The sequence below is a fragment of the Leopardus geoffroyi genome, chromosome E2 (assembly GCF_018350155.1).
Source record: "Leopardus geoffroyi isolate Oge1 chromosome E2, O.geoffroyi_Oge1_pat1.0, whole genome shotgun sequence".
NCBI lineage: Eukaryota > Metazoa > Chordata > Mammalia > Carnivora > Felidae > Leopardus > Leopardus geoffroyi.
Window position 1 is genome coordinate 53,991,013 of NC_059335.1, and position 72,089 is coordinate 54,063,101.

General features: G+C 45.3%; 1 long non-coding RNA gene across 1 annotated transcript; it reads left to right on the forward strand.

Annotated features, from left to right (window-relative positions):
* The first annotated feature begins 21,852 nt into the window (after positions 1-21,852).
* LOC123577671 lies at positions 21,853-23,741 on the forward strand. Its single transcript, XR_006702009.1, has 3 exons — positions 21,853-22,179; positions 22,445-22,511; positions 23,559-23,741. It is a non-coding gene; the product is annotated as an uncharacterized LOC123577671 (long non-coding RNA).
* Positions 23,742-72,089: the final 48,348 nt, after the last annotated feature.

Here is a 72,089-nt window from a genome sequence, read left to right on the forward strand (position 1 = left end):
CCATGATGGAAGGAACTATATTTTGCTCTCTCCTCTACTCCAAGCATCTAGAACGTTTACCAGAATCTAGTAGGTACTTAAGGATTAGGGGACTGAGAGAAGGCAAGATCAAAATGATTCACGAAAATCAGCCTGAGGCTCCTTGGTGGCTCAGCTGGTTAAGCGTCCGACTTCGGATCAGGTCATGATCTCACTGTCCGTGAGTTCGAGCCCCATGTCAGTCTCTGCTGACACCTCAGAGCCTGTAGCCTGCTTCAGATTCTGTGCCTCCCTCCCTATGCCCTTCCTCTGCTCACTTGCTCGCTCTCTCTCTCTCTCTCTCTCTCTCTCTCTGTCTCTCGTGCACATGCGCGGAAATAAACATTAGAAAGAAAAGAAGCTCATTATGGGGCACAGTCGGTTGAGTGTCTGACCCTTGGTTTTGGCTTAGGACATGATCTCGCAGCTCATGGGTTCGAGCCCCATGTCTGACTCTGCGCTGACGATGGAGAGCCTGCTTGGGATTCTCGTTCCCTCTTTCTGCCTCTCCCGTTCTCTCTCGAAATAAATAAATAAGCTGTTTTTAAAAAAGGCTGTTAAGAAAATAAACTCATTATCGGCTCACCCAATGCAGTTCCTTCTCCTCTGCCTAAATATTATGGCTTGGCAATGACATGTGGACCAGCTTCTCTGTGGTGTGTATAAACAAGAGCTTTGCTGAGAAGAAACCTTATTCAGCATAATCAATACACCCCAAAGTTTATTCCATAGACATGGGTTTCAGGGAACACTAGTGGGTGCTAAACATTAAAAGGTAGACAAAAAGTTCTATCAAAACGGTGTTAGGAAATGCCAGCTGAAGCAAAAGAGAAATGTCTTTACGGAAGTAAGTGTCAATGCCTTTAACATACTAACAAAAAACTGTGTGACTCCAACAGGAAATAAACATGTAGGATGTATTTTCCAACCGCTTTTGACAATAGGCCCCCTTGTTTTCCTGTAGTTGAGCCTGTGGCCTGGCGGCTCCGTAGGAGATCCTATATGTGACTGCTGAGTAATGGAACGACAAAGCTGAGTGCAGGCTGCCACCCCCAGTCATTCGGTAACACATTTTCCGCGTGGGATTTAACACCATCTCGAACTATCGCCTTCATTCATGTGTTGACATGCTTACTGGATCGTAACTTGGGCTAGGATGAACTCCAGGGAGACTCGGGGGGCGGGCCTTGGCTGCTCTGTTCACAGATGCACTTCAGGGCCCAGCCTGGTGCAAGGAGCCAACAAAACAGCATTTGCTTAAAGACCAACCTGGAATCTAGAATGACTGAGGCCCTAAGATTGTGTGGGACACTTATCCAAGCCCTGGGAAGAGAGGAGAATCTGGCACAGGCCCTGCCTGCCAGCTTCTCACTCAGAGTCTCTGATCACATGCAGACACCTGAGAAGCAAACTGGTGAGCAAAGCCAGAATTTGGCAATTACTCACCCCAGATAAATGCTGCAGGAATCCAGTCTGTGGAATCCCTGGGCTGGGTGGGTCAGGGGACTCTTGGGAGGAGATGTAGCACGGGCAGCAAGGATCAGAATGACGCAGAGAGGTTGCGGAAGACATGCCAAGCACAACAGACGGCACTTGGCCATACAGAGCAGGGGCCATACAAGTGGACAAGGACCAGCGTCCTTGGGGAGGGGGACTTTGAGCTCCAAGGCTCACCAGCCTGTGCTCAGCTCTCTGCACACAGCAGATAGTCAAGGGGGTCCGGGGTGGGGGTTGGGAGGGTGGCTGAACGGCCAGCAATGTAAATAGCTAACGCTAGTCGAGGGCCTGCACTAAGCATTTTACCAGGATCATCTGCCTCATTTAGCTCCCCCAGCGACCTAAGGGATGCCGCTCCTACTGATGTGGAAGGCCAGTCTGGATTAGGAGCCACACGGTGTTAACCACCGTGCAGCATTGCCTCCTCAAGTAATTAGATGTCCTGAATGGAGAGCCATGCTTTAATACATATTGAAGAGCAGGAGACAGATGCTGAAAGCACCCCAAAGTTTGGATCTCAGCGGTAGAAGGACCTATCTGTCGGGCGGGGCTGTGCGAGGGTTCAGAAAAGTCTCCATGGGGAAGGTGATGTTTGAGCGACATTTGGAAGAAACAATGTCGACGTTTGGAAGAAACAATGTCTCCACGTGGCAAATGGTGTGGAAGAGAGGACAGCACTGGGGAAAGCGGGGGTGGGGGGGGGGACGGGCAGTGCATGAGACAGCGTCTGCATTCAGCCTCACAGGCCCATCTCTCTCAGTTCATGTTTGAGCGAATGTTTGAATATGCAAATCGATGTTTAAAAAGTGATGACTGCCAGACCTCTCAAGGGTCAGAAGAAATGATTTCTTTAGAACGTCCTGGTAACAAAAAGCCAATTAAAACCCAGGAGTCAGCGACTGAGCATACCAAAGCCAATTCCTTCTGAGGCCACATCTCCTCTCCTCTGGTTCTTTCTCCTCATTCACTGTATTTAATTGGAAAAGTGGCCATGGGTGAAGCAACTGTGTGAGCCAGTATCTCACTTAAAATGGGCCCCATAATAAGGACTGGCTGTACCTTCTAGAGTAATCCATACAATTTACTGCACTAGCCTCAGTTTCTAGGCTTCATGGCAGTACCCACCCCTCATGGGCCATGATAGTAGAGGAATACTGTCAAGCAGTGAGCATAGGCTTATTTAACACTCACTCTATCCCTTAAATTCATTCTCTCGGCAGTATATTAGCTACAATCAGGAGCCCAAGCGGCTCCCGGAGGAGATAAAAGACAGCCCGGGATTGAGGAGAGAGGCAGAGCCTTGGGGTCACACGACCTGTCTTTGAATATTGGTTCTTTCACTTATTAGCATCCTATGACTCTGTTTTCCCATCTCTAAAATGTGAGTGCTAACTTTCAGGGTTGCCGAGTAAATCAATAATGTATATAAAGAATCTGAACCAAGATTTAGCATACAGTAAGTGCTCGATATATGCTTGTTTCCTTTCTCATTTTATGATTGTGCATGGGGCAGGATCACGATCCCTGTGGAGGGCTTATTCCATGTTCTGTTCTGGGAGGGAGATGATGGAGAACACGTAAGACGTGCCTGTGGCCATAGGGGCTTCTGGTCCACATAAACGCACAGGTGGTACAGACATGACAGAAAGATGACCGTTCCCATTCAAAGCCAGCCTCTGAGGACTAAAGGGCTTCAAAGAATGCATGATGGAAGGCTTTCAGAAAGAGGTGCAACTTACAGAATCATTACGATTTGGATCAATGGACAAGAGGGCAGGAAAACACCATGAGGTCTCAACTTGAGATGATCTTCAGACGAATAAGAAAACTTCAGTCTGTTAATATTGAAGGATTAGTCTCCAAGTTGGTAACAGGGTGGGCTCCAGAAAATTCTAGCGAGGCACAGAATTTGAAAATGGAAGCTTACTATACCTCAGGCATCAAAGTGGTATTTGGTTGGCGGTTGAAACTCTCTTGAATGTAGATGTATGTGCCTGGCTCTCTGAGACGGTGCGATGAACCTCTGTATCTCCACATAAACATTAGTCATTTTAATGAAGTAAAACCTAAAGATGCTCCCTGGCTTCATTTCAGCGATGCTCCAGTCCACGTGGAGGAAAAGGGACGTTTCCCCCAAGCTACTCATCATTTCGCTGTTTCTTAATGCCCCTCCCCCTCACAAAGACCTGTCCATATTTAGAAAAATTATGTCTGGGATTTCACAACAGAGTACATGTGACAGTTGCTCGTATCACAAGTTTATCTCCCATCGTGGCTTCCTATGACTTCAAGAAGAAGGCATGTTACGAGAGAGAAGCCATCAAGCACTTCTGTGGTTTGAGTCTTACAGAATGAAATGCTTAGTAAGAAACCACTCTGGGAAGACGAGACTGAGGAGACCAGTTTGTATGGGATGTAGGCAGTAAAATGTCATTAAATCACAATCAGTGTCTACAGAATGGCTGCCAAGTCCAAACAAGAACCATTACCTGTTGCTCTACCAGAGCTCTTAGCACAGAACCATACTGGCTCCATTCAAGTCTTTTTCTCTTGTTCTTGAGAGTCTCTTTCAATAAGATATTGCCCCATAACTCACTCCTGTATCTTTCTCTCTACAACCAAACAGTCTATAGCCCCAACATAAATATTTATTTTGTTGGGGCCAACTGGTGACCACACCAACGCTTATCACCATTGCTTACCCATATCCCCTTCCCCTGCAGCATTTCCTACAAATGTAATCAGTTCTGTGACCCATGTAATGTCTTCTGTCTCCTAAGGCAAGTTATCAATACATTTCGAAAAATTCTAACACTATTCACTGTACCACAGGTTCTGCACGTCCTTACACCCAACTAAGCGCCAAAAAAAAAAATAAAATTATCAAGCAGCTACTATACGCAAGTCAATGCCTCAGGGATGCAAAGATACAAAGGCAAGGTTCTTGACTTTAAGAAGCTCAGTTAGCAAATTGCGCATATCCTCCATTGACTCAACTGGAGAATGTGTCTTAGTAAATGATACTAAAACACAGTTGAATTCGCTGAATACCCACAGCTACTGTGATGTCTCAGGATGATGAGTGGGGTCCCCTTCTTCTTTCCTTTCCCACCTGGCCAATTCCCAGTCACCTTTCAAGAAGGAGCTCACATGTTTTACTCAGTCTGGGTAGGTCAGGAAAGTCTTACTTACTCCCTCTTGTTTGTCATTGCCTTGCTAAGTATATGTTTCCCTTGTAGCCTAATCACTCCATACTAAATTATTTTATTGATGCTTCAGCCTTCTTTACTAGACTTGAGGTCCACAAGTGATAGTCCTTGACTTTATGGGGTTTTTTTAATTAAAAAAATTTTCTTACTGTTTTATTTATTTTTGAGAGACAGAGTGTGAGCAGGGGAGGGAAAGAGAGAGAGGGAGACACAGAATCCAAAGGAGGTTCCATTTTCTGAGCTGCCAGCGCAGAGCCCAACGTGGGGCTCGAGCCTGCAAACCGTGAGATCGTGACCTGAGCCAAAGTCGGATTCTTAACTCACCAAGCCACCCAGACGCCCCAGTCCTTGACTTTTTCACTTCTACACCCAGCATCTAGTTCAGCGCTTGACCCAAGACACATGTGATGCCTGAGTATGATGAACAGGTGAAGCTGTTACTATGCTATGTTTACGCTCCTCTGCACAGAAACACACATTCAGTTAATTTTCCGACTCAAGTCCCACTCTTTACTCAGGTCCAGCTTCAAACTCACTATTTAAATAACTTGACCTAACCCACCCATCTGATATTCATCCATTATTCCTTAGAGATACAAGGGAAGGCAGCATGTAGGCTAAGCACTCCTTTTAGGTCTACATGTTTGCATGTGTCTGGAGTCTGTCCATTGCTTTTGCACATACATCAGTTCTGTCTCTCCAAAACAATACTCTCTTTACTACAAAACCAAATATTCTCATGATTATTGTTATTCCTTTGACCAAGGAACCCACATTCTAACCTTTCATTTGTTTGTTTCTTTGCCTTGTTTGTGTGTCAAACCACATTAATCAGACTTCCTTCACGTTGCTAGTACACTAATCAGGAGGGATAATCAGGACGGTTGCTCTGATTATTAAAATGCTAGCCCAAACAAAGAAAATTAACACGTTTTGTCAGATTGTGGCTCCATCCCATCCATAAATGCATGAATCACTTCTATGTTTGAAATATCAAAAATGGTTTTAGAAACCAATAATACTTTCCCAGGCTTCTAGAAGTATACAGACCACAGATACCCAACCACAGCATGAAACAAGAAGAGTAATCATGAGTAACATGACTGTCAGTCAACTATGCACCAGGCACTTGTTTCAACTCTGCCACTTGCTATGGAACCTTAGTAAAATCCCATGATCTCTCCATGTCTCAGGTTCCCATATATATAAAACAGGGACACTACACTGTCTTTCAAGGGGGGTTATAGAGGTTCCTGGGATTTAATAATATAATGAATACACTCCTCACTAATGGGCCCAGGGCATTTTTTTGGAACATGGTTCTGCCCATTAAGTGGTAGGAAGCCATCACTATTTTTCAGACTTCCTTTAGCCCATTCTTTCTTCCAACTTTTTTGTGCACGACAACCCATGTCATTTCAGAGTAGGGAGCACTATATTTTAAGGAACAAATGTAATAGGATCACATGGCCAAGAGAGGGAAGAATTAAGGCAAATGAGCTCGTAGGTTTCCATAAATCACAGAGAATTTAATTGGAAGTGGTGGTGTTTTCTATGGCTGGAAGACAAGAGAACGGAGGCAGTTCATTACATTGATATGTCAGTCCTGATCAGGAGAGATTGAGAACTGGAGAGAGGGCCAAGAGAGACTGATCATTCATTACTTAAACTTAAGCAAATCAATTAGTTGTTGATGAAGGCTCATGAGGAATCTAACTGTGCTATGTTCATAAGCAGGATTGTTGGTTGAGCTAGAGCTGCTCAAAGGAGCTTGGAGTGATTTTCCCAGTGAAATGTGATATTCCGGCTCTCTCTTGGGTTCACACTGAGACAGAAAAGAGGAAATAAAAAAGCCAACAAATTAATACTCCACCAATCCAGGTTTATGGAAGCCTTTGGGAGAAGAAACCACTGACTACTTGGTTGGCTAACTCCAAATCTCCCGGTTCCATCATAAATGGACTTTAGAGTCGGCTCTAAGAAGTGAGGAAGCCCCACCCACCCTGATGTTCACCTTCACAACCTTGTATCTTCTCACCAGCCTTCTCCAACCTCCCACCTTGCTCCCTCCAGGAGTTTGGCAGCCACAGGTCACTGTTTTAGCACTCTTGTGTTGGATTGCTTTCAATCATCTCATGGCCTGTGAATTGCCCGGTTTAGAAGCTGCAGGCAATACTGGTGAATAGCTTATGGAAGGAGAAAACACTTGAGAAAAACCTTTCCTCACTCGCTGTTTGTTGGAACTCAAGGCCATGAACTTCCCACGACTCTAAAATGAGAATGTGATATAATGACATGTCAATATGCACATACACTCATTGCCAACCATGAATCTCCGAGGGTGATCCATTCCATAGAGAATCAAGATTTCTGTCCTTGGCCTTCCTTGCCATTCGATTTCCAAGCTGCATAACTTCAAAATTTTGAGTTGGCTTTAATTTCATTTTGTGAGAACTCAGTCTGAACCTCTACTACATTAAATATCAGATTCATTATTAATTTCTTAAAATCTTTAGTAATGTTTTAGCATGTAGCTAATTGTACCCACATCTGTCTCCTTAGGAATCATAAACAATGACTTGTAAACAACAGGTCTGAGAACACTGAAGCCTTTTTTTTTTTTTTTTTGAAACCATACATCTCTAGGGCAGACATGTATTATACTTACATAATGAAGCAGTTGTCTGACTAGCTACGTAACAACTCAGGTGTTTTTAAATAAGTAGAAAAAAATGTAGGATGGAAATTTAATTCTGCTCCTGGAGCAGGTTGATAAATCTAGCCAAACAGCTTTATTTTTTTACAGTACATTAAGGGAACATTTTTATTTAGTAGAGTCATAGATCTTCACATTATTGGGAAGTGTGTTCTTATATTGCGTTTTTGTCTTCAGAATTGCCTTAGGAAGACATCTTTTCACTTGGAGTCCTATATTCTGGGGGTTGGGGGAAACTCTGCTCAAACTTGATTTGGATTAATTGGACACTACAGAATGGTGTCTTTATGCCCCTCACCACCAAAGTCTTTGTCTGAAGCGGAGTTTTGCTTTTAAAAGAATGGACAAGATTTTTGAAGCTGGATGATGAATACATGGTTTGCCAAACTATTCTCACAACTTTTGTGTACTTTGAAAATTTCCATAAAAACCAGTTCTTTGAAAGGACCTGGCAATAAAAGGGGAAAGGTATATCTATGGAAAAACTATGAAAATTCATTTCCCATAGATACATTAACACTCACTGTGTCCTAGACTCTGAGCTGAGGGATAGATGGGAAACAAGAAACTGTCCTCAAGAAACTCATTCCCTGGTCGAAGTAAGAGATGTTTGCTACAGACACAATGTTTGTGTCCCCTCAAAGTTTCTATGTCAAAACCTAAACCCCAACGAGACAGTTTCAGAAGGGGAGCCTTTGAGAGGTAATTAGGTCATGAGGGTGGAACCCTTATGAATGGGATTAGTGTCCTTAAAAAAAAAAAAAAACAAAAAACATGAGAGAGATCATCCTTCTCTCTCTCTCCCCACACCAGGTGAAGGTGCAGTGAAAACCCAGCCATCTACAAACCAGGAGGCAAGTTCTCATCAGACACCAAATCTGCCAGCACCTTGACCTTGGACATCCTATCCTCCAGAACTGTGAGGAATCGGTGTTTGTTGTTGAAGCCCTCCAGTCAATGGTATTGTGATAGCGCCCTGAACTGACCAAGATGCTGCTGAAAGGAAAGATAGCTCTGGAAACCCCATCAGCTGTGATGGGTTAAGGGGGGCCACAGTCAAATTGCTCTGGGAGCAAAGTTAAAGGGAAATGTATTTTAAGTTTTTGTTAATGTTTATTTATTTTTGAGAGAAAGACAGAGAGAGAGAGAGCAAGGGTGGGAGGGCAGAGAGAGAGAGAGGGAGACACAGAATCTGAGGCAGGCTGCAGGCTCCAAGCTGTCAGCACAGAGCCCAACGCGGGGCTCGAACTGACAAACCATGAGATCATGACCTGAGCCAAAGCTGCATGATTACTGACTGAGCCACCCAGGAACACCAAAGGGAAATTTATTTTAATTGTGGGACTCAAGGAAAATTTCTGAAAGAAGGTGATAATTGAAGGTGATCATGACTTTTATATTCCAAGGAAGGTACATACAAAATAGCACAAATACAGATTAAGAAGGATGGAGATACAAGTGATGTTCCATACTCCCTGCCCCCCCCCCAGAAGGGGTCTAGAGTAATGTCAGAGTTGGGGGTTAGCAGGATTCAAAGGGAAATGAGGCTAGAAAGCTGAGTTAAAGGCATATCACATCCAAAGCGTTAAATCTCAGGATGAGGCATATGGAATTTAACTGGGAGAAGTAGAAACTCATTCAAGGGATGGGATAAAGGGAATATAATGCCACCAATTTGGTTTTTAAAAAATAACATTGGTAGCAACGTGAAGAATTTCAGAGTTGAAACTGAATTTTAGCCAGAAGTTAGCTCATTAGCCAGAGTGCCTTCAGCGATTTCAGAGCAACGCAGTGAGCCTGCATGAGGTTGGGTGGCGGGTGGATGAGAGAGGACGAGCTGCGCGCAGAACACAGAGAAAGGTTTAGAAAAAACCCAGCACACTAATTGGGTGGGATGATGCAAGGCCTGTTGCTACAGTGCTAGTTGCCAGACTCCCAAACTGCACCCACCCACCTGTGACTTAGAAGGGTTTTCTTGCTGTGTTCGATCCCAGCTGGAAACTGGCACCTAGCTCAACTGGAGGATCAGTGAAGGGGCAGAAAAGGTCAGAGAGAAAGAGGGAGAGAAACCGAGAAAGAGAATGAATGGGCCATGTGGGATAAGGTGAGGAGGGTTCCGAGAAAAAGGAACCACTGATGGTCAAAACAAGGACAGCCCATTCAAGGCCTTCACCAGGGAATATGCACAGTTGAAGGGACCAGAGACAGATCTTGTTGCCATAGCAACATAGCCTCTTATTTCCAGCTGGCTCTCTCATTTCTGTACCATGGCTCCTGCAAGCTGAGAGTCACCCAGGACCAGAACTTCTTCCTGAGCCTCACCTGGGCCTGTCTCACTGCATATTGACTACTGTTCAAGGAAGCACTCAAGGCTAGGACATGAGTCAGAGAGTCACTACCATCAGAATGGTGCGTCTAAGTGAAGTAGAAGTTTTCAGAGTCATTGGATATTTATTCTTATCAACATCCCTAAGATTTTTCCCACGTTGGCAAATGATGAAATGGAGGCACATTTGTTCTTGTTGTTGTTGAATTGTGTCTCTCCCCAACGGATGTGTTGGAGCTGGAATTTGAACCAAGCTTGACTCAGATGTGCCCTCTTCTATGTGGTACTTACATGGTACTGTGACATTGCCCCACAGGCACAGGCCTTGCATCAGAAGCCCTAGTGCCTTTCATTCATTCATTCAGTAATCATATGTTGAGTGTCAACTAAATGTCAGGCACTGTGCTAGACATTGGGGAAATGGTGTATACATACAGATACAATTTCTGCTTCTACAGAACTTACGGTCTGGCGAGACAGAGATGCATTTCTCAAATAATAAACGAAGCCAAAGAAAGAAAACGAAGACCAGCACTCCAGGGAAAGAAACACTGTCCCATTAGGGTTTACTAAGCACCTATTCAATGCCAAACCCTGAACTAAACCCTGAAGATACAGAGAGAAGGTGGCCTGTCCTCCAGAACTCACTGCCCGGAATGAGGAGTATGGAAACACAGCAAAGCGGCGTGATGGGTGCCAACAACGTAGAACAGAGCAGTTAGCTGTTTAGACACAGACCTAGGATCAGAAAAAAGGTTTTCAGAGGCTGTTGCCTCTGAAATGGCCAGCAGAGAAGGAGCACAGGTTCCTCAGGACCCTGTAGAAAAACGCCTTCAACATGGTGCACAGAGTCAGAATATTAGAATGGCAGATCTTGAAAATAAAGAGGGTCTCTGAGTTTACAGCCCTATCGCAGCATGTTGGTGGAAACTTAGGGTTATTTGTTTTTTGTTTTTTTTTATTGTGGCCGAGGGCTAATTTTCATTGCCACAGACCAGCTGTGCATTTCTAAACCAATGTGTATCAACAGCTCCTTAAATTAAAAAAAAAAAAAAAATGTAAATGCTGTGATTAAAAGAAAAAGAAACTCTCGATTCCTACCAGGAAAGAATATGCAAATTGGATAACTGAATCCTTGTCTCGATGCAATAGGGAAGAAACTCAGCACTATGTCCCTCACTGGCTCCTGGTGGCCAACAGGAAGCACTAAGTCTGACTGGATATGACAGAGGACCTCAGATTTGCAGCCACAACACCCTGTCACGTTGTGTGGCGAGAATCAAGTTCAAGAACTCCTCCGTGGCTGGAAAGAGTTTGTTTTAACCAAAGAAGCTAGGGGTCGATGGCCTCTCAAATGAAAGAGATAAGGCAAACAGAGGGTTCTTGTCAGAAACAAATGTTATGTCTCTCCCTCCCGAAAAGCTTACAGATATTATCAGTAGGAGTCTAGTTGGGCCTAAAACGAGTCCCTGAGAAGTAATATTAACCAGACGCTTGGCAGATCGTTTATTTATCTCCCCCTAAATTCAATAAAGAGACCCATATATAAATAAGGGAAAATAATGCGACTGTTAGTAATTTATCATTGGATAGAAAGCCATTGTTGTCCTTATCTCTGCAATGATGTTCTATTTCCACTGGTAATGAATTACAGGGTTGCCACATCCTTCCCCTGTGACAGTGGAGACAAGCTAGGTGCTACAGCTCAGACCCTGTGCTCCAGAGACCCAGTGGCAGCCATCTTGGGCCCAGTCCTCTGCCTGTGGGTTCCTATGTGAGCAGTCCTAGGTCAAGAACTAGAATTCCACCCACTCTACTTAGGAAAAAAGAAATTATTTCTTTAAAAAACAAACAAAAAACATTTATTCTTATCTTTTAGGTGCCTCTGAGGAAGACATGGTTGAGGACTCATAAATGAGGCAGCGTTTTATTCATTATATCCACAGTTCCTAGCTTCCTTTTGGCCATACTAAAAGAATATGTTCAACTTGGCTTCAGAGAAATGAGTCATATAACAAAATTTGGAATTCATGAGAGCTGAGGGTCTAGGAATCAAAACGATGGTTTGTTGGAACAAGGTGTTAATTTTATTGGTGATGCTAACAATGATGATGATAGGTAGTATTTACTGCATACTCATCATATTCCAGGCATTATTTCAAGCACTTTATATAGGTTATTTCATTTAGTTCTTCCTACAAACTTATGTGTGGATATTATATTTAATTTTTATTTTACAAAGGAGGAAACTAAATACCTTGCCCTCTGTCACAGAGCTAGTTAGTTGTGAAGGAGGACTTGAATCCAGGGCTCTGACTCTATCGTCCTTCCTGGTGGCTGAGTTGGACAAACCTAAGATATACCTTCTGGTTGATGTGCATGAAAAGGAAGTGAGGCCCAAATCACTATTTGGTATCTTAAAGGGTAAAGTCAAGCATATGGACTTCTTAGGGCTAGTAGAGTCATTAACATTTTCAAGAGTGAAGGTGACATGGCCAGGCTTGAGTTTTAGGAATCCTGGTCTCTGAAAGCACTTCAGGAAATGGACAGGAGTGAGAGTAGGGAGTCCATGAGGTAGGGAGGCAAATAGTCAGGCTACCAAGTAGTTGAGGTAGGAGAGGATGAGGACTTCAAAGAAGGTAATGGCCATGAAGGTGGACAGAAGCGCATATTCCCAAGGACAAACTGGTGGGATGTTCTGTCCCTAAGCATGAATTGTCTGTGTTACAAGGCTACCCTCTGGGTCCCCTATCTTAGTAGCATCTTTCATTAGCCTCTTAAGAAAGTATACTGTATGTTTTGTTGTTAAGTATACTCAAGAAAGTATACTGGATGTATACTGGATGTTTTGTTGGGACATTCGGATCCTTTCTCAAACCTTTCTGACATTCCTAGGGAAGGGATAGGCCATCTTGAAGCTTTAGAATCACGAATGGAATACCCACCAATTAAGCCACAATACTTAGTATCTCTGCTGGGAGTTGTCCTGCCCCATGCATTCTATCCATCCGGCAATAGGAGTGGGCCCATGGCTAAAAGGAACTAAAAGACACATGGTATGTGACCCAAAAAGGACTAAAGTCTCTTTCCTGGAAAATACAGAACAGATACAAAGAAATCTCAGCTTGGGTCTGTCTGGTCTTGAGAGTGGACGTGTGGGTGGGCATTTTCAGTCATGCGTGCTAGAAAAGAAAGACTACAGCAAAGAAGAGGGGAAGACTAGATACATAGAGAGAAGCAAAGACAAGACCTGGGAGAGTCCTGATGACATGTTTGGATTTAAACCCAAGACCAACAGTGGCTCCTTCCCTGCCCTTGAAGATCATGTTCTACCCCAAAGCCTTATAATACAAACTTTTCCCTCCCGAGTTCATCTAGGTAAAGCCGATTCCAGTTGCTTGGAACCAAAAGACTCCTAACTAAGAAGACCCCAGTGTGTCTAACTTGTTCTACAGCACCAGTGACAGGTTCTTGATTTCCTTTTACCCAGGTTCTTCCCTAGGGTCTCGTGAATTAACCACCTTCTTGGAAAGGGAATGAAGGAAATAATAAACAATGCCCTCTGAGGCAGTATTATATCCTGTGAGCAAAGTTCAAGCGACTGCTCAATTACTGAGTATCTCCTACATTCAGGAATGGTACTAGATATAAACACAAGGTCTGAGGGGCGCCTGGGTGGCGCAGTCGGTTAAGCGTCCGACTTCAGCCAGGTCACGATCTCGCGGTCCATGAGTTTGAGCCCCGCATCAGGCTCTGGGCTGATGGCTCGGAGCCTGGAGCCTGTTTCCGATTCTGTGTCTTCCTCTCTCTCTCTGCCCCTCCCCCGTTCATGCTCTGTCTCCCTCTGTCCCGAAGATAAATAAACGTTGAAAAAAAAAAAAAAATTAAAAAAAAAAAAAAACACAAGGTCTGAGTTACATGCGTGATGGGCTTTATGAAGGATAATTAGAAAGTACAAGAGGGTTATTTGTGTTTTTGTGGACTAATCTATGAACATGCATCCTTCTCAGTGAAAGTTATGACTGCGTAAGTCCTCACCATCAAAGAAAAGTCTTTTTGCCCTCTCTCTGGGCCATGCCATTGTAGCTGTGCATACTGAATACTGCTGGCTGAACTGATGACCCTCTTCACATCAGACAAGTAGAATCTAGCACTTCTCAGGGACCCTGAGGCTGCCAGGATGCAGCACACCCTACATTCAATGGCATTTTCTTCATCCCCCTGCCCAGAGTGCAGAGAATATAACTCTTACTCATCATTGAGCTACAAACCATCTTCTCTATACCTCTCTGAGTCGTGGGAGCTGTAACTCAATTTTGCTTTGATTTTTTGGATATCCACTGAGTCTTTTTTCTTTGTAGAGAGGCCACTCAGAGACAATGTACCTGCTCATAATTCCTCCTTCAGAGCCAGCAAAGTTGCCATTACACAGATATAAATAAGGAATACTCTATAAATAGCTTCCCCCCCAGCCTGGGCAATGAAGCCGACAGAGAACACTCGGCTTCTGGTGTGATACCGGGCTTTCCTCACAGATGTTACTTGTCTTAATGTTTCAACACCACATGATTTCGAGAGACTGTGTCACAGACCCCATGAAAATAATAATGAAGAACAGAGTGTGATTTATCCTGACCCAGAGTTGAGGACATGAGAAATGTTCATAATTCAGCTGTCACTTGGGCTAAGTAGAACGACCTTGGTGTTGCTCTGGGTTCCAAGAAGCATGTGCTCCGGCATCTAATTGACATTGGGAATACAGAGAATATGGCCTTGAATAGTGGAGGCATCTCTGTGACTCAGACAGCCCTCTGAAGCCCTCAGCACTATTCCCTCTATCCCGTAATCAGAGTGGGGTGCTATTTAACATCCGAAGATGGTCCTTCTTCAGAAAGAGTACTGGAGCTAACATCTCGAGTACTGACCATACGTTCTGCCACTGTGCTAAGCATCTTATATAGATTATGGTGCAACAACCTTCTGGGTTAATTCAGGATTTTGCATATGAAGGAACTAAAGCACTGAGAGATTAAATACAACTTGCTCCATTACTCAGGGAGTGTGTGTGACTTCAATCCAAAAGGCCTGACTCCACAACCTGTACCCTAACCACTACTTCCTCATGTGTCGCACACCAGCCTGCAGATGGCCACCATTGTGCCTGGATAAAAGAGATGAGGGAAGGGAACAGATGTGTGAGTACCTATGATGTGACAGACACTATGCTACGTGCTGGCCACGCTATGCACATGATTTTGCCTAACTGGTAAAATGACCCTGTGAAACTCTGAGCTTGAGTGGCTTGCTCATGCTGCTACAAGAGGAGCTCGTACTTAAACCCACATCTGCCTGGCTCCAAAGCTGGGGCTCTTGGTGCTGTGCAGCAAGGTCGTCCCATTCTTTTCAAACAATTAATTCCCTATGAGATGCATCCTTTAGGGGAAGAGAAAATGGGTGGAAAGGAAAGGAAAGGAAAGGAAAGGAAAGGAAAGGAAAGGAAAGAAGAGAAAAGAAAAGAAAAGAAAAGAAAAGAAAAGAAAAGAAAAGAAAAGAGACAAAACTCTGACACTTATCTGAAAGGTTACGAAATCTGAAATAACTCGGGACAGATATATTTAACCCTGGGGACTCCCCATACCTGTATCCCCACCCCACTAAAGCGAGTCTTGGCCTACCTCTAAGTCCTTAAGATATTCTCCCATGTTTTATTCTAGAAAGGTTTAGATTTAACCTTTAAGTCTAAGACCCATCTCAAATCAATTTTCAAGCATGGCATGAGGTAGGGGTCAAGAGTTACTTTTTTCTATATGCTTATCTGGATGTTCCATGAAAACCAACTGAATATATGTGAATCTGTTTTGGTACATATTTTTGTTCTGTTGAACCAGTTGTCTACCCAATGCCACAAAGTCTAGAAGAAAATAAAGGGACCCACCATCTTCTAGTAAAAGAAGTGCCTACTATTCAGAGCTAATATTGCCCATGTTTTAGTCTATTTTCTTTTGTGTGTTCACACACACATTTTTAACATAATTCTTATGATACTGTATATATAAATGTTTATCTTGCTCTTTTTTTTAACTTAACATTGTAAGACACCAACTTTCCATGTCATTAAATATCTTTTGAAAACATTATTTTTTTATGGCTGCATATGTTCCATCATTTCTATTTAACATAATTTATTTAACCATTTTGGCATGCATTCCATTCCCACATTTTTGCTATTTATAAATAATGTTGCAATGAACATACTTGTGTATAAATATTCATATGCATTTCTGACTTTTCCCCAAGAAGAAAAATGGCGGTGTCAAAGGGCATGACCTTTGCTTAGGCTCTCTCTACATCCTGCCAAATTACTTTCCATATCAATTGTATAACTTAAACTCCCTCCAGCACTTTATAGGAGTGCTTATGTTTCTGCATTCTTGCCAAACCTATTACCACTTTTAAATCTTTGCTAATTCTATAGCTAACATGGCTTTATTCATAGCTTAATTTGCTTGAACTTACTTTCCAGGGAAACTGAATATTTTTGCATATTTAGCCATGTGCACGGCTTCTTCTGTGTCTTGTCTTGCTTGCACCTTTAGCCCAAGGTATGGCTATTAAGAGTTTAGTGATTTTTTTTTCTTAATGATCCCTATGTTCAAGACCTCTTAGGAATGCATTTTTAAAAACCCCTTGTCAGATAAAGAGCTCTGATATTTCTTCAGTAAGTTTTAGATACCCATCTATAATGCTCCTCTTCGCAGGGAGCTCACGGTGAAACAGGACAGCAGACACTGCCTGCAAAAAACTGCAGTGCCCACAAAAAACAAGGGAATTCAGATGAACTGCTCTGGATATTCCGATAAGGGAGAGGACATTGCCAGCAGCCCCAGCTTTGTAGCTGTGACTCGATGTAGGCATTGCGACAGAGGGTCTCAAATTGGAAGGCACATCAGAATCACTTGGAGAGCTTGTCAACACAGAGGCTGGTGGTCCAAGGTGGGGCCGGAAAAATCTGTGTTTCTGACATGCTCCCCATGAACTCAGCGCTCTGGCCCTACACGGGCAGAAACCACTGAACTAGGAGAAGTTGGGAAGAAAGAGAAAACAGTTCCAAGTGAGAAAATCATCAGAGCAAAAGCTTGAATCTCTTCACTTAGGAGTCCAGTCTCATTGACTCTCAGGATAACCAAGAAACAAAAATGGCAATTTGGGATTTTTCTCTATGTTCCCGTATTAAAAGAATTCACAGAGAGAGCTGTGGATTCCTCGGACTTGTATCACGCATTGTATTTTACCCCAGGCTTATATACAACATACTTCTAACTACAACGAAAGGGAGGAAGCAAGTCCCATCCTCAGTCATTCTGGCCCACACTCAAATTCACTCTGTACTAACACGTTTTCATCTATCCGCACTTTTGTCTTTACTTAAATTTCTTTTAAAAATCACCTTTTATTTTTAAATGACCTACTGTGAATACACAACTGGAGTTATTTCTCCTAAGTTACAAGGTATGTGTAAACATAAATATTGTGAGAACAAAATCTTGTTATTAAACTTTAATTAGACGTCATTGCCAAGCATAGTTCTCAAGCCTGAAGTCTGCGAATGTTTGTTAAAAATGGGCCATTAGTAGGAAAGCCTGAGTGGCTCAGTCAGTTAAGCATCTGACTTTGGCTCCTATCATGATCTCATGGTTTGTGGGTTCAAAGTCCCGGGTCGGGCTCTGTGCTGACAGCCCAGAGCCTGGAGCCTGCCTTGCATTCTGTGTCTCCCTCTCTCTTCCCCTCCTCACTCACCCTCTGTCTCCCAAAAATAAACAAACATTAAAGACAATTTTTTTTTTAAAAGAAAAGGGGCCATTAGTAGAAATCAAAAACAGCCAGAAGTACCCGAGAAAATACAAGATATCCAGATGTCAGAAAAACACATTCTTTGTGTAAGTATGGCTTATGTAGTATTGGGGACATACTTATACTAAAAATATATTTGTTGCTTATCTGAAAAATTTAACTGGGTGTCTTATATTTTTATTTGCTAAAATTGGCAAGCCTAGAAAGGGACTGACAATTTACACCAGCATCACGCTGACCTTTTCTCTGAGACACCTTCAGAAATATTGAAAGAAAACTGAAAAGGAAATAATTATCTTACAATGTGTGATAACATTATTTAATGCCTTGTCTACTAGGTACCAGCTGGACCACAGGTACCAAAGTGGAAAGGTCCCTCCGGGAATAGAAGTCCCTGACTTTGTAAAATGCTGCCTTAAAGCATGGATTGAAAACAGAATGAGAAGACAGATCTTCGACCATCTTGGGCTCCCTGCAGCTAAGACTGGCATCTGTGCTTTTGAAGGAATCGACTGATCTAACATTTGCATATAGGAGCAGAGGATCTATATCCTTGTGAGGGCCACAAAGGGGGCTTCGGGCAAGAAGAAAATGGTGGGTTAATGGGCAAGTCCATGAGCAATCAGCCTGACTAATGGGGAAAGTTTACACATGAATGGCTGGGCTTTCCAACCAGCTTTCTTTAAGAAAACCATCAAATCCCTAGACGTCAATTGAAGTTAATAAAAAATGCTGAAGTGTTTCTGCTTGCCTGCAAAATATATTCTTTTCTGGGTTAAAACTAACTCCTGATAATTTCAATGCCTGCTAATAAATACTTTCTCAGAAATGATACACAACCTGAGAGATTCATAAGATTGTATTCCATTGACGTCATATGTTGTCAGGTCTGAGTGTGGTGCCTCTCTAAGGAGATGCTAAGATTTTCTCTTAGATTTGTGTGTTTCCCCCACACGATGGGACTGAAGGAAAGCATGATATCTACCAAGCTGGGAGGCAGAAGTGAAGATCACAAGGTATATCCAGTCTCTCTACTCACCATGTGGACCCTTCCGAGAGGCAGTAATCTAAACTGGGATCTCTTCATCTCCTCTGCTGGATTATCCCACCATTCAACCTCCCCTATAGATCTGGGAAGTTGGAGTGGTTCTCACAATCAGGAGCCAAACGGGGCAGGTTTGGACACAGACTGACAGCAACTGCTTTCAGTTGAAGGCTGAGTGTCACCTTAATGGGACTGGATGGCCTCTGATCGCAGCAAGAACTTAGAGTAACCGACTAGGTCCCGTTACTATGTATAAACGACCACAACAAAAGAAAGGAAGAAAGAAAATGGTTCTGGGTAACAGCAGGGCAGCCTGCCAGGTGGTTTACACCCACCAGCATCTATTGATCCTACATCATTCCCACTTGACAGGTGGTAAAACTGAGGCAAAGTAACTCAAGTGACTTACCCATTCTACTGTCTCCAAACCCCACAACACAGTAAGCAGGAAAGACAAAAGAAAAAGCCTTCAACGTGCAGACCTCCCGGCCACCCTCCCCTCACGGCAGAGACGGAAGGCTCAGGTGAAAGCACCAGGCCGCTTCACTTACTCGGTAGCTTTTTCTTGTGGCACAATCGCCGAGCAATCTCCTGATTGCAATTCGGCTGCGGGTGCAGCTACTCAAAGGCTAGAAACTGGGCCGGTTGTGCCAACGTGAACCTTTCCATTTGCAAGGCACTGGCAATCCTGGGACTGCAAAAAGGAGCCTGGACCTTGAATCATGGTGATTTTACCAAAGCGTTGCCAACAGGTGGCTGGTGGGCCCATCCCTTCTCCCCGCTGCCAGCCTTGCCAACATGTGAGAGCTGACTTCCCCGTTCTCTCTCTGTGCAGATCAGAAAGCCCAGGGAGTGGATCTGTGCGTGGCAAAGACCCTTCCTCTGGCAGACCTAAGTCCATCTTTGTCCTCGCTGCCGCTCATTCCTAGGAAGGCGGGCAATTTGGACTAGGAGTCTCCGGCCTCCTCACTGCTTCCTTTCAGACTCTGGAATGTGCCATTCCTGTGGGCCCCAGCAAAGGCCACGAATATTCCCTGTCTTCCTTTATTCAGAAGAGGTCAGGAACAGCTCTTCCCTTTTCAAACTTCAAAGCAAGCGCCCCCAATTTCTATCCATGTGAATTTGGGAAGCAACGAAATCCAGCCGGTTAAACCGGCTATGCATTGCATAGTTTTTTTTTTAATTTATTCTCTTACTTTATAAGAGAATTGGAAGTGAATTAAGAATATCAAGCTATAGCTTACATTTATGGAAGGTACGATTTGTAGTTCCATTTTTTTTCCTTGTTTTGGCTTATTTGTATTTTCTGAACTGTCTTCAATCGCCAACTATTGCACTTATAACATTCTAAAGTATTTTAAAACATAAATAAGAATAAAAAGAAGCCCCAGGCAGCTTCTTGCATTACATCTGGACGACTGCTGACATTCTAGGATCAGAAATTGAAACCAAAATGTCTACTGAGTCCAGCGGGAGACAAGACAGCCTTCATTCTGACAGGAAAGGGGAGTTTACTCTTGGTCCAAAGGGACTGCTCTGAGATCACATTGATCCCCAGCTGGCTCTGCGTGGAGATTGCTGCTGTGTGAGGGCAAGTGAGTCAACCTTAAGGTCAGACTAGGTGGTGACAAACAACAGAGTTCCTCTGGGGAGACAAAACCAATATACGTCCCTCCCCGCAGTCCAGGGGCCCTGGCCGGACTTACACGACCCTCCCCACAGCCCAGGGGCCCTGGCCGGACTTACACGACCCTCCCCGCAGCCCAGGGGCCCTGGCCGGACTTTTGCTGGGGTCCAGACAGCCTCTTCTGGAGGGTCAGGACATTCCTACCTTGTGTCTCTCCCCCTTCTCCCTCCCCCGCTTATCTTTCTCTCCCTCTCCGGCTCCCTTCCTCTCCCTCCATCTCCCTTCCTCTCTCCCTCTCTCATTAATGTTTGTGGGATGCCAGCCAGGAAGAGATCCCTGATTGGGTTTAGGGCTTATCACAGGACTAACCTTGGGGACAGGCAGGCTCCAGGCTTTGAGGGATTTTCCTGTAAATCACCACGATAACAAACTCACAAAAACATCCAGCTTTGGGTTGAAATAATAATAACAACACATTTTTCCCCTGTGCTTTGTCAGGAATTTTGCTAGAAGGGCTGTGCACGCTCATTTATTAAATGTTTCTGACGACGTCTTGAGCGAATGTTATAAAGGCCATCTTACAAGAGGGTAGATGAAGTCTTGGGCTGAAGGACTTGCTAGGGTCACAGAGCTAGAGCCCGACAGAGGGGGAGCTGCTTCAGCGGGGACCCCACACGGTCCCTTCTGCTCTCAAGCTTTGTGATCCTGAAGATTCCGTCCCACGTGGATGTGAGCAGCACCACCTGCGCAGACAGAATGGCCACATCCTTACGTGTCTACCTCTGTTGCGGTCCTTTTTCTCCTTGCAGCCCTTGCCTTCATTTCCTGTGTGATCACAGGTGAGTCTCTTCACTTGTTTGAGTCTTACTGTCTCAGCCACACAACCACGAGCAAGAATCTGTGTCACGGGACTTCGAGCAGGGAACGCCGGCCGGCAGGGAGATGCAGCCTCACTTGCGTGGTTAAGAGTTCGGCCCCCGGGGCAGACTGGCCGCCCTGGAATCCCAGCTCTGTGACTCTGGGCGAGCGACTGAATTCTGTTCCTCAGTGGAGAACAAGAACACGTACCTCAGAGACTCATTATGTGCTTTTTTAATAAGTGATCGTATGAAAGGGGTTTTGTGACGGTGCCTCGTATGCTCCCCGTGCTGGGGTGCTGCGATTATGTTCTTAAGAAAATCACCTTAGCACAATAAACGCGTATTAAGAGCTTACTGATGGAAAGGGACATCCCCACGGCTTTTATCTGCAAGAAAGTTAGACCACCATTTTCCCAGGCTGTATCTTGATCTGAATTCCATACCAAAAGAGCGTGACTTTGAGAAGCCAACGCAACAGCGACTCCAGACTGAGATCTCAGTGTCTTACGGTAATCCCCGGCCTCCTTCCCGAGCCTCCAAGGGACGCTCAGGGGTCCTGCGGGCAGAGGCAGCCGTGACCCGAAGCAGGAGGAAATGCCTGTGTAACCCGGGAGAGGTACAGCCAGGGATTCCGAGTCCGCCCCGGGCTTCGCAAGCAGCCGCTCTCTCCCTCCACCCCGCAGCCAGGGGCAAACTCCAAGAAACTTTACACACAAAAAAGCAATTTACTTAGCCAGTCATTTTCTAGATTTGCTCAGCAATTATTTCGGCTCTTTGTGTTTTAAGTGAGTGTTTTTTCTGTCCCTGTCCAGTGTCTTTCTGCTTCATCAGATAGGGAAGCCTCGGCAGCATTTTCCCTCCAGAGAGCTGAGCCCTCACGGCCACAGAGGCTGGGGGACGAGGCGGGCAGAGCAGGGGCAGTGGCTTAGCGAAAGCCAGAGTTGCAGGTCCAGAGGGTTGCTGAGGCTCTCGGGCGGTGACTACAAAATGTGGACCAAGCAGCAGAATCACCTGGATGGCATGCACTCTAGTGAGCGTGGCTATTTGGGCCCTTCTAGACTTTCTGCCCCAGCAGGTTTGGGGTAGGGGCAGTTGGTGTGCTGCTAAATTTTGCAACCAGCTTTCTTGAAGAAGAAGAAAGATGAGGAAGGGGGAGGAAGGAGGAGGAGGAAAAAGAGGTAGGAGGGGGAGGAGGAGGAGGAGGAGAGGAAGAGGAAGAAGAGGAAGAAGAAACCCCTGCTTTGTGGCACTTGCCGATTTCCTGATGTAAGTATTCTCACTTTGGCAAATTTCAGCTTCCCATGTGATGACGTCACTGAGCAAAGCTGGGAACAGAAGTGGCCCCTAGGCGCCTGTGAGCTGGTAAGAGCTGGTTCCAGGACACCATGGGGACAGGGCCAGGAACCTGCATGTTTATTAGGCTCTCCTGGATGATTCTGACGCAGGGGACACGGTACCAGGCTTTTCAGGAGAAGCAGAAAGAGATGGAAAACCGCTACAATTCTGAGCATAGAGCCAACATTAATGCGTTTTGCTTTCTTTGTCTGGAGGCAGCCCTCCAATCTCCAAATAGCCACGTAGCACCATCACCACGTTTGTCATATCCGTTTACAATCTGTACTGTTCGTCCCTTGTTTTTAATTTACTACTCTAGCCTTTCCCTTAATCATGTGACGTAAGATGCTTCAAATACCGCTGTGAGTGTGAAACCACTACTATTTGCCATCTATAAAAAGAAGACGTGAAGACATGATAACAAAAGCCATACTGTTAAATTCTAGTTATATACCACCCCCTGTCTAGCATTCTGAGCCTCAGGCCTGATTTCTCTTTGTTAACAAGCATTAGAGAGGTGTGGAAGTCCTATTAGCACCAAATGGTGATATTCTCCTTCAGATAATTAGGACTGAAAAAGACTTGAAAAGGAAGTGACTTCCTCTCTAGGAGAAAGAGTATACAAAGAAGGCTTATCGGCATAACTTAAAACATCTTCCATGCCAAATAACACTAAGCCCCACTTCACTGAACCTTCTAGAAAATGACATAATCGGGGGCGCCTGGGTGGCTAAGTCGGTTAAGCGGCCGACTTCGGCTCAGGTCACCATCTCGCGGTCCGCGGGTTCGAGCCCCGCATCGGGCTCTGGGCTGACAGCTCAGAGCCTGGAGCCTGTTTCGGATTCTGTGTCTCCCTCTCTCTGACCCTCCCCTGTTCATGCTCTGTCTCTCTCTGTCTCAAAAATAAATAAACGTTAAAAAAAATTTTTTTTAATAAAAAAAAAAAAAAAAAGAAAATGACATAATTGAGATGTCCGGTGGGGATGATGGTGAAAGTGAGTTATCCATCACTGACCTCTTGCTATGTAACAGACTTTAAGCTGAGCACTCCACTTATATCACCTCTAATTGCAGGGAAGGGAAGAGAAGCTTGGAGAACTATTACACTTGGCCTCAATCTCGTATTGATCACGGAGCCAGGATCTGACCCTAAATCTTGCTGATTCCAGAGACCTTATGAAGAATACACACGTCAAGGTTTGCAGTTGGTTCCCTTCTTTTCCTCATCGCTTTGTGGGAGGATCGAGTCACATTACATCCACAAAACACCTGACCCACATCCAGCTGCTGGTATGCTCATGCAAGATGGTGGGTCCCATCCTTCCTACGATGATGGGCTTGTGACATGTTCAAGATCTCCACATTCCCTGAACAGACCCCCGTAAGTGAGTCTTCTCTTCAAAGTATTCCCAAAGCAGAGACCTCTTTAGCCGCAAAACAAAGGAAGGCCACGTGTTGTACACAGAGGTTTTATCATTACTCATATGCCCCTTAGTCCTCTGACCCCCCGTCTACGGCTAAAATAAATGGAGAACATTAACTTGGCTCCCAGCTGATAAGACGTTGTTTTCCTTCTCATTGACCTCCTCAAGATAACAGTTTTGAACTTTGATAAGGCGTTTCTTCAGTTCTTAGTTCTATACTAAGAGTTGACAAGAAGTCACTGGAATCAAATTCTGAAATTAGAAAAGGAGCCAGAGGATACATAAAGACACTGGGTTTTCTGCAGAATTGATTTTAGAACGAATGGGAAGGCAAGACAGAGAGAGCGTGACAGACCCCACAGACCCCTGGCTTCCAACTCAAAGTACTCTGCCTGACAACCTGTATGTCCCTCATGTCCCTGATCCTAAGACTGCCACAGACCTCCCAGAGCTCTGTGGGTTAGTGAGGCTAGGTTACTGAGACAGTCCACTACCAGGGCCTGAGGTCATGAAAGCTATTACCAGGGACAAGATGCTCAGCCTCAGTGGGTCTACGATGGGAGACAGAGACCTATTTTGTACCTGTCGCATCAGTATAATGATGGCACTAACAACAGTTTTGATATTAATAGTAATGACACAATTTTTGAAATTAGATGAACTACATCTGGAAAATGTCCTCACAGTCTCTAAGTAATTCTATAAATGTTAGGGATTAATGTCCCCCATCCCAGAAGGGGCTGTTACCGAGAGGCTGAGGCAAGGAGCGGTTATTCACCCACAGTCGGTACACACGAGGCACCTGCTGTGTGCGTGTTTCACATCAGGTCACCGCCCAACATGCTGTGATTTTTCTCTCTCACTATGCAAATGTGGGAACCGAGGCTCAGGAAAGTTAAATGTCTTACTCAAGGTCACATGACCGGTAGGTAGGAAAGCCAGTACTCAAACCCAAATGTTATGGGCTAAATTGTGTTGCCCACTCCCCCAAATTCATATGTTGAATACCTAACCCAGGTACTTCAGAATGTGACTGTATTTGGAGACGGGGTTTTTAAGAGGTGACCAAAGTAAAGTGAGGTCGTTAGGGTGGGCCCTAAATCGGTAGGACTGGTGTCCTGTAAGAAGAGATTAGGACACAGAAACCCTCTGAGACCGAGTGGCCGCCATCTGCGAGCCAAGGAGAGAAGGCTCAGATGATACGCACTTTGCTGACACCCTGGTCTTGAACTTCCGGCCTCCAGGACTGTGAGAAAATAAACGTCTGTCGTTTAAACCACCCAGCGTATGGCGTGCTGTCATGGCGGCCGTAGCACACCAGCTCTCTCGTTTCGTGTCTCGTGCGCATGTCACTAGGCCACCCTATCAGGATGTGTGTGTGTTTGCTTACGGTCTGGTATCAAATCCACTCCAAGCAGCACACGTCATAGCTTCTCTGAACCCACAGAGTGTACACATCCCCATTCTCATCAATTTCCACTGGGGCAAAATCATAGGCTCCCCGGGCTTTGCCCCCAAGATCCACTGCGAGAATTTACTGAAATTTTCTCAGGCATTTTCCAGAGTCGATGGTCCTTTTTGGGTTCATTCGCTCAGTGAGCCGTGTACGGTCTGCATCAGAACCAGTGGTCACCCGTAGAGGCCCGGTCTCCGGCCACAGGGAACTCACAGTGTAGCACCAACTATTCCTTGTCAAACATCACAAACCGCTGATAATGCTCCTTCCCCCTGAGCCTGCTGCCAGCCTCAGAAACCTTCTCAACTCTGGACCGTAGGAAGCTGCTACGGGACGACCGTACTTCACACATGACACTGTACCCACACCCCCCGTGGAGGACAGGGCGGAACTCCCACGGCCAGGCCTGCCTCATCCATCCCTCTGACCTCGCGACCACACAGATTTGCCCAGTAAAACCCAGCAAAGGTGCAACTCCAAGGTCGAACCGCCCCAAGCCTCAAAATCTCTGCTTCTGCATTTCCTAAAGCCACTTTGAAGCTAACAAAAATATCCAGGTGGAACGCTGGATTGGGAAATTAGTTAATCTGACTGGCTGGACCGCAAGAAACGAGGAGACAGGGGAAGATCAGGAATGGTAAACAGGTAGCAAAGAGCCCTCCTCTCTTTTTCCCTTCTGACTGGGTGCACTGACCCTTCCCAACACCTCATATTCCCAAGAACTCAAATCTCTGTACATTGACTGTTCTAGTCACCTGTTGCTATATGCCAAACTGCCTCGACATTCTAAATAAAAGGCCATTTGCCTTTGTTCACAATTCTGTGGATAAGAAATTCAAGACGGATTTAGCTGGGTGAGTCATCTCTTACATGGAACAATCCCGCCAGGGGGCTGGAGGGTCTGTCCCAAGGTAGTCTCTTTACTCACAGCCTGGAGCTTGGGCTGGGAGGCTGGCTGTCGAAGCCAGCTGTTGACATGGGGTCTGTTAAACCGACCGCCTGCATACGCTCTCTCCTTAGGGCTTAGCGCCTGGGTTCCCAGAGGACATATCCTCAGAGCAAGTATTCTAAGAGGTCCGGGATGAAGCCGCAAGGCTTTTTATGACCCGGCCTTCGGTGTCCCTGAATATCATTTCTGTTGCCTTCTATTGGTTAAGCAAGTCATGAGGCCACTCAGATTCAAGGGAAGGGGAGTAAGATTCTCCCCACTCATGGGAGGAATATACCAGAACAAACGTGGTCCTCTTGAATCTACCCACCACACGCTCGAATGTGCTTCGGGAAAAGGTTCCCAAATCAAAGGAGTGAAGGCATGACCCCAAAGTCCCGTGAACCAGATCCTATGTGAGTTTTAAAGTTTTTAATCAGCACGTGAACACTCAGTCAGTTGCTTTAGCAACAGCCCAGAACCACGACCGGAAGGTTTATTCAGAAAGTTGCTGGGGGATTAAATCCAACAGAGAGGAAGGCCCCAGACATCCTGGGTTATGTGAAGGCAGAATTTCACCCCCGACCAACAACAGAATTGCCTTTTTCGCCCCAACTCCTTGGTCGGAGGAAGAGGGACGGTGCTGGTGAAAACCTGTACGGCCCCCACCCACCAAACAGGCACCGAGATTAGGTTCTGCAGGAGCCATTAGGAGGCAGCACACTGGAGGATTCTGGGCACAACGTGGGCCTCGAACACAGAACACACGTACATGCAGGTCTGAAATCCTTAAGAAGAATTCAGGATTAAGAGCACACGGTAAAAAAAAAAAAAACAAAAAAAAAACAAAAAAACAACAACAACAACAACAACCCACCAGAAGACTTCACCATGTGTCTAAGCATTACAGAGCTCGGAGAGACCTCTTGAAAATGCAGTCGGAGGAAATGAAACATAAGGGCACTGTGTTCAGACTCCCTACCGGGACTGAGCATGGCAAATGGAAACACCCGGGCCCTCCCAGCTTCCCTGCAGCATCAGTAGGTAAGGGGCCCACTCACCACGCTCAGCAGCTTTCTGTTGATTGGCCGCAAATCCTAAAAGAATTTACTGTTGAGGACACAAACACCACGGACGACGTATCACACCCAGGCCCTTGCCTCCTTGTGGCGGTGCAGAAAAGAGGGGGGACACCCTGGCACTGTCAGGCAGCCCCCGTTGGTGGACTCGGCACAGGGCCATCGTGATGTGAGTGAGGCCTCGGGGCCCAGGGACTCTGGCCTGGCCCCGTCGCCCTGGCGGTGAACGGAAAGGATCGTGGGTCAGCACAGAAGCAGAAGAGAAGGGGGAGGGGGCTAACACACTATGCCCTGGAAACATAAAGTCAGATTTGAGGTGACATGGGGGCCACAGGGAGAGCTCCAGGCCTTGGCCGGAGCAGTGGCAACGAGCTGACAGGTTGAAAGACTGAACAATGTTGATGCTTGGTGAGTCTCCCCTTCCCCCTTGACCTCCGCAACCCGCCCTCCCGCCCCCGCAAGTGCATTCCTCTCCTTCCTCTCCAGGCCCACCACTCAGGCTCCCAGAGCTCTGAAGTAACGTTCCCAACACCAACCAAACACTGGTCAACAGTTCGCAGCCCCGCCTCAGCATCCAGGGGCATCAAATGACAGGACAAGGAAGTGGGGTTTTTCTCCCTCTCTTTTTTCATGACCGTGAATCCTCACTCGCCTCAGGGTTTTCTGCCACTAATCACTGAAGGAAAAAGGTGAATCCAATAATTCAATGATCAACTCTGGAAATTTTGTTTTGTTTTGTTTTTCAATATATGAAATTGATTGTCAAATTGGTTTCCATACAACACCCAGTGCTCATCCCAAAAGATGCCCTCTTCAATACCCATCACCCACCCTCCCCTCCCTCCCACCCCCCATCAGCCCTCAGTTTGTTCTCAGTTTTTTTTTTTTTCAATGTTTATTTATTTTTGGGACAGAGAGAGACAGAGCATGAACGGGGGAGGGGCAGACAGAGAGGGAGACACAGAATCGGAAACAGGCTCCAGGCTCTGAGCCATCAGCCCAGAGCCTGATGCGGGGCTTGAACTCACGGACCGCGAGATCGTGACCTGGCTGAAGTCAGACGCTTAACCGACTGTGCCACCCAGGCGCCCCTGTTATCAGTTTTTAAGAGTCTCTTCTTATGCTTTGGCTCTCTGCCACTCTAACCTCTTTTTTTTTCCTGCCCCTCCCCCATGGGTTTCTGTTAAGTTTCTCAGGATCCACATGAGTGAAAACATATGGTATCTGTCTTTCTCTGCATGACTTATTTCACTTAGCATCACACTCTCCAGTTCCGTCCACATTGCTACAAATGACCAGATTTCATTCTTTCTCATTGCCATGTAGTATTCCATTGTGTATATAAACCACAATTTCTTTATCCATTCATCAGTTGATGGACATTTAGGGTCTTTCCATAATTTGGCTATTGTTGAGAGTGCTGCTATAAACATTGGGGTCCAAGTGCCCCTATGCATCAGTACTCCTGTATCCCTTGGGTAAATTCCTAGCAGTGCTACTGCTGGGTCATAGGGTAGGTCTATTTTTAATTTTCTGAGGAACCTCCACACTGCTTTCCAGACGGGCTCCACCAGTTTGCATTCCCACCAACAGTGCAAGATGGTTCCCATTTCTCCACATCCTCTCCAGCATCTATAGTCTCCTGATTTGTTCATTTTAGCCACTCTGACTGGCGTGAGGTGATATCTGTCAACTCTGGAAATTTAAGTCTGTCTCTTTCTTTCTTTCTCTTTCCTTCCTCCCCTGCCCCCTTTCGAAGAAAGTTCTCCCTATGATCTTCTGATCTGTGCACATTGATTTATTAATAGCCCTTCGCAGCCATTAGCCCAGCCCTGGATCGGGGGGTGGGGGGGGGGGGGAGGGGCGCTTTCAAGCAGCAGCAATACCTTGATGCCTGAAGAAAACGTGGGGCTGAGGGGGCTGTGTAACAGGACCCATGGTTCTACCTCCCATCCCCGCTCCTGCACCCACGACTCTGCCAGGGGCGTGGAGAAGAAGGCACTTCTCAGGAAAGGCAAAACCCTAACAATAGACACAAACAGGGAAGGGAGGCGGGAACCCAAGACCCCGGAAAGCCCACAATTCCCAACAGGGAGTTTATCTCCACGTAACTTTGGGCAAGTTTTGCTTGGCTTGACAGACAGGACAGACAAGCATAGGCTCCCGAGTCATGCGGGACTGTGTTCAACTCCTGTATTTGTCACTTACAAGTGTGAGCCTAAACCGGTTACTTAACCTGTAAGAGGGAGATGGTGGTAATTACACTGTGAGGCTGATGAGGGATTAAATGAACTGGCACGTGGACAAGCCCCTATCGCAGGGCTGGACACACAGCTGGGTCTCAAGAAACACTGGTTTCCATGACCGGCAATCTACACCCATGGAGGTACCATCCCATAATCTGCACCCATCTATCTCTCCAAAAATATTACAGCCGGGCAGCAAGCTCCCAGTTTCTGCTGTCCCTGCAACTTCATTTATTCAATCATTTAACCTTCCCTTCATTCCTTCCTTCCTTCCTTCATCTGTCAGCATTTACTGAAAGCACAGTCCAGGCCAAGTCCACTCAGAGAGGCCAACAGAGATCTCAATAAGAACAAATGCTGGTTTTGTTCTTCTCGGGGAATCTGGATCTTCTAAAACAACGAGTAGCTGAAACGTGAGTAAGTTTTCCTATGACCTCATTCTGCCTTTATTATCATGGGCAGCATTTGCTATGTTTTAATCATTACCTAACGAAGCTCTACAGTGTTTCACAGCCCATAATCTACTTTCACATTTCATAAAAGCACAGTGAGCCAGAGATTAAAGGGCCAACAAAGGGTGTATCACAAGCTCATCTTGCTTTGTTTCTGACCAGTGACCTGCACCAGGGGCGGCACAATAGGGGCACCAGGGGGAGTGCGTGGAGGCATTCTCTCCGCTGAGAGCAGGGTGGAGCTTGGTGTGTTTTCTGAAAAGCGCATCTGGGACTATTTTGAACCGCAGGTTTCAGACTCTGCAGCCTTTCCCAGCCAGGCCCGCGGATGCAGCCTTGCAGGTTACACACGGCACAACTTTACATTACATCACATAGGTGATGATGCAAATTGGCGATCCCTGATGTCGTATAGTGCACAGGTGTACCCCTGCAGCCTGCAGCTGTGGCACCCCTATTCTCGGCGGACGTGAACAGGGTTGGTTCAAGTCCAAAACCTGAGAGGAACCACCGGGCCACACTGCCCCTCACTGAACAGCATCGGTGTCAGACACTGGTCGGTCCAGTTTTTCTCGCGGCAGTTAAGCAAACCGTGACTGAAATTCTTCATCGGTCAAGAGCGAAATGAGCCCCGAGGGCTCCTGAGGCATTACCGAGAGGAGGCCTGCAAGGAGCTCTGCGCTGTGCCTAGAACACAGTGGGCACTCGCTCCCTGCTGGCCGACAGTCTCGGCTGAGCACAGGCACGTCAAAAAAAAGAAAGCAGCCACTCAGGACCGAAACCAGGCTCCATCCGTTGGGAGCTGGGTAACCTGTGCGTCCTTGGTTGTCTCCTCTGGAAAATGTCTCCAATTATACTTCCTCAAAGGATTTTTGTGAGGCCTCAATATGAGCATATCCAGGACATGGGACCCACGGTAAATCGTTTCTTCTTCTTCTTCTTCTTCTTCTTCTTCTTCTTCTTCTTCTTCTTCTTCTTCTTCTTCTTCGCCTCCTCCCCAACAGGAGAAGTTAGGGGTGAGCAGAGGTGCTGGAATCACATTGGAAGCTCATGCTTAGGGCACCGGCAGGGCTCAGTTGGTTAAGCGTCTGACTCTTGATCTCAGCTCAGGTTGTGACGTCAGTTTCATGGGATCAAGCCCTGCATCAGGCTCTGCGCGGAAAGCACGGAACCTGCTTAGGATGCTCTCTCTCTCTGTCTCAAAATAAATAAATAAACCAAAAAATAAATACATAAAAAGCTGATGCCAGGGCTACCAACGTTTACTGGGGCTCTGCCATGTATTAATCTTTGTAATGGGCTCTGGGGATAGAAAAAGGTCTATCCATGAAGACCTGCACTGTTGCAAATCATCAGCTGAAAAACTCAATGCTCCTTTTTCTTTTTCCCCAGTTCACTGCACTTCCGATTAATAAAAATTAATTACTAGAAAACGATATAACTAGAACAGTGACGTGAAATAGAAGCTATAATGCCAAACTTTGATGACTGTTACCACCGAGAGTCCGTAGGCGTAGGATGACAGTGTCATATTGCCATAAATGTAATCAAACACCAGCTCTCCACTTCTGTGCTTCCCTTACCTTGGAGAGTAAGCACCCAGCAGTTAGCAGACTGGCAAACCACACAATGGAGCACACTTTCAGTCAAGTGTGATCAAAGACAAGCAGCTGGCAAGCCTGTCTAGGGTGTATGCCCGTGTGAAGAAGTGGACCTTGTTATTTCTGAGGCCGCCGCACACTTTAAGGTTTCCACCTTCTTGCTTTCTCTCCCAGGTTCCAGGTCCCTCACGGAGACTGTCTATACCACCCCTGGCCTCAGATAAACTCTTACTAAGTACCCACCAATAAACACACCGAATGTCCGGGCATGACGTGGGCAATTAAGAAAGTAACTCCCAGGCGGCACCCGGGGGGCTCGGTCCGTTGAGTGGCTGACTCTTGATTTCAGCTCAGGTCATGATCTCACGGTTGTGGGATCAAGCCGCACGTCAAGCTGCTTCGGATTCTCTCTCTCCCTCTCTCTCTCTGCCCCTCTCCTGCTCTTTCTCTCCCTCTCTCAAAATAAATAAAAAAATAAACTTAAAAAAAGAAAGGAAGAAAGTAGCCTCTCCCCAAGCTGTGACCCTCTGACCCTCTGCCTTCTCACACTGCAGGATTAACGCCCCATAGCAGGTAAGTATAGAATCCTTCAAAACGGTCAAAAGCCCACCTTCCACCTCTATATACTCCCAGCCCCCCACACACAATCACAGCGGAGCGTGAGTTGGCCACTCCTAAAAGTTCAAGTTTGCCACATGGGAGTAGCTAGATGTGAGGGAGTTCAGGGCAAAGGCTGTCTCCTACAAACCAACCCTAATGGTCACCAGACCTTCCAACCCAGTTAGGAGGGTTTCTCTTTAAAAGGAGATAATTGTACTCTTCTAAGATGATAAAAAAAAAAAAAAAAAAAAAATCTACCTCTTTCTGAAAGGAAGCCAGTCACTGCTTTTAATAAACTCTTTGGCTACAAAGATGAAACAGGCAGACAACAACAACAAAGAAGATATTATTAACGTAATTTTATGTAATTAGATAGAGGGGTAATATTTATTTTAATATTACGGAGGAAATATCCCACAATGCAGACCTTGGATTAATTCTTTATATCTTTGGGCTGTACTTATCAAATAAAACTGTACTTATGGAAAAAGCAACCACATAAATCTTGCCCCATTGTCAGCTGGCAACTCCCAGCAAGGGCTAATTGTATTATATATCTTCTGCAGCCATGCCTAGTGGTTGTCAGGCCCAAATGCATTGTTATTTATTATATGAACAAATGCAATTTCCTTCTTGGAATCTGAGTTTGGAATTCCGTGATGGCCTAAAACGTGCCCCTCTTCTATTCAGGCGGGAAAAGCAAGACCCCAGGGAGTGTGATCTGTTGTGGAATTCTCCCGAGAAGAACAAAATCTAAGTTTCCCTTGAGAGACATCAAATCAAATCTACGAGGAGTGGCCTCTGAAGGGCCATTAGGATGGAGGTGAACTTCTAATCCTCCTCTTCGAAATGCTTCTCTCTCCCAAGGGCAGGACCTGCTATGGATTTGCCAGAACGGGAAGCAGTGTCTGACCTAGCCCTGTTGGTTGGTAGCCGGGGTCACCGTGCACGCGAGCGCCACGTTATAGGTCTGGTTCCCTGTCATTTTCACTCTGCCTCTCCCTCTTCCTCTCTCCTTCTGTCCTTCTTGGGGGCCCAGGCTAGTCCCACACTGGAGGCCACCTGATGGCCACCTTGCACTTCCCGATTTCACTTGTCAGCCGGAACCAGGGCTACTCCCCTGTAGCAGGCTGGAGCAAGCAAATTCGTTCCTGCTCTCTGCGTCCATTATCCCAGGACTTGTGGGTATGCCACACCGGCCTGGAACAAGGTTAAGCCTAACTGTGTTAGTCAGATAGATTTCTGCACACTCCGCCTCACCATATTCCCCTGCATTGAGGTTTGGGCACAAATATCAGTTACTGTAATGTTCGGTTTGTCGCAATCTTTTATGTATGCATATGTGCGTGTATGTGTGTGTGTGTGTGTGTGTGTGTGTACATGTGTGTGTATACACATGTATGTATATACGCACATGTATATACATATATACACACACATGTACACACACACATGTACACACATATAAAAATCACAGAACATATAAGTAGGCAAATGATGAAGCAGAATTTGGACAACCCTAGTTTCCTGCCAAAAGGACATTTAGTAACAATAAAAACACTAATACAGAGCTATTCCCCTGCTCTGGTTCAAATGAATACAATCTGAGCGTCTCTTATGCACAAGACACTAGGTTAGGCAGTTTCCACATACAACATTCTGAAACCATAGTGGTCACTGTGATAATTCAACTTCACCCCCGCCCTTCTTAAATGTGGTGAAGAGGAGACTGCAAGTTTGACAGCTACTCACTCACACAGCTGGGACTTGAAACCTGACTTCCTACTTCCTTCCCAAGAGTCCTTCCCCAGTCCAACCATTTCCTGGAAACAGAGGCCCTGGGTAGGATAGACAGTGAGTCCAGGCTAGCATGGTATTTTTTTAAATGAAGTTTTAAATTCATTCCTCTATCAAATCAAGACCGGGGGGGGGGGGCGGGGTTGGGGGGAGGAGGACAAAGAAGCAAACCCAATCCTTCCCAGAATTCTACACACTCAGTAAGAATTCCACAGTGGACCATTCTGCTGGGGGCAGAGCGCTTCTCCTCTCTCCTTCATGAATCCAATTAAAATCAAAGCACACACAAGAGGAAGTCAAAGCCAGAGTCAGAGGCAGAGAGATGGTAGTGATGCCTCCAGGACACAAAGTCAGCTGGTCAATTCCTTCCACCAACCTGTCTGCCCATTCTTAAATGTAACCCATCAGCCAGAAAACCAAGCTGACCACACTTCTCACACAAGTTACACATGTGTAACTTACCTCCTCCGATTCTAGCAAAATGTCCTCCCTAGCACCTGGAGTTAGGGACTTATCTAGAAAAATAAATGGATTACAGAATGACATGTGTCTTGAATATCTGGCTGAGGAGGCGTTTGTTGTGTGTTTCCAGTGGGCCGTGGAGATCCAACTAAAGACCTGAGACAAAGGTACAGGAAAAGAGAAAGGAGATCATTTTTCTGACGGCTTACCATAGTCTAGTTCCTGAACATAGCACATCCCATGAGAGGCAATGGTAGACTCTTTGGTTGAAAAATCCACAGGTTATTTCTGCAAAGTTTGGGAGGACTCTGCAGAAGTCCTGGGAGAAAGAGCAACCAAAGGACAGCTAGTGGTTACATAAGAAAAGTAGGAAATGGGACTCTGTATCAAACTTGAAGAGATGTAACCTTCAAGGATCCCAGGGCCACAAAATTCACAGGGCATCCCAGATAAGCCATGACTGATTTCCACCGTACTGATCAGCACCTTGGACCTTGTTCCCTTCCATTCATAAAAACAGTGCTATCAGTGAATGAGCTCACCACCCAAGATAATCATAAATTCCTTGGCAGTTAAGTTAAATCATTGTTGAACTCAATTCACTGAACCCTAGGGAATATTAACGCATTCTTCCAGGCCCAGAGAGGTACCTAGATGTCCCTGACCCTCCTGAGGGGATAGAATGAGGACGATAGAAACTCCCGTTTATTGGCCAACAACATTCACTGGGTTGACGATCTCCTAAGAGGAATGGTCAGAATCCTGCAGAAAAAATCAGGACCGGCTCCATTATTGTAGGACCCAATGAAAAATCAAAACATGGGACTTCTTGTTCAAAAATTATTAAAAATTTTTTAGGATGTCAACAGCGGAGCATTAAACCAAGTACAAGGCCCCTCCAAGCATGGGGACCAGGCCACAGGTTCACAGGCGTGGCCCTACTGGAGACAACCCATTGTGATAGGTTCCTGAGAATGATCTGAAGAGAGAATGTAGTCAAGAAATATATGTTCTTTACGATCAGCTGGCTTTTGGGGGTCTTTCCTAGTGTGGAAGAGCCGCTAGGATGGCCTCTGGCCCTCTGACCTAACGAGCAAACGAAAGCAGGTCTCCATAGACCCTACATCCTGGCCCTTGAGGGTCTTTCTTTCCTGAGGTTCAAAGGAAGAAGGGAGTGATGAGTGTAAAACAACTGACAGAACAAAAAGAAGCGGGAATATATCAATGAGGCTAGGAAGGGATCAGCCTCAGCCCCGGCCATGCAGCAGGGTGAATGGGCAGTGAGTGGGGCAGACAAAATGTAGCCACCGAATTATACCAAAGACACGGCAGAGGAGCAGCACAAAGAGAATGATTTTTTAAAAGAGGACAAGACATGGAATTAAAAATATCTAGGACACCCAAAGTCACACTAAGCATGGAAGCAGTGCCATCTAACCAGCACGGGGCTGGAGCAGGGATCAAACCGTTACGGAAAAAAATAAAAAGTATGAGAGAAATCCTAATACTGAGACCCTTAAATCTATTTTTTCCCCGGTGAATTTGGAAAAGACGACCATTTTGTAGCAGATATATGCCAAGGCTGAAGAATCAAGAGCTTTAGCCTATTTAAATCTTTATGGTGTACATTTTCACTACATATATTTTACATAAATGCATGGTAGGCTTTAATGAAAATGCTCATTATAAAAAGGATCTAGTAACTATGCCTGAACCTTTAGCACCCAAACAAACAGAATCAGAGTATGTACATATGGACACACCAATAACAAATACCCAGAGCATGCAAGACACAAATACAAGGGGAAAATATTAAGATATTAGGGGAACAAACAGATGGGGAATCAAAACAATGAGCCAACAGTTTAGTCAAAGCCCTTCTTTCTTCTTTAGGGGCCAGGTGGTAAAGGCAATAGTTTTCCAGTGGGTTTTCTCAACTATCTGTTAGTTTTGGCTCTACACTCCGATGTGCTGACATATTACTGTCTCTTCTCCCAAGAGGGACATTTAGCTAAGGTATCGTCCATTCAATTTCAAGCAGACGCTGAATATGTTTGCCTCTGCATTTGTTTGAGAATAACATCTCACCCCTCGATATTTAAAAGGTTTGGGGGTGGAGACCGTATTGCAGGAACTCTTTTTTTCCCCAAAAAAATGTATACTTTGACATTTAACCAAATTAACAAACATTAATTGCACATAAAAGCCACTTTGCTGAATTGCAATGAGCCATTTAACCCTATGGACCAATCCACCCGAGAGTTTAGGAGGAGAAGCAGAGTTGGCAATTCTCAAACGTTAAGATACTCAGCTGCCTACACCCTCGTTCCTCCGAGGTCAGAGAAAGCGATGTTGCAGAAAAAGAACCTAAGTCCAAATTAGCAATTTGGCAGCATTCTTCAAAAAGAAAAATGTAACCTCAGGACTTTCCTGGTGCTCTCGGTTGAGTCTGCCAGGACATGCGGATGGACTGTGCTCTAACTTATACCCTGGGCACAGGAAGTCACTCCCCACAGGGTCCACTTTCCTTAGCGTATATATAAAATTAAGGATTTTTTTTTTCCATCTTCAATTTTTTTTTTTGATGGGGGGGGACAAATCTCTCTCTGGCTAATTGCTGATTTTCTCTTAGCCCAAGGCTATGACACTTTCTGTCACATTACTTTCCTCACCGACAGTTCATCACAAAAATCATCTCTCCGTACTGTCTTCTCCAAGATGTGAGGGAGTTGTAGTAACCCATGTCTCCTTCCTCTCCCCCCCCCCACCCCCGCCGACCCCGGGAAGGTGATTCTTGGAAACAGGTGACCTACAACCGCAGCTTTATTTGTCTTCCAGGGAACAGGTTTTCCGTCCTCCCGTGAGGGAGCACACGGCCAGGTCTGCTTTATTCACCTTTCTGTCCTCAGGGCTAGTCTCCCCCACACGGCTACATTAGCTGCTCACTACAAGTTTAATGAATGAATAACGAGTGGTGCGGTAGCATGACTTATGACTTCTTTCTTCCAGACCTGTCTTCCAAAACACAGCGGATTCCGAAGAAATCACACATGGCCACCAGACTCAGCGGGCACACAGAGGTTACCGGTGCATTGTGTGTTTGTCATGATAGCAACTGTGGTTTGGGCTGTGTATACCACAAAGTGCTGAGGTGGAAGTCAGGGCATGGGGACCCAGATTTCAGGAGGGTCGTCTTTGAGGTCCCCCTGCCTCACTAACAGCTTCTTCTGAAAGAAGGTGGCAGCAAAGGAGCAGTCCGTCTTGTAAAACCTGGAAACAACTCTTGAGTTTTGTCCTGCCCCCACGGCTTTCCTCTATTAGAAAGTTTCTTCATGGGGCGCTTGCGGGGCTCAGTCGGTTAAGCGTCCAACTTCGGCTCAGGTCATGATCTCACGGTTCGTGAGTTCGAGCCCTGCAGTGGGCTCTGTGCTGACAGCTCAGAGCCTGGAGCCTACTTTGGATTCTGTGTCTCCCTTTCTCTCTCTGCCCTGACCCCACGCATGCTCTCTCTCTCTCTCTCTCTCAAAAATAAATGTAAAAAATGTAGAGCAAACAATTTATGCAAAAATTGTAATTATTTTGAGTAAGCACACCTTCAATTCATGGGTCAGAAAAAAAGTTCAACATTAAAATTTTCACCTACATTTACAAGTAAATAAAGGGTATATAATATATAAAATGCCAATAGGTGACCAATAAATCCATACAAGATGTGTTAAATACTATAGTCAAAAGCAGATTCAGAGGGTAAAGCTTTTATATACTTGAAAAAATTTTGTTTAATGTTTATTTTTGAGACAGAGCATGAGCAGGTGAGGGGCAGAGAGAGAGGGGGAGACAAAGAAGGTGAAGCAGGCTCCAGGCTCTGAGCTGTTAGTACAGAGCCCGAGGCAGGGCTCGAGCTCATGAACCGTGAGATCATGACCTGAGCTAAGTCGGACACTGAACCGACTGAGCCACCCAGGCACCTTAAATATTTTATGTATTTATGCATACACATAAGACAGGGTTAAATATTAGGTATATGAAAAATATTTTATACTCTAAATGCTATACATGTATATTACATTACAATCTTTTTCCACTTAAGTTGAAAAATAAAGGGAAATATATAAGTAATGGTAACCTAGTAAAATAAGAAACAGAAAAAGCACACAAGTAACCAAAATGCCTAAGAGTGGATACATGGGGATGACAAGGTAGAAATTACAATGAACTCTGAGAAGTCAAGTAACGGAGGCAAAAAGAGAGGAAACAGAAAAGGACAATGTTTGGATAAGAAGCAAGGCAGAGTTTTTGAAACAGAACACTGTTTGACAGTCTACTAATTAATTAGAAAAAAAATCACAGTTAAATGTTAAACATTTTCTAGGAGGCTATCAAAATTGATCCATTTGCTTAGATCAATATTTATTTGCAAAGAATTTTTTTTAAAAAGTTTCCTACTATCATTTATGTAAAATAGCCTTGGGTCCAGAAGAATTAATAGACACATCACTTCAAAGATTAACTCATTTTTACAATATGTAATCTTACCCAGCCCACACAAAAGAGATAGACAATTCCCAAAGTTTTTAAGTTGGATGGACTATAACTAAGCTGAAATATTCCAAAGGACAAACTATAAAGTCACTCCCGTTTGGGACTATGATGTAAAAATTCTAAATAATATTTATAAATATTTTTTAATTTTTTAAATGTTTATGCTTGAGAGAGAGAGAGAGAGAGAGAGAGAGAGAATGTGAGCGGGGGAGGGGCAGAGGGAGAGGGAGACTCAGAATCCAAAGCAGGCTCCAGGCTCTGAGCTGTCAGCATAGAGCCCGACACGGGGCTCAAACTCACAGACCGTGAGATCGTGACCTGAGCCAGAGTGGGACACTTAAGTGACAGAGCCACCCGGGCACCCCTAAATAATATATTTTCAAACTGAATCTAGCAATGCATTTAAATAAGACTACAAGCATTTCAATAGTACGTAGCTCTCTACTAAAGAGAGCTGAATACCATATTAAAGCATCATTTAATAATAAGGGGTCTATTAATTGATTGGTCCTCTTCAATCCATCAAAGACAAAAAGAGATTTTTTTTTAACTCAAAGAAAGCCAAAATTATAGTTAATAAAATTAAACACCAAATGCTGATAGCATCTTATCAAAATACTTTCTAAATACCGTAAACAATATCCATCTGTAACAAGCTGCATAGTATCCTCCAAAGTGTTCACATCCACCCAGAACGTCATAAGGTGACCTTATTTGGAGACAGGGTGTTTGCAGATGTAACTAAGGTCAGGATCAAGATGAGATCATGCTGGTTTAGGGTGGGCCCTGAATCCCAGGACAGTGTCCTTATGTGACACAGAAATGGACGCACGGAGGCACAGGGAAGGTGACCTACACAGAGAAAGGGACAGGAGTAAGATGCGGCCACAGGACAAGGAACCCCAAGACCTGCGGGCGGCCGCCAGAAGCCAGAGGAAGGCACGGGATGGTTTCTGGCTCAGAGACCCCAAAACCACCGTGTCAACACCTGGATTTCAGACTGCTGGCCTCCAGAACTAGGAGAAAATGAATTTCTTTTGTGTTAAGCCACCCAGTCCGTGGTCATTTGTTGCAGCAGAAATAGGAAACAAGACACCCTAAGCCACAAGTCAACGTCACACTCGACAGTCAAACACCAAAAGCATCCCCGTTCGATTCGGAGGCAAGGCAGTCATTCCTGAAGGCTACTAGGAACTGAGAGTGGGGCTTCCTGGGGAGTAGGGCCCTCTTCCTCTTGCACACGGTGGCCTCGGATCCCAGCCAGCCAGCGTGTGCGGTGCCTGAGCTGACGCTCTGCAAGCCAGGACAGAGAAGGAGCATTACCCGTGAAGCCGCGGGCGGCTGTCACCTCGTTTCCTCCTATAACTGCTCCTGCAGGTGACAAACGTAAGCTTGAGCCCTGAATCCTGCTACTCACACTTCTTGTGTAATCCTGGCCGAGGCGTCTGCTGTCTCTGAGCTGCCTCTCCCTGTTCGATATGACAGAGACAGGAATACTGTTGCTACAGGAAAGACGAAGAAGCACCGAGCCTGGGTCAGAAACGCCACTCAGCTCAATATCCAGCACACAGTAGGTGTTCAATAAATGCTGGTTTCCTTCCTTTCTAAAATATCGACATATCATGGGTGAGCCTCAGAGACGAGAACTATATTTGGTCAATTATGCTATTCATATTCTCTCAACTGTGGTAAAATTATAGATTTCAGAATGTCTCTGTAGATCAATTTCTCCAGGTCTATTGAATCAGAGAGAGGCAAATCACACACCAAAACAAGAAGCAAGGACAAATGTGGTGGGTGGGAGTCACTTTAATTGGCCCACGAGGAAGAATCATCCAGATGTAGGTAATGTTTCATCACGACTTTCTCTCTGTTCGTCAAGACAGCAGTGGCCAAACGGTCTAAACCCATACATGCCGGTCGCGGAAATGAAGCTTTATGTACCAAGAGCGGTTGATTTTGCAGGTTGTTTAATGCACAGTTTTTAATTTAATATTTTCCCAGAGGCCTTTAAAAGTATTGGGTGCATTTAGAGAAGTCCAATAAATATTTGTCATTTTACACAGGGCCATCATTTTTGGTTTGTGGGTTTTTCCCCCCTCTCAAACACAAATCAAGTGAAATATTTAAGGTCTGAGCCAAGTGCCTAGGAGCTTATTAAAAATGAACCCAAATGAATTTGTTGGCAAATGCTGGGAGTATGGAAATGAGGCAATATTTAAGAATCCCTGAGTGGGCTGCAGAAGGAATGCTATGCATGATGCCCTGTGGGGTAAGCCAGGACTAGAAACCTGAGTAGCCAAGAACAAGCCCAGAGAGATGTGCAGGGCAGGGAGGAGCCAGGAGGGAGGCACTCCTGCACCCCGAGCCACCCTCCCCCCACACCATGCACACATTCACATGTGCTGCAAGTCAGGTATCTGATAGCCAAGTTCAAACTGATGTCCAGTTCAAGCTCGCCTCATAGTGGGCTTCCCCCATGCTGCCTGATCAGTTGCAGCGTATTTATTTGCACAGGTCCCAACGACCCAGCTCCACCAATCCTGCTTTTTTTTTTTTTTTTTTAACATCACAAGAACCACTTCTGTCACTTACTCAGCAGATATATATTCACTGAATGCCCACTGATCCTTTGTGGGGCCTGGGGTAAAATGGCGAGCAGAAACTGACGCGGTCACTGCCTCATTCACCGGGGTTCTCTGCCTCTCCATCTCAGTTCTCACCGCCTTAGCTCAGCACATGAGTGTCCCTATCATGAGCCATGCCCACCCGCCTGCCTTCAGCCTGCCTTCTTCTCCTTTACCCTCCACGCTCCAGCCTCAGAAGATGTAAACCTGATCACATCACTCAAACTAGAAATCCATGACGGCTCCCTGATGCCTACAGAACAAGACCCCAACTCCTTAGCAGGAATTATAAGAGTCTGGCACAGATTTTCATTCTTTCCCTCCAGCCTCATCTTTAGGCTCTGCTTCTACTGGAATTTTATGTTCCAGCAACTCCAACGGATTATTACTGTCCCAAGACACGATGTTGGAGCACACCTCCTTGCCTTGGCACTTCCACCAAACCTTTTAAGTTAGGCTGGACTTTGAAATCTTCCCAAATTCCTACCTGTTTCATGGGTCCTCTGTCTGCTTGGTCCTAAATATTGGACAATCTACAAATAACCTTTTAACGGATTCCTCTCCCCCCACCTTAGAAATACTTAAAATGCCATCTACACATTATAAAGTGTATCCTTCCGTTCAGGTGAGTATTTACTGAAACTTAAGCTGTGCCAGACTCTGCTCGGTTTGAGGTACTCCAGAGGTGAGTAAGATATGATGACCCTTTACCCCAGAGATCTCATCATCTAGTGCATGGGATATAAACAATAAAATAAGGCATTGTAGCATGATGTGTCCAATAACACAATATCCTACGACAAAACTAAAATTATGTGTTTCATAGGGATGAGTACTTGCTTCCATGGGTACTTGCTTTTGAGTAAAACAAGTCTTAATAGAACAGCTGATTCCTGGATAAGCTTCAATAGATTGTGGTAGACAGAGCTTCCTACCTGGACCTGTGAATATGTTTACCCTGCTTGGCAAAAGATATTTTGCTGACGCAGTTAAAGATTTTGAGATGGGGAGACTATTCTGGATTATCCAGATGGACCCAACATAATCACAAGCGTCCTTATAAGAGGGAAGCGGGAGGGTCAGGGTCAGAGACAGATTCGAAGATGCTATACTTCTGGCTTTGAAGATGAAGGAACGGGCCACAAGCCAAGGAAGGAATGCAGGTGGCTTCTAGAAACTGGGAGAGGCAAGGAAACAGATTCTTCCCTAAAGCCTCCAGAAGGAATACAGCTGTGCCAACCCCTTGATTTTAACCCAGTGAAACCCATTTGCGCTCCTGACCTCCAGAACTGTGAGAGCATAAATTTGCATTGTTTTAAGGCACTAAGTTTGTGGCAACTTGTTATAGCAACAACAGGAAACTAATATACAGACATACAGGAGTTTAGTGGTAATTCATTAGGAAAACAACCTGTGTAAAGCAAGAATCCTAGACCCCTTTGCAGTCTAAGGAAAGTTCTTCAGGATCATTGGGGAGTCCTCAAGGCACAGTTACCAGTCAAAGCCGTCCTGTGTCTCTGGACGGGGCTGCTGTGCTCAGTCATTGGCTGGAAGCAGCCCCCAGGAAGGGTGACCCTTGGCACAAACACAGTGAAGGATTCAGAGCAAAGCAGGTGGGGCTTGGTACATTTCCCTTCCTGGAGTTTGGGGCGGGGGGGGGGGTTGCAGGACAGATTCTCATGGAGTCACCACAGTGACTATGCTGCTGATGGCAGCCGATGGAAACAGCAGTTCCCCCCACTCCCCAAGGTGGACCAGCCCTCCATGGCTGGTCTCAGGGCTGGGACGACAGTCTCTACCTTCCTTCTTTGTCTACACACTTGAGAGGGTGAGAATGGTGCCCTCATTCTTCCTGAGAGTGGAAACACTCCTTTCCCTCCTTGTCTCATTTTTGCTCTATTCATACCTGGCAGGTGAATCTCTGGGTCAAGTTGTCCATTCAGTTCGACTGAAACATTCACCTTTTAGTTCTAAGACCTAAGAAATTAGGAGTGCCTGGGTGGCTCAGTCGGTTGAGCGTCCAGCTTTGGTTCGGGTCATAATCTCGTGGTCTATGGGTTCCAGCCTTGCATGGGGCTCTGTGCTAACAGCTCAGAGCCTGGAGCCTGCTTTGGATTCTGTGTCTTCTTCTCTCTCTGCCCCTCCCCCACTCATGCTCTCTCTCTGTCTCAAAAAACAAACATTAAAAAAATTGTAATCGAGGAAACTGGTCTCTAATTAGATTAAAATGTTCTACTTGGTGGTTCACATCAGTCTTCCATACTTCTTTGAAGCTGGAGCTCTGGAGGCTACCTCCTTTTACCTCCCACCCTCAGTATAGAGATTAACGAATATTGGGGACTTGGGGTTCAATCACTGAACAGACACTTGTTGCTTCTGGCTGTTCCACATCCATTCCCTTTACTTCTGATAATTATACACTTCCTGCAGGGAACCCATTCTGTGGGATCTAAGTGAAAAGGATTGAGCCATAACTCCCCATATGAGACAGAATTAAGCAAGTGACCCAGCCCACCAATCATTTTACTCCATTCTCCTAAGTGGAAAAGTGATGGGCTCAGGGAGGTCCAGAAATAGAACCCAGATCTATCTGATGCTTTAGTCCCACATTAAACTAAAGTAAGATATATAAAAAACATGGTACAAAGTAAATACTCTCTAGGTGTAATTTCCCTCTTGTCTCTTAATCTTCTTTATGATGTAGTCAGATCTCCTGATATAGACGCCCATCCAACTTGACTTGGGGATTTGCCTACTGCCCTCCAGATTCAGTTCCTAGGCCAGAATCACTATAGATTTTCCCCATCATTTGGGCAGAGCATTTGGGTCTGCCTGACTGAACTTTCTCAGGCCAATTGTGAGGCCATCTAATCCCTTCCCAACTCAGACCCTGCTTCCTCTCCTCCTCCCTGGGAACCTCTGGAGGTTCAAGCCCACTGCTTGCAAGCCCACTGCTCTAACCCACAGTGAGGCTGTTTGTACCCTAGAATACTAAATGTAGAATCCACTCACTACTTTGAGTGTTTTTTATCCAGGAAAAACAGTAAAGGCAGCCTCGAGGCAGAATCTGTCATTCAAACTGTCTTAAGGAAATTCTACCTTTGCGGCCTCCCTGCGAGGACCACATGACCAGCCCTTCCCTGCATGGTGAGGGAAGCCCAAAGACCTTTGGAGACAAGGGTATTACGTGTGGGAAAGTAAAAATCGTTGAAATTAGTCATGAAAGAGCCAAACATCTCCTGTTGTTGAGTCTGAGGCACGTATATGTGCAGTGAGAATAAAGTTATTAAAAACATTTTTTTCACTATTTATATATGTCCTATCGTCTTGTTCGGCTCTTAGAGAAATTGGAGGAGAAGCCAGTTAGGTCCTTTTGGGAGGTTAGGGGCCAACGAAGATGGCCATGGGTTAAACAGCACATCTGCTGGGGGGGCCCCAAAGAGCCCTGCACTGGAGGCCTCGAGCTATGTCTGATGTGCCCATGGCTTCTGTCTGTCTTTATCAGGAAGAGGTCAGACAGCAAGTTTTCTTGAGAGTAACTAAGTGACAAGAAGAAAACATAACCCCTAAGTGATCTGTTCACCAAGAAGTTATTTTTTCCCAAATGAAATTGTATCATTCCATCGATTTCCATTAGATGGGCTATTGACAGAAGACAGGGCTCTGTCACCAGACCCGGATTTGAGTCTCAAAATCTGTCACTTAGGAGCTATGTGATCTTAGGCAATTTTCCTAACGTGAGTCCTGGAATTCTCAACTTTAAAGCAAAAACCGTAAGTGTGTGGGTTGTTGTGAGATTTAGATGAGACACTACATGGGAAACACTCATGCTCGGCAGGCCACTGGATCATCGTACAGACTCTGTGAATGTCTGCAATTAGACCCGAGAGGAGGCACCAGAAAGGCTCTTTGGTGTCAGAACAGACCATGAGAAAAAAATCAATATCCCCAGGCATTGGTGACAAATGGTAACATGTGACCCTCTCAAAAGTAGGTGGCTCTCCTTAGTTCGATGAGGAGACAAGAGTTCAGCCTCCGACAGCAAGTCCTGCAAATGCTCCTCTCTCTCTCGGGATTTCAGATTCGGACGGGAATCTCTGGCGATACAGCTCTCAGGAGACCTTGGGTTCTTCCTATTTTGGGTGAGGCCAGAAATACCCCAGGCAGAGCTGACTTCCAATGGGACATCCCCACAGCTGGCCAGGCGTGGTGATTAGGAAGGGAGAGCAGAGGCAAATAAGACCAGCAGGGGAGAAGGTGGGTGAACTCCTTTGAAGTTCACACATTTAACTCTGTCCCAATTTTGTTCAAGGCTAATGGGTAAAGTCATTTCCTATTTTATCCAAATGAGCTCAGCAGCCTCTAGAGAGAAGACAAGGGTGCTGCTACAGTATTTCCAAAGCCCTCAACTAAATGTCTTTCCTCTGCCCTGTGACACCTAAAATGCCACTGGAAGGTAGAACCATACATCGTTTAAGAGCGTTATCCCGTGTTCCACAATGAACGCATGGGGTGGGAGCTTTCAGTATTATGTAATGCACATGTCAGCTAGTCTCTTTGTAGTTGTTTTATGGGAAGATTGGGTTTGATACATTGCAAAAGTTTCCATGGGACCGAGGACGCGCTCCAAGAGCTGTTCTGACAGAAAGGTTCCAGCTCAAAAGATTCCTTCAAGGTTGTGTGCACCTCACCCCAGTCTCTGTCCTGCTCAGGGGTTCTCACACGGAGTCACAGCCAAAATCTCTCTGTGGGTGCTCTCTCGGATCTCATGAAACAACGGAGAAGACTGGAGAGGCCTCTCAAGCTCTCAGAAGGCTTTTCATCCAGGGCAAAGGTCCAGCTGAAACTTGTGAGGAAGTGACAGTTGAGTGGTGATGGGAAGGATGAGCCAGCATGAACAAGGCAGAGGAGTGAAGAACACGTCTGGGAACCCAGGAGGAGGACTGGGTGGGGGCTGGGACCAGATTGTACCAGTTCACCAGAGCCAACTGCATGCAATTCCTCCCCACTTCATGCTCAGTGACATCACATTTGGAGCTTGAAATTGGCTGTGATGGGAGTACACCACAGACATGGGCAGATGCTACACATCAGGGCTTTTCTTTCCTTCTTTCTTTTTCTCTTTCTTTTTCTTTCTTTCTTTCTTTCTTTCTTTCTTTCTTTCTTTCTTTCTTTCTTTCTTTCTTTCTTTCTTTTGGATAAGGACTTTATCTTCTTTCCTATGTTCTCATTGCTAACAATCTGCATGGCAGATTCTAGATGCTCATTAAATGTGAATCTTCTGGAAGCAACTTGGAGATAGTTACAGGATTCAGAGACTGGCTTTCCCAACTGTCTAACCTACTGAGTGGTTGGGAATCACCATGGCAGAACGGGGCAAGCCCTATTCCAACATCTCCCAGCTGGTCTCAGAGAAAAAGGCTCCCACCTGTCTTGAGCAGAGACTCTTCCTCTCACTAACAACATGGTCAACCAAACACGTGAATCTCACTTTTTTCCCCACAGCTTTGACAATTGCTCTCAATTATAACTTTCTACTCAAAGTACTGGGATAGTCTATGCTGGAGTTTTCTTGTCCTGATGCCATCCGGGGACTCACAAGGACTCAGTAAGTCACAGCTTGGCTACCCACAGTAGAGGAAAAGAGAGAATCGATGTCCAGCCTTTTCTATGAAAGCAATAGTACGCCTAGACACATATTATTAACAAGGGCTTAATTTTAAGAGTGGGAGTTCTAGAGTCAGGGATAATTAGATTTAAATCTTGACTCTATCACTAGTTTTTGTAACAGGGGCAGTCTATTTATCTTCTCTGTGCCTAGGTGTCCTTATCTATAAGGATTTGATAGCGTACCTCCTAAGGTTGTGACCAAGATTTAATGAGATAATGCAGGTGTAATCCTTGGCACAGAGCCTACTATGTCATAAGTCCCCCATAAACAGCAGTTGAAGGTGTTGAAAAACTAAAATTATAGACATGCAGAGATCCAGAGATTACTTAGTTGAACATCTCTCGTAGAGCTACCACTTACTGGGAACTATTATGTGCCAACTGGCTTTCTGGATGCTTGTAATTTATTATTTACAGTTCTTAAAGAGCCCTACTGGCCACATATCATTATCCTCCTTTTCCTAATGAAGGACCTGAAGACGAGTGAGGTTAAGTGACTTCCTCGAGGCCACAGTTAGCACCTGGCTGAACCAGAATTTTAATCAGGGTTTGCCCGTCTTCAAAACCTGTGCTATTTTTCCATACTGTATATTGCCTCAACAGGTAAGAAAGTCTGGAGAGAAGACTTCTTTAAATTTTAATTTGCTCAAGATAAAAATAAATAAATTAATAAATAGGACTAATAACCCAACTACAATCCAATTCTTTGAATCCTATGCTGGTTTAGTTTGCACCAACCTTCAAGGGCTCACCCGGCACCACACAAATAGATTTAGAGCATCTCTATTCAGGACATGTGCATGTCCACATAAACTACACGTTATGTGTTGACCAATAATGGCATTTTAAGACTCCTGTTTGTAGGTGGAAAAGGGAGACATTCAGTGCCTGTTGATTACCCAAGGGTATGAATCACAACTTCGTTTTTTTCTCCCAATGTTAAAAAAGAGACAATGAGCCAAAAAATAGAGTCATCTGACCCCCAGGACAGCAAACCAAGAATGAAGCCCAGTTTCAACCTCTCCCTTTTAACTAATAGTTCCTCTGAAATTTCCTATCAGCACTGGGGAGGTAGGTAATCTGCATGATAAAAGTCCTGCTGGTCCCTTCCTCCAAAAGGGTGTCCTGACCTAAAGCAATCCTTTCTTTTCTTTTTCTATCACTTCCTCCCCCCACCCTCCTTCCTATAAAACCTTCCACTTTGTACAACTCCTCAGAGCATCTCTCTACTTGCTAGAAAGTTTGCTGCCTGACTTATGAATTGCTTACTAAAGCCAATTAAAGCTTCAAATTTACTCGGCTGAATTTTGTTTCTTAACACCACTGACCGCACGTTTCTTTTTTTTTTCTTTTTTCGATCCCACGTTTCTAAGCTTCCCAGCATTGCTTCTAGTCCTGTTGCCCATAATATTTGTGCCTCAGTTTCCACATTTGGGAAGAGGAACTGTTAATACTTCGCAGTGCCACTGTGAGGATTAACAGATCTGAAAGCACTAGGTATAATTTTGTACAGACAATGGGTGCCCAGCCACATGCAGTTTCCTTCCCTACCCTAGAAACACAGCTCTGTCACATAGCCGTGCCCTCATCTCAGCCCTGGGCAGGACGTGATATTCTATAGGATATGCCCTGAACCGTGCGCAAACCTAGCTTCTGTTTACACCACAAGAGATTCTTCTATCGGGACTCTCGTTCGATGATGGGTGGTGGCGACAAGGAATCAAAGTGCAGTCTTGGGACATTCAGCAAACATTAACCACTTCATTAGTGATTATTTCACATTGAGCTCTATTGTACGCCAATTAATCACTGGCACAGGATCCTGAGGACGGACAAGCCAGTCACAAGTGATGAACGAGCAGCACACTCAAGGGCTTACAGAAATAAGCTGCATGGAGAAGACGCAAGAGCCAGGTCTGGCATCCCCTTCCTGGGATGAGTGTGCGTTCACCTCGCTGATTTCGAGAAAATGTATCTGGAGAATAAGGACCACCTGTAAGCCTGGCTCTGATGGTAGTCAGCTGTCAAGCCCTGAGTGAGCCACTATGCAGGCCATACTTATAAAGACAGAGGGCAGACGTGGTCAGAAAGACGGGGCTTTGGATTCCAGGAGCTGCACTTCCGAGCTGGGTGGCCTTGACCTCACTGGCTGGCCTCCCAATCCATTGCCACTCTGAATGTTGATAATCCACGGCAGAGCTATACTCATTTGAATCTTTATGATGAAGTTTTGTGGTTGGTTTGCTCACCGTGAACAATTATTTGGTCTGACCCTCTGCATTAGTTTCTGATAGCTGCTATAACAAATTACCGCAACTTAGTGGCTTAAAGCAATTCAAGGTTAGTGAATTAAAACCAACGCCTTACAGTTCTGGGGTCAGAGGTCCAAAGGGGGTCCTACTGGACAAAAACTGCAGTGTCATCAGAACTGGGTTCCTTCTGGAGGCTCTAGGGGAGAATCCATTTCCTCTCCTCTCAGCTTCTACAGGCTGCTTGCATCTATTGGCTCTGACCTCTTATTCCATCTTTAAGATGAACCACTCTGGCCTTTGCTTTGTCATCACGCCTCCTTCTCTGACTTTTGGATTACACTGGACCTTTCTGATGACACTGGGCCCATCCACATAATCTAGGATAATCTTCCCACCTCAAGGTCCTTACCTTAGTCACACATGCAAAGTTCCTTGTGCCATGTCAGGTAACACATTCACAGGTCTTGAAGTTAGAGTGTGGACATCTCGGGGGAGGGGGACAGGGATGTTTTCTGTCTACTCCACCACTGTACAGTCAGTGAGATTAAAATTCAATGACAGTAACCTAGGAGAAAGAGTTCAACTTCCACTGGCAAATCACTTTGAATATAACAAAGAAACGGAAGGGCAAAAGAAGTTGGAACAAAAGAAATGATTGTTGAGTTGGTTCAACTCAAACTGAGCCACTCTGTGGTCAGTTCCATTCTGGGGAAATGACGATTATAAAACGACCAATTACACAGACTTGCTTCAGAGAGGTGATATTCACAGAGCATCTGGTAGGTGTCCAGCACACTGTGGGAAAAAAACACTAGTTCTAACTTTGAGGTCCTCCCCTCTTTGCAACCACCACACCATTCCTGCAAGAAGAAAAGAGCTGGTTGTTGAGCGCCCAAGGATAAGTGGCACTGGGACTTCCTGACACAACGACATCTCCAACGAACTCACTTAGAGAAGCCCACAAAGAACTTCTTTTGTCAGACTTACACTCTTACAGATTTTAGAGGTAGTAAATAACATGGAAGGCGTTTTAGAGCCTACACGGCATTTTCTGCCTTCATATTCACGACTCTCTCCTTGGAGGTGTTAATTCTCTCTACCCAGAGGAAGAGAATAAGGGTCAGAGTGGTTAAGCCCAAAGTCACATGACAGAGAAATGGAAACCCAGGCTCTAGTCCAGCTTTTCCAACTTTGCACCCCACGCTGTCTGTATATTTTCTCATGTTTGTGTCACATCCATGTATTACAGCTGGGAAAACAAGGATAAAAGACTCCAACAGAAATTAACAGGTGAGTCAACCTCAGAGCAGCTGGGAATCATGTAAATGAGATGACCGATCATTATTTTTATTGCAATGTTTTCCTTTGAGTATGTTCCTTGGGCTCAGAATCCTGGTGGTGGAGTGACCTGGGCTTGAGTCCTGGTTCTGACATTTAGAGCTCGGTGATATTCTGCAAGTCACGACCCTCTCTGAGTCTCATTGCCAGCTCTTTCTCCAGTAAGGCCCTGTGTTACTGCCGTCTGGACATAAATGTAACAGTGAAGGTAATTGTTGTGTGACAGATTAGTGGGGTCAGACTATCCTTATGGAAATGTTCCAAGGGAGGTTTGATTGAATTAATCCTTCTAGAACCCTTGCAATTATGTGGAAACAATGATAGAGGCTAACTGACAGGCTTGGCTAAGGTGAGCCAGCTTTCCCTCCATCAGTCTTGTCCATATTTTCTTGGGGCACTTATTTGGGGGAGATAAATATTTAGGTTTCAAGAAATCACGCTCAGTTTCTCTGGGGCCTTCTCACTTCAGCTAGATATAAAAAGAGCCACGGTTTGGAAGGTGCATCATAAATCCAGGGACAGCTATTCTGGAACTGATTGGAGACACTTTCAAACCTAATTAAAGTGGTTTCCCTTTTTGAATTTGCTCCAGGTATGCATTTATTGCCTGGGCCAGAAACTAATTTGTAGCCAGATTTGGGATCCAGGCCCTTATACCGGGAGGTTTGTTATATGTGATTAAGCTAAACTATTTAGTTTAATACCAGAGAAGTCATTTGAAATAAAAGAAATTGCATCCCATATTCAAGAAATAAAATAGCCTTCTAAGTATACACAGAATTAAGTTGCATAAAAATATATTTTCTGAAACCAAGTACCTGTTTCAGGTGCTTTCTAACGTGGCCTTGGAAACATTTGCCGTAAAATAATTTCTTCAACCACAAGCCCAATTCCTGCAGACATAAACCCAGGGCCTTTTTCACCCACTGCCTTATGTTCTCACCCTTTCTAATCTCATGCTGACCTCCTTCTAGTGCAGTGTCCTCATAAGGAATGAATATGATGTAAATTATTTAGCACAGTACCTGACGCACAGAAGGCACTCACCAAAGCCTAGCCTACCTCAATATCAGCATCAGCATCATCCTCACCATCACTTGTCTAGGGACCTATCTTCTGGAGTGGCGGGGGGCAGGGAGGTGCGGGGGGCTGGAAGACGACAAGTGGAATCCAGAGAATCACTAATCGAGGGAATTAACCTGTGCCTGACGATGACTTTCACTGAGCTGCCTAAACCACTCTGCTATGTGGATCTGGCTAACTCCATACTACAAAGGAAGAACGGAGGCACGGACACATTCACACGACTGCTCAGGATCAAACAACCATGTAATTCTCATTACCTTGCACCTCCCAGCCCAGTCATTGCCCCCTCAGGGAAACCATCACTAAACCCCTGGTCAAAGTCTGGTCTCACTTGGTGTCACTGGTATACAACCTCAGAGCATCATGACTGCTCCCCCCTTGTAATTCTTCGCATAATCACATCTTTACTTATATTATCCTAAATTGTTATTTGTCTCTACCAACATATCATAAGCTTCTTGTGCGGTTTTCTCACTATCATACCCTAGTCTCTAGCACACACAGGTACCCAATGCCTAACTGCTGAGTGAATACATGAAAGAATAAAGAGATGCATCAAAAAGACCAACAACAACAAGTCTTGTTGAGGATCTGGAGAAATCGGAACCCTCATATATTATTGGTGGAATCATAAAATGGTCCAGCGACTTTGGAAAACAGCTCGGCACCTCCTCAAAACCCTAAACATACAGTTGCCATGTGATCCACCGAGTCCATTCCTAGGCATATTTCTAAGATAATCTCCAGGAGAAATATGTGTCCACACAAAAACCATGCATGTTCACCATATCACTATTCATGAGAGCCAAAAAATGGAAGACGGCCCAAATGTCCATCAACCAATGAATGAATAAACAAAACGTGTTGTATAACCATGGAATATTATTTGATAATTAAAAAGAATGAAGAACAGATACACATGCTGAATCTTGAAGACTTCATACTAAATGAAATAAGCCAGTCATAAAAAAGCCACATATTACATGATTCCAATTATATGAAATGTCCAGAACAGGAAAATCCACGGAGACAGAAAGTTTAGCGATTGCCAGGGGTCCCTGGAGGAGGGGTGAAGAGTGACTGCTAACGGCTAGGCCATGAGAATATTCTGGAAATAGATGCTGGTGATGGGTGCACAACAATGTTCACACACTAAAAACCACTCAATTCTAGAAAATGGTGAGTTTCGGCACAGAGGTTTTTTTAGAGTTGTGCATGATACTCTTACGGTAGATATATGTCATTATCCACTTGTCCAAGCCCATGGGATGTGCATCAAGAGTGAACCCTAACGTAGACTATTATTGGCTTTGGGTGATAATGATGTGTCAATGCAGGTTCAAAGGCTGTAGCTAACGTACCAATCTAGCGAGAGACGCTGCTACTGGGGAAGGCTCTGCATGTGTGGGAGCAGGGGGTATAAGGGAAATCTCTGTACCTTCCACTCAATTTTACTGTATACCCAAAACTGCCCTAAAACATGAAATTTAGGGGCACCTGGGTGGCTCAGTCGGTTGAGCGCACAACTCTTGATTTTGGTTCAGGTCATGATCCCGGGGTCATGGGATCGAGCCCTGGTTCGGGCTCCACTGAGCACTCTGTCTCCCCGTGCTCCTCCCTCGCGCTCATGTGTGCGTGCGTGCTCTCTCTCTCTCTCAAATTAAAAAAAATAAAGATAAATAAAGCATAAAATCTAGTTTAAAAATGGTAACTTTTATGTATGTGAGTAATATCTCAATAAAGCTATTATCTAAGAGAAGAAATGTGCAACGTGCTGGACCTTCTCTATCTACCCCAACACCAGCCTCCCTCTCCACATGGGGCTGCTTCTGTTGGGCAGTGGGGCCTCCTTGGGGACCATCAGCCCTTCACTGCTCACCTAATTCTCCTCTCTGGGATCTGGGAAGTTGACAGGGAACCAAATACCCTCCACCAATTCCTGCCACAAATTCATCAGGACGGTTTCATCATAGGAAGCTTGATCCGAATGCCTCAGTAATGAATCAGTATGAGCTCCGGCCCCAGAAATAATGGCAACAGACTTCCAGCCACGTCTGTTTTGTAATGTGAGTTGTTCCACTCTATGGCTGCTGTCGTATAAATGTTTTTAATAACAGAATCAACCATGGTCCAAGCTCATCTTCAATCACTTCCTGTCTAGACCAAAAAGCACAAGGCTAGTCTTCCCGTCATAAAAATACATCACAAACTTTATCCAAGTGGCATCACCTGCCCCTATCATTCCCAGTCAGATCTGTCAACATGTCAGCACACTTAGAATATCTGTCACTTATAAGTGAGGGACACACAGAATCTACACAGGATACCCTCACAGGATCCTATCAGAGAAGGGCTGAAGAAGAACCCAGTGTTTGGTGAGAACTTAAGGGGAGTTTTTAGAGCCACTCTTTAAAGTAATTTATAAATACATGGGTTCCTTCCTGGTTCTTTCTGTAGAATTTGCCAATGGAAAGAGACACAAATCTGACTTGAAAGCTTATGTAAATAAACTAGCAACTACCTAGATTTTTTTTTTAAGTAGAAGACAAATTTATTTTTTCACAAACACAGCTTCTTGTTAAGAAATTATGTTTAGGGGCGCCTGGGTGGCGCAGTCGGTTAAGCGTCCAACTTCAGCCAGGTCACGATCTCGCGGTCCGTGAGTTCGAGCCCCGCGTCAGGCTCTGGGCTGATGGCTCAGAGCCTGGAGCCTGTTTCCAATTCTGTGTCTCCCTCTCTCTCTGCCCCTCCCCCGTTCATGCTCTGTCTCTCTCTGTCCCAAAAATAAATAAAAACGTTGAAAAAAAAATGTAATAAAAAAAAAAAAAGAAATTATGTTTAAATGTTTCTACTCCTCCCCAAACTTTCCTAGCAGCCAAAATATTCTTGGGCCCATCTCTCTACAATGACATACGTTCTCAAGTCCCCTGCCCCACCCAAACTCAACCCCTAGAGGTTTGATAGTCTCTTTCTTGAGCTTCTTCAGGGCTCAGTCTTTACTGTATACATTCCTTATTTCATCTTCCTGAAAGCTTTCGAATGCACATATTGCTATGCTAGTATTGCACAGATTAAAGAACTAAGGCTCAAGGTAGTAAAGTGATTCACTAAAGGTTGACAGTAAATAGAAGTGAATGGGGCTATCACTGATGGTGTCTGATGGATCTCTGACATGTCTAGATGTCACACATGTCTAGATGTTTTCTTCTCACTAATTGCTTTTGACTTGAGCTCCTCCTTTTATAATTTGAGGAAATGGATGCTTATTCAGGTTGCCCAGATTGGAACCTACAGTGCAGCCCTTATCAGTAACATCATGCTTCAACCTCCATGGAGGTGGGATGGATAATCAATAAACACCTTCCCAGTATCTAATAATAAATAAGAGACCTGGCAACCTTACTTCCAGTGGGTGGGAAAAAAACGAACTAAAAAATCTCTGTTAAAATGACTGGGAAACACAAAATGATCATTAGTCATATACTGAAAGACTGAGAGAAATGATATGAAATAGGGTAGCCAGAAAACACTTTCTAGAGAAGGGCTGCTAATCTGAGTCCTGGATGATGCACAATACTTGGAATAGTACGTTACCAAGGGATAAACCAAACATTGTACCACTGACCTCCACCATGTGCATTTTCTTCTTTCTTATGGGGACTGGGGTGGAGAAAGGTTGAATTTCTGCTTTTCTTCACACAGGAAAGTAGACAGAGGCGTTGTATACGGGAGCAGTGTGGAGCGTGAGCCTCAGACCCTGGGCTCCCTCCTTTCCCAAGCTCCCCCTCATCAGATGACTTTCTAAGCTGGTGGTCCAGAGGTGGAGGAGATTCACTGGCCTATGTGTTACCAATTCCTGTATCTTCAAGGAAAAAAACAAGGCCACTCTTCCAGTGACCCCAGATTGGTAGTTCTCAGCTTAAGGAAGACCTATTTGGCAATGTCTGTAGACATCTTTGGTTGTTGTGACTTGGGGGAAGGAGGGTCCTACTAGTATCCACTTGGTAAAGATCAAGGGTTTCTCCTAAACATCTTACAATATACAAGACAGCCCTACCATAATAAAGAACTACCCAGCCTAAAATGTCAATAGTGCTGAGACCGAGAAACACTGCCCAGAAGGACATATTCTTAGTTATTTTTCCAGTTCCAGTCTAGGCCAAGCATTGTCCTCCATGTGGCAGGAGACCAAACCTTCTCATCTCCATTCTCCCTTCTCCAACTATTGACCTAGTAATGTGGACCAGCAAGGATTAGGCTGCCCATGCCAATAACTTGCCAGTATCTTAGGCCACCTGTGTCTAGCTACCCTCTCTATTTGGTGCCATTGATTTGACGTGTTCTTGAATTACACTCATAATATCCCTCTCTATTATTTCCAGGTAAAACAAGCAGAGGTTCAGGAAGGAGAAGCAAGTAGTTTTTCTGAAGCCCTTGGTCTAATCTCTGCTTATTATAGGAATCTCACATTTCTTGGTACATAAATTTCTGTCCAAGTCCTTCCTTGCTTTCCATTTAGCTTTTGCCCTTGGTCACACAGCTCCCTTGTCTCAGGAGACTAGATAACAAGAGGGTGAACGGCAGAATGTAGACATTACAATCAGACACAGAACTCTAAAATGCTAGTGTCATATTTGAGTCTTCTCAGCAAACCCATCACCTGTGAAAGTGGCAACTGGGTGTCAGAGGAAATGGAGCAGAGATATTTCATTTGTAGAGGAAATTCCAGATCATCCCAAACCCAATGGCTGAGACACATTTCCAAGAGGAACAGATGGGTGCCTATGAGCATGAGGGCTTCAAACGTTCAGAAAAAGAAGATGGTTTAGCCAAACCTCCTGGGGGAATCCATCTGGTCCAGGCCAAGACAACTTACCCCATGAGGAGGCTAGATGAGGCCCGACAAAGCCTGCAGTTCTGTGGAGGCGGGCTTGTGGAAGACCGACGTTCTCATTGGCTACCGGTCTATTTGGGTCTTGATGGCGACTAATGGATCATCTCTGAGAAAGAAGAAGACACAATGCTGAGAAGGCAACCCCAAGAATCCAATCTGCCTGTTACAAGTGTGCCTTAAAGGAATAACCCGCACAGACTCAGCCGAGCTCCCGCTGATTGGAGGGTTGAGAGTTGCAGGTCTCCAAGTTCAGGGTGAAAGATTTGACACATTCAAGGACAACTCTCAGTGGGCATTCAATTCCCACCAGCTGTTTGGTATTATTTTTCACAGCATGGCTTTCCGAGCTGCAGGTCATTAAGCCTCCAAACTCCCAAACTCCTTAGCCTCGTGAAACTTCAGCTGATAATGTAATGTGACCACGCTCTGAAATGCGACAATCTCTGGAGTGGTGCACATTTACAGGTTAAGAACAAGAGTAGCACATCCCTCTAAGCACAGAGAAGATCAAAGAGGTGTCAGTAGTGAAGGTCTAAGATGGTATTGCTCAAACTCTTGGTCTCAGGGACCCATTTTCAGTGACAATCTATGGAAGTCCCCAAGGAGCTTTGGTTTGTGTGAATCATGTCTATCAATACTCAAACTGAGGATATTTAAAAATATTTATTCATTCCTTTAAAAGAGCAATACTAAATCCATCACATGTCAACCTAAGTAACAGTTTCAATTTTAAATAACCATAGTTTTTAAGACAAAAAACGACTTAGTGAGAACAGTGGCATTGTTTAGTAACATTTTCTGCAAACGCCTTCAACGTCTGGCTTAGTAAAAGACAGCTAGAATCTTACATTTACTTATACATTCAATCTGTTAGAATTTGGTTTTCAGTTGAAGTCTATGAAGCAAATCCAGATTCATGTAGGTATGTAATTAGAAAAGAGAAGAATACTTTAAATAGTCTTCTCAGATAATTGTGGGTAGCCTTCTTTGATACTACACCAAAACTCAACAAGGGGTATTTCTCAAAGATTAGCTGCAATGTAGAATCTGAAACCGTGTCAATATGTTTTTTTAATCTGCCCAATTAAAATTCATCAGTCTACCTCGCACTTTGAATGGTTTATCATGCATGATGAATCATTTGGAAAACAAAGATTGCCTGGGGTGCCTGGGTGGCTCAGTCAGCTAAGCGTCCAAATTCAGTTCAGGTCATGATCTCACGTTCACGGGTTCAAGCCTTGCATCAGGCTCATACTGACAGCTCAGAGCCTACAGCCTGAGCTGTAGATTCTGTGTCTCCCTCTCTCTCTGCCCCTCCCCTGATCACACACACACACACTCTCCCTCTCTAAAAAATAAATAATAAACATTAAAAAAAGAAAAAGAAAATACAGATTCCCTGAGGTGTGTAGATCTTTTCTAAATATTTTCACATTTCATTTATATGATACTAACAAAAAAATAAATCCCACATGTGTTAATACCACCAATCTCATCCAGAACTGGGAGCTGTCAAGCTCACAGGTGCACATACAAGTGTTCCAAAATTCTAATTTCCACTTGAAAGCTTGAATTTTAGCATTGGCAACAAGGACTGTCGGTTGTGTCTCTTGAAGCAACAGGCTCACCTTACTCATTTTCGAGAAAATGTCTGCCAAATAGCCAACTTCGCATAATTATAATTTGTCAATTATTCTTCCAAGTGATGGTGTCACATGAACAAAGTGGCTAGTTGAGCTCACAACTCAAGCACGCAGTCACTCAAGTGCTTTTCCTCGAGGCAGCCACCGCACTCTTGCTAGGCTGCAGAAGTACTTTCCACATACTTCTCATTTCATCACACAAAATATTAAAAGATGTGTGGCCAAGGGCTGAGATTCCATGGAATTAATAATCTTTATTGCTTTATCAAGGACGTGCTTAAGAAAAATTGGCTCTAGTTGTCGTCTTATTTTCTTTTTTAATGTGAGAGCAGGGGAGTGAAGAAGACAGTAGTAGCTTGTACAACCCAGCTTGTGTAACCACTGTGTTGACTCCCGCCAAGGCACCAACACTGGCATCCACCATGGCTTTTGCACCATCAGACCCAGTGTCAGTACTATGAAAAAGCCAATGTCTCAACATTAGGAATATAGTTTTGCACTCGCAAACCTCCTGCAAGTCTTGGGGACCCACCAGGTCTCCTGGATCATGCTCAGAGGACCTCGGCAATGGTACAGCACTAGGAAGCTTAAGTGACCACATCCGGGAAGTGTCAATGGACAGCTTCCCCCAGACTGGGGGAGATCAGACATTCTTTTGAGAAACCTCCTGTTGGCCACAACGTGGAGATGGCTTGAAGGGAAGGCTGACAGGGTAAACGCAGGAAAACCACTTAGGAACCCACTGAATTCATCTGGATGAGAAACAACGAGGGTGTAAGTATGGCAAGGGGGTCGGGGTGGAGGGAACACTCTGGAGAGCTGTGGAAGGGTCACCATGTTATGAGTCCTAAATCCAAATCTCGACTCCATCACCAGGCAGGTCATTAAAGCTATAAATTACAAATTAATCTTTAAAAAAAAATAAAGGAGGAGAGTGTGGTGTGTGAATTCTTCTTCTGCTCTGTGTGTGTGTATTTGATGACTCTGGGTTTCCTCTGCAGAAGTCAATGAAACAATTAAGTCTCTGCCCATTTTTCCTCATCCTGATCTCAAACAGTGTTCAAAAGGCTTGCACTACACTTTTCACACCCAGCCCTGTTAATAATTCATGCCCTTGCCTTCTTCAGTTCTTTTTGTATTTGCTGCTTAAATCCGGTGGTGTGTGCATGTGCTCCTTTGCTTTCTGAATGCCCCATCCTTCCAAACATTCAAACAGCTACTTCTTTAATGCCAGGAATTGGGAGCTGGTGAAATCCTCTCTACCTGCCGCCAAAAGCCTAACAAGGGATAAAAACTGATCTCTGCTAATTTTGTCAGCTCACTTTTGTGACAAATTCTCAGCTTCGCTTGTGTAGCTTAGCCCAGAGTCCTTGTGGCTGAGCCAGAAAAGGGGACTCTGCTGCCACTCAGGGTGTGGTCTGTAGACCAGCAGCATCGGCTTCAGTGGGAAAAGGATTTCTCCACCTCAGTACTATTGACATTTGGGGCCAGAAAGTCCTGTGACAGTAGCTGTCCTGTGCACTGTGGGATATTTAGCAGCATCCGTGGCCCGCACCCACTAGATGCAAATAGCACCCTCATCCTCCAACTCTGACAACCAAAAATGTCTCCAGTCTTTCCCAAAGGTCCACTAGGGGCAAAACCGCCTAAACTGAGAACCATTGTCCAACCCTCGTCAATAATGTAAATGCTCCAGCCCCATCCCAGAACTAATGAGTGAGCATCTGCATATTCCAAGACTCCAGGTGATTCATGGGCACATTCAAGTAAGAGAAGCACTGGGCTAGAGGTCTGGTTTCCAAATTTGGCTGCCCACTGGAATCACCTAAGCATCTCTAAGAAAACTTTGGTGTCTGGGCCCCAGCCCCAGAAATCCTGACTGCTCTGGTGTGGGTACCACCTGGCCAATGGGAATTTTAAGATGTCCCCAGGGGAGTCGGATGCAGCAAAGTTTAAAACCATTTCTTGCATGGTTTAGCCCTAATCTTCACATTTTTGCAGGTGAGGAAACCGAGGCATAGGAAAGTCCAAGAACTTCCCCATCTGATAATCGGGAGAGCCAAGATTTAAACTATGAACTACAATGTGGGACAAGAGCCCTAGTCGTGCCCTACTGGCCCTCTGTAGGTCCTCTGACAGTCCTGGTCATTACTTCCGCATGTCTTTGTTAACTTCCCCTCTTCCTGATTAGACGGTAAGGTCTCCAAGGACAACGATCATGTGTGGCTGGCTCACCATGCCTGGCTGTCTCTCTGGGGCTGAGAACATCCTTGTGCACAACACACAAGCAATGTTGGAGTGAGAGAAGCGATGAACAAAATGAGCAGAGAAGACAACAGAGCCAAGTCCGCATGTGTGTGGTACCAAAGCCCTCTCCTCTACTGAAGGAATCAGAAGAAAATTGCAGGGGTTCTGTCTGTGGCTGAGTGCAGCTGGACGCCCCTCCTGCCTGCTCACTGGCCAGCCTTTCGGGCTCGATGGCTGCCAGCAGAGGCCAGAGGAGGCTGAGCTCCAGCAGCCACAGCATCAGCACCTCCAGAGGAGCGTCGGTCACACGGAAACGGTGATCAGTGGCACTCCCCCTCCAATCCTCCGTCCTCGCGAGTGGCGAGGCCAACTATGTTTCTTCACAGGGAAAGACACCATGGTTCAGTAGTAGTGACTTGCTGTTAAGTGTTGGGGGAGCTAGAACACAGAAGGCCCTGTGATTCCAGCCCTCTCAACAACCAGGGCACAGAAGGGACTCTCTCTGGGTACCCTGGGGTCAGGGAGGCACTTCAGGTGTCAGGCCCATCTATTTTCTCCAGCCTCGATTCTCACTTTTCTCCCTCTCCCTGTCCCTCCTAACCCAACAGAACTCTCCATTCACTCCAGCCACCATGCTGACCCCCTTTCACTTTCTTGAATGTTCCACATTGTCACTCACCTCCAAGACTTTGCACGTGCTATTCTAGTGGCCTGCGATGCTCCTACAGCCCATTCTTCTCCATTCTTCAGGCCTCAGCTCGTATGTTAACTCCTACAGGAAGCCCTCGCAGACTACTCCTCACTAGGGAGACAGCTCTGTTTTACCTTCCTACACGCACTCTGACTTCTGCCACTGCCCTCACAACACTGTCTGATGATAATTTCTTATTTGTCATCCGTACTACGTGGTAAACTTTGGGAGGCCCATGAGCATGTTCACGTGCTTCACCTCATACTCCAACACCTAGCATAATTCCTCGCACAGAGCATGTACTGAATAAACATTCATTCAGGGGATCAATAAGCCAAACACTGTCCATAGCACCCCAGCCAAGACTTGGGCCTGTGTACTCCCTTTCAGCCAGATCTAAGGCTAAAATTCCAATAAAGAGGTGGGAGGGGGAGGGGGAAAGTTTGTTTCTGTTTGGATGTTTGGGAAGTCACACTATGTGTCAAGTGATCACAAAAGCGGCAATTGTCAGTTTCCTGCCTCTCTGCAGGCCTCCTTCCTCATCAGCTTTCCTGGATACAACCTGAATGATGAGAGGGAAAGGAAACCGCACAGCAGCACCCAAGCTCTGGACCATGCACAAGAAGCAGGTCCATCCCAGGGCAGGGAGTCAGAGGCTGGATGAGCCACACTAAACACATGTGGCATTTACAAGGAATGTCCTACCCAACACTGGCATTTGACCAGAGAGTAAGGGTAGGGCATGTTAATGTAAATATTTGCACGGTTGAAATTTAGCAAACCAGGATGTGAATTCTCCTGAGCCAACCCTGGAACACACCGTTGCAGGTGAAGCTGTGAATTTCTGCTAGAGGCTCAGCAGCGAGGGCGAGGGGAGATCTGAGGGTTTCTGCCTCTCTCACTCCCCATGGCCACCTCAGGCAGCTTGAGTCTGAGAAACCTTTGGGAAAATAACCACAGTCCTCTCAAACCTTCCCTGCAGGGAACTGGGCTACTAGAGGTACTGCAGGTAGCCTGACTCTGAGGAAAGGGAGGGAGATCCAGGCAGAGGGGACAGTCCACACAATGGTGTGGAGGCCAGCACGCATGAGACATGTTCAGGGGTAGGGAAATGGACCCAATGTACAGAATGAAAGCAATGAGCCAAAGCAATAGAGCATACTGAAGAGAATGGTGAAAAGCAGTGATGATGTTGATGAAAATGGTATACCAAACATCGGTAGAGCCTCGGGTTGACACTGTCTTCTCCTATATGACAAAACTCAAATTAGGTACTTAGTCCAGCACTGCCAGCACAAGTGCTCAGCAACTGTCAGCCACACATAACATCACTTGATTCACACCAAACCCCATGACAGACTGTCATTACCACCACGCAACAAAAGGAAAAAACAAATGAGAAACAAAACTGAGCCTGTGTAAATTAACACACATACACACAAGTTGGCCAAGATGCCACCCTAGGGGATGTCAGAATCAGGTTGTGCCAGAGTTTCTGAATTCAGGCCCACAGTCCTCTTCAGTTTATCACACCAGGCTGGTAAACTAGAACTCTCTACACAAAGTAGGCGAACCAGAACAGACATGGGGCACAGCAGTGTGAAGTCATGCCAGAGGTGTGCTACTGAGATCTCTCCAGTCCAGGGCTGGGAGCAGATTGGAAGTGGGGACATTGGAGTCAAGGAGAAAGGGCATCTCCCACTCTGGGAAGATGAAGGTCCCAGACAGCAAGACAAGAAAGGAAAAGGTGGATTGGAGAGACTCGGGAGTAAATCCACGGCCTGTGGGAGCAAGACATAGAACATAAAAGTGGGAGAACTCACACAGCCACATACATACAGGAGACAGTTCTACAAGGGACATTGATGAAGGTGACTCTTGAATCCCATAAGAAGTGTAATCCTTCAAGGGACATGCCTCTCCCTTCTCCTGCTCTTCCTCCCCTCCTTTGTTAGAGTAATTTATTGAGGTAAAATTCATATAGCATAAAAGTAACCATTTCAAAATGGACAGTTTGGCGGCATTTAGTACGTTCACGACGTTGTGCAATCACCATGTCTATCTAGTTCCAAAATACCTCCATCACTCCAGATTAAAACCTCTAGACCCATTAAGCACTTACTCCCCATTCGCCATTCCCTCTAGCCTTGGCAGGCACTCATCTTGCGTGTCTATGGATGTGCCTATTCTGGACATTTCTCACAAATGGGATCATACAGTCTGTGGTCTCCTGTGACTGGCTTCTTTTACTTAGTGTTTTGTTCTCAGGTTCATCCACACCGCAGCATGATCTGTGTAATTGCCCCCCCAAGGTTTGTCCCACCTCACACCACCCCTCAGAACATTCTCAGAGTCCACAAAAGCCCAGCACTGGTGGAGCTCTTCCTTCAGGGCCCTGTTTATGGCAAATAATTGTACAAGTCCTTCCAAGTGGAGGGGAAAAATTGACGGTAAACGTGGGATGAGCACTCACTTCCAATATCTATCTCATCCCTAGATGTGGTCCCTGTACCCTGACATAGCAAACAGGAAGACAGGGTTCCCGGGGGGAGTACATCTCAGGGTACATGTTGTTCTTTATTTCTCAGTGCTCCCAGCATCATCATAGACAAAGGGTACAGAGGGTGAGTAGCTAGATCTCACTGCATCCTAACTTTGTCCTGATGCAGAACTGTCAAGACCTCACATTTCAAAGGCAATGGTTGTTTCAAAGGCCAACAATAAACTCTTGCTCTTTGACTTGCTCTGTGAGCCCCACAGGGTTTTAGATTTTTTTTTCAATTTTTGCATTTAGATCTTTTTAAAGCCAGCACTGCACAAAGCACAAGCGTATGAGTGAATTCCCCTGATGAGAGCTCTGCATGCTGCCAGGGATGAGCCTAAGAGGGGCTGATTGGACAATATCTGCGTGGGACCCAGCAGGTCACGGTCAAGTGCGGACTGCAACTGCCAGGGGCGTATCCAGAGCAGAGTTGGGTGGACGGAGAGGCAGAGCAAGCGGGAAAGGCAGGCATCTGAAACTCCATGCTCTCCTCTCCACCTCCCTCCTAGTTCAGTCTCACCATCCCACCTGTGGGCTGTGACCACAAAGGTTCCCCCACTGCCAGTCTTAAGCTTTCTATACCCCTCCACAGCACAGCCAGAGCCATCATCCCCAAGTGGGGACTGAGAGCTTTGCTGTCATCTTCACAATCCTTCAGTGGCTCTCAAGCCACTACAGCAAGGTTGATCCTACGTCTAGACACCCAGACTCGGCAGTCTCTAAACTAGGGGCCAGCCAATGTTTTCCATAAAGGGCCCAAAGGTATATTTGAGGCTTTGTAGGCCCATCATACTCCCCGTCACAACAATGCAACTCTGCCCTCGGGCAAGAAAGCAGCCAGTGACGATAGGCAAATGAACGACCGTGGTTGTGCTCTAATAAAACTTTATTTACAAACATGCCACTGGCCACATTTATCCAGTGGGATGTAGTCTTGTCACTCTTGCTCTAACCTTCGAAGACATATGCAAAATGATGTGCAGCCGGGCCTTTCTGTGGGGAGCAGGTCGATAGCTTTGGGCAGACAGTGAAGAGGGTGGATGAACCTCCAAACGCAAATACTCTAGGATGGTCTCACCCCAAACCTCTGACTGTTCACTGGCCTTGCTGTGAACGTGCTGGCTATAGAATACACCAAGTTCTCTCCCCACCTATCTTCACACATGCACAGCCTGACTGCCTGCTCCTGGCCAGCATATCTCTTCATTCAATAAATACTCTAGTACCCACTGTGTGCAAGGCACTGTATAGTTTTTGCATTCATGAAATCTACTGCCTAACAGGGGAAAACAGTTATAAGAAAATGAAGGAGATAAAGAAATTACACACCTCGTAACTAACAACTGCACTCAATTGTGCTAAGTACAGCGACAGGAAAGGAAAGAGGACCACGGTGGTCAGGTGGCCAACCATCGCAGTGGGTTTCCAGGAGATGGAACTTGCAGTGCTAAAACCAGGAGGTCCTGGTTGAACAGGCAATGTCATCCTAATCAGGGTGCACTTGGGAGACTCTAATCAGAGTGGGGGCTCAGGGAGGCACCATGGAGGATGTGGCATTGCAGTGAGATATCCCACTGTGTGACCATTGTCCCCTTCCTTCTAGAATCCTCCCAGCTTGCCATCATGCTGTTCCACCCTTTTCGTATTCCTTCCCCCATCCACCCCCACAGCCCCCTCTACACTTCTTTTGTAGAGGCAGGGTCTCTCAGCAAATCAAACTCTTTCTCCACCAAAAGACAGAGTAAGATTTCCTCTTCGCATCAATATTTTTGCCCAACCATATTTAAGTTGTATTTTTGAAGAGTTTTCTTTCATTTTTGAGGATTTGATTTTCTTCTCATAAGTGTGTGTGTGTGTGTGTGTGTGTGTGTGTGTGTGTGTGTGTATAAAGCATATGACACAGGAAAGCTGGGAGAGCAGGATAGAGCAGGGAGAAAATAAAACAGACTCCGCTCCATTTCACTGGCAGTCCCTAAGACGCTCTCCTACATCCTCCAGTCCGACCTTCCCGTGTTGACCGCCATCACGTACATATTGTGCCTCTTGCTGCAGTAAACGTCTTTATGCAGAAATCTTACAAGTTTTTGTAACTGTGGCAGTAAAGAATTTTTTTTTCCGAAAGGCAACTACCTAAGTTCCATGAAAGTACTTCACTGAAGAAGTGTCATTCCTCTTTGTGGAAAGCTAGCAGTTCCTGGTGGGGTGCAGAAGGACAGGGGACAACAGATATCTAGCCAGAAGTAATGGCCAAGCCTATTGATAATGCTGTCCTTACTGACACTATGCTCATTTGCGCTGGAATTACAGGTTCTAGAATATTAACGGCAGAGGAGTCCTTTAATAATTATAGTTTCCCAACCCTAAACTGAATCAAATAACCTGGCAAGGGGTTATTTTAGGTACTGATGGACCCACGTGGAAGTGACATTTTTGTAGCACAAATACCATCGAGTATTGCGGTGGCACAGAGTTCAACCTAACCCAGCCCTGTGTTGCTAAGTTTTAAAAACTCTCTTTGGGGTGTACGTGTAGTAAATTAGCTTTCTTGAAAGAAAGCTCGTGGACAGGTGTTAAACATCTGAGCTCCGATATGGGCTCCACTCCTTATGAGGCAGAGTGTCAGTCAGTTATTGACCTCTCCCAGCCTCAGTTTCCCCGATAGTAAAACAAGGATGTCAGCAACTACATCGTGGAGTTACCAAGAGGATGATGTGAGAACGCGCAGGGTCCAGGAAACCGTGTGTCTCCAAAGGAGCTCACCTAATGGACTCCTGCTGAGAGCCCTCAGTCACAGGATGGCACCCTTAGGATAACAGATCACAACTCTTACCAGCCCGTCACCCTGTTCAGGAATGTGGTAAATGGTCTAAACGGACTTGCGTCTGGAGCTGACGGAGCCTGAGACCCAAGTGTTGAAGTGGCTTCCACGTCAAGACAATGGGTACCTCTGTTTGCAGATGAGCTATGCCTTGCCTCTATGTTCACATGTGGTCCCCAGATGCCAAAGACACTGACACCAAGCCCAAGATTCGGGTTTGCAGTCATATAACCCAGTGGATATGAATCTACGGTGGAGGGAAGAGAATGTTCTACAGCAAGAGGAATTAGCACTCTTGGACCTTGAGAAGCCACACATCCATGCTGATCCAAGAGATCTGAGGTCCACATCCTCAGTGTTCCTATTTTTAAAGTGAAGCTTTGGTTTACAGCAGAAAAGTCACTAAGGATCCTCTCTGGGAGTCTCAGGACGTGTACAAAGACACGTGGAAGGACGTGTCCCACCAAGTTGTATTAAAAATAGATCTAGAAAGTTCAAATGCTCTCTATCAGCATTAGCACTTACTTCTAAATGGGCGACTCCTTCTCTCCTGACATAGTAGATATGTTTCTGCTGCCTCAGCCTTTTGGGAAAGCAAGCATCCCAGAAGCCCCCGTGCACATTTTATCGTGAATCAGGTGTAAAAATCAGATGGTACTCTCCTTCCCGCCTCCTGAAAACCTGCTGATTTACGGAAGCTGGGAGATATTGCATTGCAAGGTTGAAAATCAGTACTTTCCCTTTCTTCTGTTGCCCATAACACTTTGCAGAACTCCCAGAAAGGTCCTGGCACTAGAAATGGGAAAATAAATAGCTCTGAGAGGGTGTTTGAGGAAAAAAAACAAAAACAAAAAACTAGCCATTTTTTCAACTGTGAAGATAATAGAAGAGCTGAGAATAAGAAAGGCAGAAAGGAAGAGAACAAATGATAGTAAGCGTGGAAGTTCCAGCCTACCCACCTATTTTGTTATGTGGTCGTGGGCAACTAAAGCAGGCATACTAGGACTGAAGGAAAGTTGCTAGATAATTGCTAACATTCATAATCTCTTTCTTCCTTAGCAAATGCCACTTTACTATTTTCCCAGACTCCTTTGAAGCTAGCTGTAGACGTACAACAATGAGCTATAAGTAGAAGTATGGCAGAAAACTTCCAAAAAAGTCCTTTAAGAAGAAGAAGACCTTCCACTCATACTTTCTTGTGGCCTGGAATAGAATATAAAGGCTGGAGCCTGAGCAGCCATTTTGGACCATGAGACAACATGCTAAAACTAGCAGAGCAGCAAGGCAGAAGGGACCCACCCGTGTCCCTTAATGATTTCATGAAGCTGCCATGCCAGCCTTGGATTGCCCAGCTCCAGTTATCCTTTCACTTGTGAGACTCGACCTTGTGTATTTAAACCACTATAGGAGACTTTCCAGTAAGTGAAGCCAAATTTCATCATAATGAGTCAAGCACCAACTTCATAGGTTTTCTGTGAGACCTACAGAGCCAAGGTGAGTGCAAAGTGCCTGGAAGGAATACACGATTAGCCCTCTCATGAAAGAGGTGATGAGGATTAAGGAATATACTTGTTGGGGATTAAGGAGTGTATTTGTTGTGAGGAGCACTGGGTGATGTAAGGAAATGATGAATCACTATATTGTACACCTGAAACTAATAGAACACTGTATGTTAATCACCTGGAATTAAAATAAAAACTTTAAGAAACAAAGATTATCTCTCCCTTTCTCTCTCTCTCTTTCACACACACATACGCCATACTTCAAGATCAAAAGTTCATTGGAAGGATATGAGTAAAATATAGAATTTTGTCTTAGCCTGGACAAAGACTCAGAGAACAGAGATTATTATTACACAATGGAAGAGTTGGATCATGTTAACCTAAAGTTATTTTGACTAGGCTGTGTTTTAAATTTTGATCTGTAAACTCTTAGAATTGTAAACGGTATAGAATCATATACAGGACTTCTCCACTGATGTCTAAAAACCAAGACTAAAACAAAACTCTTCATTTTTTTTTTAACATTTATTTTTCAGAGACACAGAGAGAGACAGAGCACAAGCAGGGGAGGGGCAGAGAGAGAGGGAGACACAGAATCCGAAGCAGGCTCCAGGCTCTGAGCTGTCAGCCCTGCGTTGGCAGGGCTTGAACCCACAATCCGTGAGATCATGACCTGACCCGAAGTCAGACACTTAACCTACTGAGCCACCCGGGCGCCCCCTCTCAGTTCATTTTTTAAGCCAACTTCTCCCCCAGTCATCTGTATCTCAGAAAATGGCACCGCCCTGTCATTCTGCCCCCCCCCCCCCAGGGGATTTATTCCTATTCCCTCTTTTTCCCTCCTGTCATCTAATCCATCAGCAAGCCGCTGTGGGATTACCTGCAAGGCCTCTCCCAAATCCATTCACTGCCCCCTCCGCACCCCCCACCGCCTAATGCCAGACACAGTGATCCCCAACTGCCGCCACAGCTCCCTTGCTGGTACACTTGCTTCTGGTCTTTGCTCTCCTAAAGAAGCCAGAACGATCTTTTAAAAACATGAGCATCCGAGCATGTGATGAGTCTGATGTGAACCATCTGGTGGTTTCCCCACACAATTCGGTATCAACTCTGCATACCTCACCAACACCTCCTTCTGCCTCTCTCCCTCTTGGCTCTTCATCTCCAGCAACGTGCCTTGATTTATATGTTCTTGAAACTGCACTGAGTTTATTCCCGCCTTGGGACTTTGACATCCGTACTTCCCCTTTCCTGACAAGCTCCTCTCTCACATCTTGGCCTGGCGTCATCCTCTATATTCAGCTCTCAGCTGTCATCTTCTCGGGATGCCCTCCCCGACCACCCCGTCTGAAGATCGCCTGCAACCCCGGTGTCTGTCACTTCCCTGGGTTTTAGCATCACCAAAACTCATGTGCATACCTGAGGTATGGGGATTTGTTTGTTTGAAACCCCACCTAGACTGCAGCTCCAGAGGAGAAGGGACCGTCTATGTTGTGGTCATGGCCACAACCGCTGTGCTCAGCACATAGTAAGTGCTCAATAATTTCTTCGTAAATGAGTTGATAGGCCATGCCAATCGAAATATTAAAATCAGCTGGGTCGATTCAACTACTGAAGTAATATTAACATTAAATTCAAAGTGAACCCAAACAAAATTCTAACATTAATCCAGCAAGTATTCCAGGCGTTAATGGACTCCTCACCACCCCCGCCACCCCGCCCTTCATCCCATCACGCCAGCCAAAGGCTTGCCATGGGAGAAAGTGGCCAGTTCTGTGGCTAAACAAGTTAAGAAGGGGCTAAACTGCTTATCAGTAGTAGGTGGGGGGTTAAAGAGTAGTAAACATATTCCTTCTCTTTCTATTGGCAAATGATAAGGGTTAAGAGATTACTGAACTGCTTTAAGCATCTCCAGTTGATGGGCAACATTTTTGTCTAATTAAGCAAGTCCTAGAGATACAAACCAGCCAAGGGAAGATCGTCATTTCTAACGTTAGGCGGCCAGGACGGAGCTAAGCATTTTCCTACCTTTTATGGCGTCTGACTATGAACACACCAAGTGCAGTCAGCACCACACCTGTAGGGTATACCCCACCCACATGCACACACCCCAGGTAGGGAGTTTTCTAAGCATGAAAAATAACAGTAGATCAGAGACTCAAAGCTTGGCAAGGTAGAATGATCAAAGTGTGGTGATGCTTTTGTGGAATAGGAAACATCCAAGTTAAATAGCCATGGAGTCAATAAACCTTTCCATTGTCTTCACTGAATCAAAAGATCTCACGCTAGTTTTCTTACTGGCAACTCGCTGCTTATCAATTATTTTAAACAGTGTTTCAGAAAAAACAAAGATGGTAGTGTTTTAGTAACTGGGATGTCATTTGTTTAAGAGCCAGAGAGATCTGGGTTCAAATCTCACTTAGCTTTAGGTAAATTATCCAAACTCCCGGATCCTCAATGTTCTCACCGTGTCAACGGGGATGGGAAACAACCAACTTAACTGGTTGCAGAAACCATGAAAGTAGGATATTGCCAGGCACAAAGCACTCTGCCAAGCAAGTTCATGGCAAGTGCTGCTTCCCTTTCGTTCATCCCCATCTTTATTATCGTTGAAACCTGAACGCAGGCTTTGTCAGCAATGGCGATCACTGAGTCTGATCATTTCTTCAGGTGTCAGGTTCACTTCAAGTGTTCCTGCTTCTTCACATAGATTTTAACTTGAGCTGTCGTTCTCCCTTAAAATAAAGTAGGTCTTAGCACGACCCCTGAGAGCTGGGTGGGTGATCTGGGTCCTTCCTGTGTCTTCTCTGATTCCCACGACAATCCCCATCAATACCACAAACTCAACATCCTCCCTGACGCTCTGTGAACGCTCCGATGCTGCCCTAGTCTTTGCACCTCTGGCTCCTTCCCATTCGCCAGGCTTCAGGTCACCAGCTCACCACAGCTCACCTGACGACTGCTGTATGCCAAGAGTCTCCCTTCTCTCCCTCCCACGACCCTGCTTATTTCCAGCAGGACACTTCGGTACAACTATTCATTCTATGTCTGCTTGCCTATCTCATCTGTCTGCTCCCCCAGGGTCTATGCTCCTCCAGTCAGAGGTCTTACCTAGTTCCCAGCTGCCTGCTCTGAACAGGCTCAAGACAGGTGTTTACTGAATAAGCAAGCAAATAAATTTGTTGGTACAATGATCATTTTGATTTGGATTCCCCCAAAGGACAAGACAGGATTTGGGTGCAAGTGGTCTACTTGGGCGGTAACTTCAAGCAAGTGGGAGAGTGACACACAGAAGGGACACAAACTGGGGACAGGATGGATTTTCATGCCTGTGACCATTAGGGGCAACTGGGGCTCCCACCAGGGAACACTAGGCACAGAGAACAATAGCCATGTGGCCACCCACACTCCACCCTGAGAGAAAGTATGTCTCCACCTCCCACCAAAGCACATGAGTTATTGATTGAGGGCTATGATTTCCGGAACACTTCCAGCTTCCTTCAAAACAGGCACACTGGGCTTTCCAGGGCAGTGAAAGCACTCAAAACAATCATAGGGGTTGCAGGTGGGAACTAGGCAGGGTGTGCTCCAAAGTGCTACATTACAAGAACATATATGGCAGGGACCTTTACTGTTGAAACAAAACTCAGGGCACACAGTCCAGCATTGAAAATCAAGGCCACTCCCTCAAGTCTACGAACCTTGCCG